The following is a 72,089-nucleotide window of genomic DNA, read 5'->3' as shown; positions in this document are numbered from 1 at the left end:
AACTAGACGCAGTTTCGACCGATGTTTGGATTGATGAAGGATCGCATTGAAACCCGGTCAGATTTAGAACAATGGAAGAGAGGAAGATCCACATTATATCCTATCGGATGGTACAGCTTAGGGAAGTGATAAGCTTCGGAATTTGCAGAATCAGGCTGATGTCCCAAAGTTGCAGACACATTCCGGGGTACGTTTGCAGAATCGATAAAGCTTCGATCTAAATCATTGAATAAGCCACATAGGGCGAGGTAATGTAGGCGAGGTTTATATTTTGTAGGTTTTGTGAGAATAACTGATTATTTTGCGTTATATGTGAACGAAGGAAAGTTCACATATATCTTCATTTTGTGATAATTACCATTAAAAATCATAGGAATGCATTTAAAATAAATAAAATTTAATTACTTGAATGCAATTCCGCATTGGAATAAAACAGAAATTTGCACGAAATGCTGGTTATAGGTTTCCAGCGTAATATTTCATCAGTATCCGTCATCAAGATTTTAGCACTTAAAAGATGTCAATGAGCTATTAAATTCTTTGTTCAATTTTATGTATATTTCAAAAATTGCTACGACATTTTTAAAATTCCAAATTTGAGCTTTTTTTTATAAATTTACTTCGAACCTGTCTAAACTATCTCAACTTTGGGTTGTCAATTTTATATGTTTTAAATACCTATAGCTTGACTATTCAAACATTTCCTGTGAGAATTAAAATTTATTTTAACTATTTTATTTTATTTTAACTATTTTCATGAACATAAATGATTAAGTTTTTACTCAAGAAATATAAAATGATACACAAGGTAAGATATCCAAAAAAAATCTAAATTCAAATAATAATTAATTTAATTAATAAATCATTGACAGTCATTAAATGACTTGGCTATTTTCCCTCGTTATTTAATATGAAAAATTAGGAAATAATACTGGTGAAATAATTCATTATACATTAACATCTATTAGATATAATAAAAATACATTCTACAAATATTTTCTAGACATAATAATAAAGATAATTCGGTTTGTTTCATTTTAAAACTTCGAAATATAAATTTTTGAATTCAATATCATTTATTGCCTCAGTATGTGAGTATCGTTTGCTTTAATTTGCTTAAAGCAAATTTGAAGAGAACAAATTCGTAAAATTACTTTTCCAACTAATAATACAATATGAATGGGAATAGCAAAAATGGCAGTTATTGGTCTATTTAATAATTAAATGTGTGCGCATAAAAATAAAACTATCTATGAAATATTTCAATTTGCTTTTATTGTTGTTGATGTTGGAAGAAATTCAATGCACTTTCGAAAGTTTGTATCTCTGAAGAATTTCGAACTCTTTTGCTACTTTAACGCCCGAAAAGTTCTCTATTTTTTCTTACCATTGTATGTAATGAATACAATCATTATTTATCTTAACAAACAGATACTCTTCTTCCAAAAACAAATATTTAAGATCATAAAAGCCCATCAAATTAACGAACCATGAAATAGATTTAGTTCTAAAGGCAACTAACTCTCCTCAACTATTTTTTATTAGCTTCTCTTCATGCTTCTCTTCCCGATACTTTTTCTTTGTTCTCAAAACAATTGTCTCAAGACAAGTAATCCTTGATTTGAGACGTTAAAAGTCGAAAACCCAAAGTAATAAATAACATAAATACCATCACATAAATAAAATTTCATAGCTATCAACTTGGTTTTGGTTAGTGTCTGCAACTCGATGCAGAAAGAGAAAAAAGTGTGATATTGAGATTACTGACTAAAAGTGCTGGAAACGTTACTAATGTTGGAAGATTACTTCTTAAATTTGTTTTATACATTTTTCAAAATCTTAACATTGAATCCTTGTTCAGTCATTCGGATTCATTGGTCTTTCAGTCACAGTGTAATGACTTGGATGCGATGGATATTATGGATTAGCAGCCTGAAAGAGAATTTAGAAGAAATCTGATGGCTTTAAGGTAAAAAAATATCTTTCATATTTAGTATTTGATAAAGTCTGGCATTCATCCAGCTTTTTGTGAATTTATTTAAAAAGTGTTTCATGAGTATTATTGAAAAGGACGAAACATTGTCACAATCAGCAGGAGTAGTCTCCTTAAAACTTTATCACATAGTCTCTAATAAATGTTCTGTTTCTTCTCTCGCCCACGTAAACGCGTTGACCTTGGTCAAAACCATGGACGCCATTATTGCTCAAATTTTAAGCCCCTGACATGAGAATTTTGTGCTTCTTGGTACAGGAAAGTAAACAGAATATATATTTTAGACGGGTTTTTTTTCTACCGGTTGAAACAAATATTTCGCAGATCCTACCTTTTAGATCCTAAAGTTTTTTTTATTTTTTTTATCAAATTTTATTTATCCAAGTCGTAGCGTCTTTAAATTATAGCACTTATCTGCATGCAAAAGCACAGATCGGCAGATGATTCATCTTTGATGGATTTGATTCAAAACTTCAAAAGAATTGACTTGTTTAATGTTAAATCTGTGAACCTGTGTTTATCCATGTAGTGTTTCATGTTTTGTAGTTATCTTGTTCATACCCTCTCAGACCGAAAGATATAATTATTTTTCCAAATTTGATTTAACCCTTTCTAGGGCCGTGGGAAGTATGCTTCTCCATCAAATTTATCAATCTTTGTATGAATTTATGTAGGTTGGCATAAGTTCTGACACATTTTTTTAGAAAGACAGAAACTTAGATGCTTTAGTTCTTCATTTTACACAAAATGATGTGTCTTGATTTGATACTTAATTATTAATTAATCAAATTAATTAATGAATCAAATTAAATTTATCTAATAAGCTAAATGAATCCCTTTTCTTAGTCTAATTTCAAGTCTAAAAATATTTTAACATAATATGACTAGAAAAAAATGGCTAAAGGATTAAAAAAATCTATAAATTTGATTCAAACACCACATATCAAATTTTATCAATATAGTTTATTGCGCTTTTGAGACATCATCACAGAGAGATGGCCAGATATTTTTCGAACAGACAGACAGAGAGATATTTTTCAAATTCAGGAAGCTCTGAGACGTGGATATCGTTAAATTTCCGAATTTGAATTTTTTTTACTGTCATAATACTTTCTTTTCGTATATACTTGGTGTGTAAGAAAATAAAATCCAAAATACTTAATGTTGATTGGGCATATTTTACAGAAACGAAACTTATTTATAAGAGCAATAAATTTAACTTAGCCTTTTTTTCGACCAACATGTTGTTATGTCAAAAGAAATCTCAAGTTCATTAGAATTGAATAAATATTTCCAAATCTTAATCCTGAAATGAAATAAATGAATATGGAAAATTGTTTTTCGTTTGTACATAATGAATACAACCATTATTTATCCTAGTAGTCAAACATTTTTTTCCATTCGAATTACAAAACAATCATTTGAAATCGTAAAAGAGATAAACGAACCATAAAATACGTAAAGCTCTCTTAAAGTTAAAAAGACGTAACTTCACCAAATTCTTTACTACTTGTTCTTCTTGTTTTTCTTCCTAATTACATGCTACAATAGAAAATGGTGAAACCACCTTGAAAGAAAATTCCTGACTCTAGACATTCGAATTTCGAGATATATTCTATTAAACGGTAGTAAAACTTTGATTATAAAAGGAGACAGATATAATAATCTACTCGGATAAGTAAAAACTCGGCTAACATAAGGTAAATTCCATACCATGACAATTCCACAACAATGGTTTATTTCAATTAATGGAAATTATATCCAAGTTCTATCACATTAAAATTTTTCCAGTCTCTTGTATTATTATCAAACATCTTACGTACATTTCTAGAAATATGAATTAATTTGGATAAGAAGATCCATGAATATTACTAATTTTTTTTTTTTGCTGTTACCTTTATATTTTCGTAATGATTATTTAAGTGTTCTCAAAAGAATATTTATCTCCTTTATTTGCGTCGAAACTTTTATACAGTGATATTCTTTTTCATCAAAATGTATAGAATTTGCTGATTTAGTGAAGTGCTTAAAAAAGAATTGCCCTTTTGTTCCTAAATAACTTTCTGACTTATAAAAGATTACCTCCCGAGAATGAATATTTCGTGAATTTCAGATTGAGTTGATTCCCGGATCTTGATTTTCATATTCAGAAGATTTCAGAAGCTTTATGAATGTTACTGATTTTTTGCTGTTTCCCTTGCCTTTCCTCACTCATTATTTAAGGATATTATCAAAATACAAAGATGTTCTTGTAAACCTACCTTTCAGAGTCCGGATTTTCTGCCTCATTGCGGCGAAGGAGTGTTCCTGAGAGAAATAGGCGGCATACTTCAGGAGTGAATACTCTTAATAGAATCATTGAAGTGGAGAAAGACATTCCATTTTGTCCAACTAAACCGCACCTGCATTTAAGGCTAAATCAGCCTTCTCTATCTGACGCCTGAAATCTTCAGACAAGAATAACTGAAGCTACTCCTTTATCACTACATTGAATCATTCTTTATCTTCAACTTATTGAAAGTTTTGAGCTCATGAAAATAATCTAGCAAACCAAATATCTGGGATTTTCAACAGCAGAAACTACATCATATTGTTTATAGCACCACAACTTGAAACTTATTGACTCATTTACAATTCATTTTTTTCATGAACATATACAGGATTTCCTTTCATCACTATTGAAGTCCTTAAGTAAGGTATTGTCCTTTTAAAAAATAACTTCATGGTAATGATATTTTACATGTTTCATAGTGATTCACCTCAGATATGGGGATGAAAAATTTCAGAATGGTGGTTGGTTCTCGCCGTTCTAATGGGCAAAGAAATAGTATGATGGGATGATTACCCTCTACTGATGGTGAGACGTGCCACCTATGGGAGGGGTTGTATCGTAGCCGGTGATGGCCCTTTGGATTCAATCATATTTCTCTCCATTGCTGTCGGAGAGTCTAGATTTATCTGAGTATTTCAGGGCAAGTAGAAGTGGTCATTTGGCGATACCTTCATTGTGGCGACTTCTCTCCCCTTCCTCTCAGGGATTGAATTGGTGTCTCAAATGCAAAAGTTTGTTTCAGAGCCAAATTAGACCATTTTATTGAAAAAATTTAAAATACAGCTAGAGGTAGGAAGAATTAGTAATCAGCGATGGGCAATACTTTCTTTGATTAATCTATTCCTTTATTTTGTCATGAAATAAATTCATTTTTGATCATAAAAAACGGATCGAACTAAATTGTATTCCCTATAATTAAGAATGTAATGCATAATAAAAAAGGAATTTATGTTTGTAAATTGTTCCTTACACCAAAATTTACCTTCAGAGCTTTACGTTTTTTGTCTTACTCATAAAATTTTACAAGTAAGTCATTTACTCCCCCTCCCCTTCTTCCATTGCTTTGTTTGTATGCTAATTCCTTACCGAATTTTCTGAGATGAATTTATATTTTGAATTTCATTCACTAAGTAATTATGCAACCAATTACTTTGATGACACAATTTATATGAAAATTTTTATACGTATAATAACACACTTGAAGGACTTTATCGTGTCCAAGCCATATTTGCATTTTAATGTAGCTGCAACTTTATCTTTATCACAGGTTTAAGCCTCAAAAATTCTTAAATTCAGTGGCAGAACCATACATATTATTGTAAAAAACTGCTTAATTATACGTATTATTAATAATTTCATAATCTTAGTAAATTTCTTATTTTTTAAAAATATTTTAATTATAATTTCTTCTATTCTTTCTGCTTTATTTGGAAAAATTCAATAATCTTCAACTATATAATCTAAGAATTTTCCTTACTTCTTTCTGTATCTAGTTGTGAATATGCTTAAAATACTGAAAGAAATGCAAAATATAATTTAAGTCATTTTTAGTATAATTTATTCTCTCCTAACTGATATCCTTAGAAGACGCTCCATTATTCTAAATATTCTCTTTACAGTTCATTCTTATATTAATATTTCTCCTATATATTATCCGTATCCGATTAAGTGTTAGTCATATGCATACGATAAGTTAAACAGAATTTGAGCAATGAAGTTTCCACATCTCACCAAAAGTTTATCTTTCCATCAAAGAGGAACAAAATAAACTTCCACCGCCATCATTCATTAGTCCCACATAGCGGGTAAATAGAGCCAACTGCTCGTTTGCCAAAAACAAAATAAGCGTCGGAAAGTTGGACAGATTCGGAAAAGTCAACCACTATGTGCTATTGAAAAGGCTCCATCGCCTAACCTTCAAAGGTGACAGGATTGGTCAAACTGCAGGATCACGTTGACGTGTTGTGAAACTTTTGCAGTCTCGCAACAGAAAGTGTCACTGAGTGGAACTGTTCTGTGGCTTCAGCGATTTAGTTGGCGATGAGATTGGTGTTTGTTCCTGTCAAAATTTGGTAAATAATCGGTTCATCAAGTGGCCTTCGCACTCAAATATTTTGATTCGGAATAGAAGTTGCAGATTTTCAAACAGCTTATTGCCTACTGGTGTTAACAATTCGTGTAGATTTATTTACTAAGATTATTTTCCTCAAAACTTCAAAAAAAGAAAAAAGTTGCGGGAGTGTCCCCCAAAAACTTTCTCACATACACTCTAATAAACCTGTCAGGACAGAAAACGTCTTGCATGGCACTAGCTTTCAACGGTTACAAAATATTAACCTTTGGCGTGAATTTGGCATTTTCACTGAATCTATTGGCGAGTTACTGAATCATCTTGGCGAGTTATTTGGCGGTTAATCCCTGGTATGTGTTAATAAAATCCAAAAGTAGAATTTGTGTTCTATTTTTCCTCAACCGATTGAAACAAAAATTTGAGACAAAACTGTACTTGTAGTTGCAAAATTTCATACCAAATTTGATATATTTAACTCATTGCATTTACTTTTTTCTGAAAGTACAGACTGTCAACTCATAGTTGGATTTGTCTCAAAATTTGATAGGAATATATACTATAGATGCTAAATCTGGGTACCGAATTTTATATATCTAGTTTATTTCGTTTTGTAAGTACCGCCCTAACTTATATTCGAATAGATGAACTTCCTCTAATCATATTGATTGTACTAAAATTTTTATAGAAATATGTAAATTTGGTGTAAAGACAGTATACCAACTTTCAACCGTATAGCTCAAAGCGTTTCTGGGGTATCTTTGTCACAGACCGATGAATGGACATTTTCCAAAAATGGGTTTGTCGAACTCATAGAGGTCTAAATCGCGGAAATTGGTCAAAATTTCGAGTTTGAATATTTTTATAATTACTATGCTTTCTCTATACAACGCATACGAAAAAAAAAAGAAATGTGAGCTCTTTCAAACTATCACATGATTAACCACCTTCGGCGACAAACTGTTCGCTCATCCTATTAATAGTACTAATTTAGCAATGTCAACCAACTTTGATGAACTTTATCTTATCACATGAAACAGAAGTATTATTTTAAATTATACTCCTACAATAAATATAGAGCAATTGATAGGCTAGCTGTGATAGCAATTTGGCGACATATATTGGCGAATAATGGCGGTATGAACTCATCTTCTGAGCATAAGGGATGTGTCAAGGTTTTATATTATATATTTAGAAAATGTAGGGCGGAAAGGAAACGGGAGGGGGTACATTTGATGACGTATTTAAATATAAGATTTCAAATGTAACAAAATTTTCTAAAATCGGCATTTCGTTTGGATTTTGTCAACGGTTTTCTCCCATTAGAGAGTAGTTCACCATGAAATAAGTTTTTTATTATTATTTATGTAGGAAAAGAAGAGTTGGTGGACGGGTGACTTTTGATTATTTATTTTGAGGTCATGAGCTTAAATATGAAATAAAAATTACCGCAACCTAACTAGTAAATGAGGCTCGGTGATTGGTTATTTGTTTTTTTATCCATAGTTATTTTAAGTATATTGATAACATACTTAAGATAACTTAGAAATAAAATATATTATATATTTATTAAAGTAATTAATATTCCTTAAATTATAACACAGTTATTTATTTCTTAAATATTGATAAAATAATTAAGAATTAAATATAAATATTTATTATTTTCGATTTCACAAATCTTTTGAAGACTTCTGATCTTAAGAAGTTATTTTCAAAATAAAAAATCAAATCCAAAAAAATTAACGCCAAATTGCTGAATTCGTTTTCCTGATATCTCTGGGAAGATGTTTTTTTCTAAACATTGATCTCATTTGATCATTGATCAATAAATACAAATACTTATAATCAATAAAATGCATCCGATCACAAAATTTTGCGGTTTAAAAATAAAATAACAGAAAGGGGTAGAGTAGAAAAATATAAATTTAAGAAAATAATTTTCCTTTGTTAAAAATAGGAATTTAAAACATTTCATTTCTCAAATCTAACATTATTAAAGCTTAATTTGTATTTTCATTCGAAAGTTAAAATAATTATTATATTTCCACTGCTCAATATAATATTTGCTATATTGTGTTGCGATCATGGAGAAAATGATCTAGTAATCATAAAACTTATATACTTGCGAATTTATTTTTGAAAGAATACTGGCAAATCCTCCCTCTAATTTAACAGCAGATGCTTTATAGATATTTGTCGTAATTATTAAATTATAATGACTCAAAAGAATTTCTTTGAAATATGCCTTCAAAGATTTTTTTCAGAACAGTGAGTTATCTTATTTTATTCTTGAGTTTCTTTTCATTTTAATTTATTTAATGACATAATCAATCTTCAAATTTTCAAAGAAAAATCTTTAAAGAACCTTAATGGGAATTCGCTTTGTTCTTTTTCCCTTTAGGCAAAGGAATTATTTAAATAAAATCTTTGTTTGATAGCTTCTTTAGAAACCCACATAAAAGGAATTGCGAACTCTTAGAAACTTTTCAGTATTCTTCGCAGAAAAAATAATTTTGATTTTTCAAAGTATGTCTTCCATTTTTAAGAGGAGATAAAAGAAATATTAAAATTTTTAAATTAGCAGCAAATATAAAGAGAAATGGTTTCTAATATTATCTTTTGCATAAACAAAATTAATTTATCTACTTTCGAGTTTCTTTACCTACAAAAATGCAATGAAGTATAAAATATTAGATATAATCAGTCATTCGGTAGAAATCATGAAATACAATAATTGTAATTTTTTCTTCAGGTTATGAAATAAATAAAGTGTGTTTTTTTTTAATTTTACAAATTTAACTGAAAGGCGAAAGATAATCATTCCTTACTTTTAAGAATACAAATTATTCTTTTTTGTATATAGAAAATTATTAGATATTTGACATATTATCGATAAAATAATAAATAATTCGATAATAGATTTGTAGGTTTTTAAATGATAAAATTCAATACATTCATGCATTATATTAATTTCAAAACTCGGCTAAAGGCCACCATCTATATTTTTAACAAATCATTTTTTGTATCGAAAAAATGACTCTTCTACTTTTTTCTGAATATCTTTCCCTCGGTTATAAATGATAATTTAAAGATATAAATTTTCAGAGGGCAGTCATGCCTTAATTAGGGATTTTACTTTAAACCGGATTTTAAAATTGTTAGAATAATGAGAAATCAAACTTCATACCAAAATTGAGAACCCACCAAAATTTATGCGCGTACGTCGGATTAGCTTCAGTTAATCTGATTTTTAATATTTTTATAATATTAACTCAATACATTTTAGCTTTAATTTTCAATTTAATTTCCAAAAAGATTTAATAAAGCTCTCTAATAAATATATTAACAATCTTCAATTTGAAATTATTTTCTTTTACCAAATAATAACAAAATATTAACTGTCGTATTTGAACAAAAGGCTCATTTTTGTGCAGTAATTGTTTCTTTGAGTTTCATTTCAGTTTTCCTTCATAAATTCCCATGGCAATAAAAATCATTTTATTAGTTTTAGATTCACAGTACTTCCTCAGTTTTACTGTCGGATAACTAGTTTAGATCGTTAGGGCTTAATTACACTGTAAATGAATGTTGCCGCGTTATCATTTCAGTCATAAATCTTGCTGTTCTGAAGCCTACAGTAGATTAAATTTGCTGTGAAATGAACTGCTATAATTTTGAACTTTGCAAGCTGTTCTGTTGAAATTCAAGTATTTGTAATTGGCGAATTTAATCCGAAAAAAAAACACTTCCATCAGTCCACCTTCCAAACTTCTATCACATTTAATATAGTTTATTTAGTTTATGGTCAAAGATAAGAGCTCTGAAATTTTGTAAATTATGCTAAGTTGTTGCTAGATTGCATCGAAAAGAGGCTTACAGTGTATTTAGCGTCACTTAATGAGTATTTTGATGCTAATCTTTAAAAACAAAATAAACACAATGGAAAGAAGTATATTTGGAGGATGTGCAAGCTAAAAAATGTTGCAGGTGCACCAACTAATATTTTCGTTTTCCATCTCATTTACATATAATAATTCATCGTTATATATTTCTTTCGAGAATAAAATATTTCAAAGCTTCAAAGATTTCAATGAATATAACAACGTTCAATTAATTCGCTGTAAGTTGATACAATAGTTTCAAGGTTATTTCGAACCTTAAAACTATTGCACGAAACTAATCAGTAACTCAAAAGGCTAAAATGAATATGGTTAATGAATTCGAACTGAACTTGAAGTAGAAAAAGCGCAATTTATACAAAAATGCTAATAAAAAAATGAAAATTAAAATAAGAGTATAGCAAAAAATAGTGCTATATTTTGTCTAAAAAATGTAAGTAAATATTTATTTATAATATCTAAAAGTTTCAATAGAATTGCATAATTAATAACCTATTCTAAAATTATAAGCAATATTTATGAATTAATAATAATTTTATTTTTATTTATTGTGAAATTGCTGTTAATTTGCTCGAAATACTATTTATCTCCTATTTGAAACTATATTATTGATGACTTTCTATATCAAAGCTGTTCGTTATGATAATGCAAATACAATAAAAACTACTCCCAGTATTTTACAAAATTTGGCCCATACAGTAATTTAGGAAACAAATTTTAAAATTTTCGATCGTTTTATGAAATATTTCGGTATTTTAGTAAACCAACCTGCATTTGCTAATTCTGAATTTTACTATTTTATTTTAATAAAATAATCATATTTATAGCAAAAGTTTCTGCAAGGTAAGGAACTACATTAAAAAATAAGTTTTAGTGTAAAAATCTAAAACATTTTTATTCAATAATCTTATAATTGTATTCTTTATGAAATTAATTGCATTTTATTTCTGCATTCATTTTTTCGGAATTTACATTGATTTTTATATTTTTATAACTTATGTTTTAATAACATATTTACAACTTTAAATGTTATTTTCTCAAATTCTAAAATTCGGTATAATATTCCCAATTTTTTTTTATAAATTCATATTTATTGCATACATTTTTATATAAATTTAAAATGGTATATCTCAATAAGTTCTGTAATCTCTGAACAGAAAAGTAAGCCATATGTTTATTTATAAAGATTTTAATGTGTGATGTGGTTTATGTGAACGTTTCGTAATGTGAAAAAATTTAAGATTTCAAGTTATTTATCAACTGAATTTCACTATTTAAAAATTGGTTAGAAACAGTCCTATATCTTAGTTTAGAATCTAAGTAATATTTTTCCTATGTTATATTCAAGGGTGTGAACAAATTATTTGATAAAATTCAAACTAAAAGTTTTTTTTTTTTTTTTATTTTGCTTTATATCTCGCAATGCCTTCCCCCCCAAAAAATTTATTTTTTCCCCATTTTCAAATCACATTTGACTCTTAACTAGTATATTTTTGTTCATTAAGTGTTCATTTTATTTACTTTATAAAAAAATTCACCGAAAACATAATTACATACTTTAAAACTATGAAAATGTCATTATTTCTACATCCTATTACATTTAAAATACATGCATAGCTAATGTAACTGTAATTATCCTTGTATAAGCAACAGTCATCCTTGTTTGCTTATAAAAGCGGAATAGTTAAATTCATTACAGCTGATCCAACAGCTTATATAGTACAAAGTTACGTAGATTATTTGGTACATGCTCCAAAATGTGTCGGAAACTGGGGACATCAACCTGAGTGTGCAAATTCTGGAGCTCACCTCTTCCCTAAATTTCAACATCTGACAGACTACAATATGAAGCGTCCTGGTATAATTCAATGTACTAAATGTGACCGAGTTCATTAAGTCTTTGAAACATCCGAACATATGGTTGAAATTATATCCAATAACATCAGCTCTCGTTCAAATTCTGAACGATGTCAATTGAGTTGCACCAGGCTTTATCGGTATTGAATTCGTAAATGAAATAATTGAAGGTTAATTAATTGATTTTCGTATTAATTTATAATATGAATTTCATTGAAAAATAGGAATGGGTTAAAAAATTGTCACATAAATAAATGAAAACTTCAACAAAATGCATTGTTGTTATTATGATTACAAGACTATAGACTTTACGCATTGTTACTATTACAATTTTTTTTCAATATGTAACATAGATATTGAGACATTATTATTAAAATATTAATTTATCAGATACACATTAGTACTAAGGCTTTCAAAATTACCGGAAATTTTCTCACTAATTTCCAAGTGTAAATAAATTACGCCATTTTTTTTTCAATAAGTAATTGATTCGTCAAAACGGGTTCATTCAGATCAAAAAGTTCAATTCATTTGGCTTCAGAAGCTCACACGCTCCTCAACTAATTACAGGCAAATAAAACTTTTCCGAAAAATTAATTTTGACGAGAATCAACATTTTTCAAGAGTCAAATATTGGTTCCTTTAAGAAATTTTTTTCGATTAATTCTCGACTTACTTATAACATATAGTTATAAAAGATATAGTTTATAAAAGACATGAACGGTTCAGAAAGCATTGAGAATAATGAGAGGTCAAGTTGACCTTCAGTAACTCTAACGAACAAATAAATCTCGGTTATTGGAGAAATTATGAAAAAAGACGAAACTCTTGTGCCATAATTACAGAATTTGGTTGCTCTAAAATCTGCATGATTTGGTGAGACGCCAGCATAGAGATTTCAAAAAGCAACATCTTAGTACTTCCACCATCATAATGTGTGCCGATTCACAAGTCTCTCCAAAACCAGCGAAATATCACATTTTTGTCTTCCACAATCAACTTACTCCCTTTATATTGTTCTATGGGACTTTTTTCCTTTTTACCTTATATGAAGAATTTATATATATATATATATATATATATATATATATATATATATATATATATATATATATATATATATATATAGGGAATGATAATTACTATAAGTTTATATCTCTCTCAATAATGACAAAATAGTCAAATATCTATATGGGAAGGGAAAATAATTATTCGCTTATCTTTGCCTTAATAATGACAAAATATTCGGATATCTACCAAGAAAGGAAAAATCATGATGAGCAAGAGGAGACAGCTGAAGACAATAAGTAAATTAAAAAGTTATCAGGAAAGAAGCAAATCATAGACTGGAGGATTTCATACAACCGACTGATGTTCTGATGTTTACCGATGATGTTTCATATATATATATATATATATAAATTTGTAATAAAAACCAAGTTAATAGGAAAAAAAGTATCAAAATTAAATCAAATAAAATAAGAATCCGGCCTGAAGACCTTCTCAAGGGTCACCCTCTTTCTGTGAGGAATCCAAACTAATTTGTCCAACAGTATTGACTCCTCGTGACCCAAAAATCCCCTGAAATGAGGCCTAAGAGATACACCATTTTTACAGAAAAGAAACAATAAATCAAAAAAATACGACCACTAATAAGCAAACAAACAATAACATAAAATAACCATATAATAACTCTCATAATCAATTATGAAAATAAAAAAAAGGACATACCAGCAGCAAGCAAAATTTTTTTTTTTAACATAAGCTGTCCCATTTGTGTTTCCCGTGCCTTAAACTGTTTTTGCTAATGCTATTCAAGGTAGATAGACTTTCCGTTGCATATTACCTAACTCAATAGATGGCGCTGAGACCCCCCAATTATTTTTACCTTGAATGGCGTTAGCAAAAACAGTTTAGGGCGCGGGTTAGGTGGTTATGTAGGTCAAGCAGAAAATTTATGAACTACAATGAAATTCTGTTGATTCTCTGCTGTTATTGATTTCTTCTCATTTTCTTGCTACAGGTACCGTTTCAACGCTATTTATTATTTTTTGCAAGAAGAATGCATTCCAATAAAAAAGATGGTGTTGCCATTTGAAATTTTATCGTTGTAACCGCAACTGTCTAAGCTTAACTGTTGTTTCTCATATGATTCTTACCTCAAAATACCTTGAACCAAAATTTTAATCCGTTCCTGTGAAAATTTGATAGCTACGGCCCCATATATTGTGATAGTTTTTTTTATAATTACCCGGTACTTGCAAACTGTATTAAAATACCCAAGTTTAACAATATCAGTACCAATCAGTTGCTTCTTATATCTTTAGTCGTTTTTGTTTAGAAAGTTATTTTGTTTGAGGATTTCATTTTTTTTCTCGCAAATTTACTTAGATACCTAAAGCTACGTTAATTATAGTTCTACAATATTCAATTATCTGGAAAAAACCCTGCTCATTGTCATCCTTGCTCATTTGTCATTCTATTGTCGAGAGATCTCTTGTAGCGCTGTCAACAATCGCTTTAAACATTTCCTTCATCAAGTTCCAGAAAATGTTTTCATTAACAACTTAAAATGCTCTCCGTCAAATAAATTTGCTTTAAACTTCTTCAATAAAGCTTCACCTTAACCACAGTTAAATAACTGAAATTTCTAACTCCTTCAGCAATACCCAGATGAGTTATTTAGTGTGCCAGATGAGGCACACTAAATAATTCTTTAAAGCCGAGTAATCACTTCAAAAGACCTTATCCTCATCATTAAGGATTGATTTTACGCTGTTCTGGGCGTTTGAATGCAAATGCAAAACTGCTTAATATGCAAGACACGGGTTTATTAAAATTTAAACGAGGTTTCCGCGGGCTTTTATCCCAAGTCTTTACTTATTGGAATTAAAGAACTCTCTAGTGGAATTATTAGAGTTGAAGTCTACTTTCCTCTGTATGAGAACAAATTAGAGAATACAGACGATAATCACGATTCTTTCAGTATAATTGAAAGTCAAATATATGAAATTCAATCTACAAAGGGCTTACAGTCGTTTGGTCGTTGGGCTTTTTTTTATTTTTTTTTATTTTCTCACTTACAAAATATAGAGGAAATATGGAGAAGCTAAAAATCCCAATAGCAGTTAGTCAAAGTGCCTCGTCATCAAATCCCGGGTTTCAATCCTTACCTGAGGGTGACACTTGATAAAGGTTTCAGACTGGATTCATGATTTCCTTTTTTATTCCATTTTATTCATTTTTTGCAATTTAAACTTAATTTTTATTTCTAATTTGATTAAATTCATTTCTCTTTTAGATGTAGCAGCATTGGTACGCTCTAAATATAATGTATCTTCCTTTTGATTTAGGAATTTTTTTTATTTTATAAGTTATTTTCATAAATATTGACTTGATATATATTGATAAATATTGGCTATTTTTTTAGGGTTTGTAGCTTTCTTTCAAATGATTGTAAGTTAGTTATCCCTCAAATGTCTGTATGAAAATACCCTATTTTGCTGCACTATATAAACTAAATCAAACTATCAACCTTAAATGCTACAAGGTTACTTAATAAATTATGAATGTCACTTTTCTCCTTATTGTGAGAGCTTAATCTAAGAACTTGTTGAAATATGTTTAAAGAAAGTAGAATTTAAACCGAAAGCAATTTTGGCATGCTTGTGTATCCCTCCTTAAAATTTTTAAATTTTCTGGCGTGGCAATTTATGCAAGATTAGTTAATTTGTAATACTTTTCGGAAATAATCTGAAATATTTTTGAGAATAATTAAGATTCATTTCTAAACTGTTGTTGTTCATTACGATCTCATATTATCAGACAATCAACCTCATAGTATCAACCTCATATTATCAGAGACCTCATATTATTAACAATCATCATTATTTCTATTTGAATTTTTTTTTCTGTTTTAATAGAATATTACAAGAAAAAAGTTTCGGAATGTATATTATTATAGAAAAATGCAAGTCCGTAAGAAAATTATTTAATTGGTGCTTCCCTCAAAGCGACCATTATGTCTAACTATACATTTTTTTATCGTTCTTAAGTAGAAATAAAGACAAATTATAAGCATCCTTTTGCATATCCAGCCTTTTTGTTGTTTGCTGCACTCAACCCATCAGAGCGTGTTGGTTTTTGTTCGGAATAAAATCCGTGAATTAGTGATTTATGGGACTTGCTTCCATGAGAATAAAAAGTATATAAGCGAATATGAAAATACACAAACAAAGCAATAAATTAAAAATATATGTTGAATTATTGAAACCAAAGATATTCAGTAATGTTATCTATGCATGCAAACCTATAATTCCAATATAATGAATATTATTACTTTTAATGCTTAATACTATTACATATTAATAAAACAAAAACTTTTTCCGATATTAATTATAAAATATTTTTTTAAAAAAAATGTTTTTCATGGACACAAAAAGAAAAGTAGAAAAAAAAACTCATTATCAAATACAAAATAGTTATTGAAAAGGTATGATTGGTCTAAGAAAAACAACCCTCACTATCAAATACAAAATAGTTATTTAAAAGGTATGATTGGCCTGAAAAAAACCCTCACTATCAAACACAAAATAGTTATTTAAAATGTATGATTGGCCTGGAAAAAAACCCTCACTATCAAATACAAAATAGTTATTTAAAATGTATGATTGGCCTGGAAAAAAAACCCTCACTATCAAATACAAAACAGTTATTTAAAATGTATGATTGGCCTGGGGAAAAAACCCTCACTATCAAATACAAAATAGTTATTTAAAATGTATGATTGGCCTGGGGAAAAAAACCCTCACTCTCAAATACAAAATAGTTATTTAAAATGTATGATTGACCTGGGGGAAAAAACCCTCACTATCAAATACAAAATAGTTATTTAAAATGTATGATTGGCCTGGGGAAAAAAACCCTCACTATCAAATACAAAATAGTTATTTAAAATGTATGATTGGCCTGGGGGAAAAAAACCCTCACTATCAAATACAAAATAGTTATTTAAAATGTATGATTGGCCTGGGGAAAAAAAACCTCACTATCAAATACAAAATAGTTATTTAAAATGTATGTTGGCTTAGAAAATGAAAAAACAAGATTCGAATTACATCTTAATTCTAAATTTCGTAACAAATGTAATATTTATATTCTTAACTGAAATATAGGCTTATGTCACTGTTGCACTATATATACCATCAAAAAATATTGACTAATAAATCCTGTTACACAACTCGGAAATCATGTCATCGGCTTACATATCCTTTAACCTTTACAAGGCATTCAAGGACTAACTAATTGCCAGATTATACTTTTATATGGAAAGCTCCTTTTTCGAACGGATGCTAAGAAGTAATCTGATACATCTAAAAGAAGTTGTTGCTTGTTAAGAGGAAAAAAATACTATCTAAGAAATAGCCGTATATATTTCAGGGATCCGTCAAGATCTTAATTCTGATAGATTTTGGTTTAGATATCTAGTCTTGAAAAGTTCAAGACTATCAAATTAGTTTTAGTCTTATGAGGGTAAGTCAATAAGTTTAAGTTCCAGTTTAAATAATTTATTACAAAAAAGATACAAAATTAAAAATGATAATTCATTTATTTAAAATTAAATGATAATTAATTTATTACAAAATTAAAAGAATCATTTTTCATCTTAGTCATCCTGTTTTTCTACCCAGTTGGTCCATTTTTATGAAGATTTCCTACTAATTTAGAGAACTAGAGAAATGGTCTGAAAAAATTTACACATAATGCCTAATAAAAGTGCTGCAATCTTCCCCCTTCTCGTACCCCGCGAATAAAAATTATGAATTTTGAATCAGATCGTAAAGGTCTCAAGCTACAAATTTTTATTTTTAGAGTAACATACAAGGAGTGTTCAAATGAAAAGGTACGAAACGACACTGTGGGTATAAATGAAGTCTTTATTCAAAGAATACACCATAGGCCTGAGCACAAAGATCCCATTGATTAACGAGCCGAAGGATTTCTTGTTCTCAGAATTCCTGTGACCGTGACTAGACGCAGTCTTTCACGGCGTCCTCGAGTTCGTCGTCCGAGTTGAAGCGCTGCTCTTTCAGATGTTTTTCAGAAGACAAAACACATGAAAATCGCAGGGCGACATGTCCTGGCTACATGGTGGATGGTCGAACTGCTTCCACTTGAACGTGACCAGTTCCGCGTATGTGACATTGGAGATGTGTGGGCGTGCGTTATCATGGAGCAGAGCCCCACCCTCCGTGAGTAGCCGCGGTCTTTTGTTCTTGATGGACCTGCGTAGTCTTCGGAGTGTCTCACAGTACACATCGGAGCACACATTTTGCAATGTGAATGCCATCCTGTTTTCACATGCACTGCCACGTCAATTGGACGGCGCTCTTTATAAAAGCCTCTGCTCTCTCCTGCGTATGCGGGCACCCGCGCATGCTTCGATCTATGCCGGAGACTCCAATCGCATCCCAAGATATCTCGTTACGTTCTCCCATAGGCAAATATGTCAACGGTTACTTTGTTACGACGTTTCGTACCTTTTCGTTCGAACATTCCTTGTATCTTTCATAGAGAAGGAAAGCTGTTTTATATGACCCCACAGTTAGAAATAGCAAGTTATATGAATAAGTGTTGTAACGCACTTGAGCTCTTTGTCCGTAATACGAGGAAGAAGATTGAGAAGGCATTTTGGAACGTTTTTTTAACCGATTGCAACCAATATCTGGAATAGACCTATAACTTCAGTTTCAGAATCATATAGCAATTCTCATTTATTTTTCTAGAGTTATTACATTTAAATGCATCCAGACTTTCCAGACGATCAACCAATGACAGATTTGATTCAAAATTCGATACGGATATATATTTTAGATGTTAAATCTCTTTATGTATCTATATATGTACGGATCTACATTTTAGATGTTAAATCTATGTATGCATCTATATATGTACGGATCTATACTAGGCTGTTAAATCTATTTAGTGCAGAAGCAGTAGCTTCAGCACTAAAACGTGTTTTCTAAAGGGCAATTTCATTTCATTTAATCATAATTCTAAGCCTGAAGGGCATTCAATAACATTGTGTTTTAGATTTCTCATAACCATAATCTAAATGCTAAAGAAAATGCTATTACTGAGCTCATGTACCCTCTCAAAAGTTGACTGAGAGAACACAATAAAGTTAGGTAATTATTTAATAAATTCTGATTTTAGGAATTTCTTAATGCATTTTTTTTTCAATTTGAGAAGTCAGTACTTAAAGAAAACCAGTTCATTTTATTCAATTTTACAAATTCGCGTTACATCCAAAATTAATATCAAGAATTTTAAATTTTTCTCAAATTTTTGATTTTATTAATTTCAAAACATTTCATTTAACCCACTTTCTTCGAATAGGATGTATAATATTTGATATTGAAACAATAAATGTCAAAAAATATTATTTCGAATAAAGCAAAATATCTAACATTTAGAATCATCTCAAAATAGCATTTCAACAAATATTTCTGATATCGAAAAAAAAGCAAATGGTTGTATTGAAATTTGTTCCAAATATATTTAGAAATATATTCTGCAATTCTGAACTTCAAAAATCTTCAAATTCCCAATCCACAATGAATATATATATTTAACAAATATATCTGCTTTTCATTTTGAAATTAATGATGCCTGCAATTTATGGAAGAAAATAATATCCAAACTCTCAGCAGTTGCTAAAATATTTATATCTTCAATGCAGCAATCATTCTGTATTATTCACCAGCATGAGTTTTTTAGTTTATTCAGTGCAAGGATTCAAAAGTTCGTAAATTTTAATCCCAGACAATTTTAATACAGGAAATATTTTCCTTGTTTAGCCTCAGAACAAACACAAAAAGTAACATGCTTAAAACCTCAGCCAAGAGTTTGATAACATGTATTATATTTTTTATATAAAATATTCTTTTTAGTATACGTTTACTTTGGACCAAAAGTTGTTTTTAAAACTTCATATAATTTCTGTGTACTATATATATATTTTTTAAATTATGGACAACTTCTGAATTCTAAGTAGGGCAAAAATATATTTTATGAAAGCAAGTTCTAGTTGGAATTTTTAGTAAAGAATATCATATATAGCACAAACAAAAAACGTACCGAAGCATAACCTGAAAAAAATTATATATTTTTTATAATAGCTGAAAAACTATATAACAGTCTAAAAACTATATAACGGGCTCCATAAATTTAGTAACAAACACTGTTTTTAGTCTATGCCGACATTTTTTTCAGAAAACTGAGAGAATATGTTCATAATTTTGAAATCATATTGTTTTTTAGTGAAATATTGTTGATATGACGGTGATTTACAGAATCAGATAAATTTAATAAAAAATTATTACATATGTTTTAATAGTACATATTAAAATATCGATTTTTTTTTTTACTTCAGATATTTTTTAAACCTTAGTTTTTAGTTTATAATTTGTTATTTTCAATATCATTTTATATAAAAATAATTAATCTCACAAATTTCTCATCAGGTGGAGCCACGAGTATCAAATCGAAATTTTCTTAAATTCCTTAGCTAACTGATAATACAATTCTGAAAATATTAAAAAGTTTATACTGTGAAAAGAAATGCATTATTATATCGAACATCATATCTCTAGCTTTTAGGAAGCTAGTGGGAATTTAATTACAAAATATCAACTTTAACAACATGAAATTTTCAAGTTTAATTAAAATGCATGATTAATTATATGAAATTTTTAGTATGTATGTAACTTCAGAATGAAATTAAAAGGACTTGATGATTAAAATTAGTTTTCCTTATAAAATCTTCATTGATTTAAATAATAAATATTACATAATATTGATATTAAATATAGCAGTAAAGTTGATTTTTAGCAGATTAGTCTATTTTTCAATTTTCCACGGCTAGTAATGCCTTATTTAAACGGTTTATAGAGATAACACGTTGATTGTCAATCTGGATTATCTGGTGACTGACAGATTTCTTTAAAAAATGTTGACAATCTACGATGTCAGTTTTGCTTTAAATATTCAAAAACGGGCAATTTTCGCTTTCTTTTTTCTTTAGTAAAAATTACAATTTTTAATCGATATTTGCATCAAAATGGGAAATAACTTTAAATATATTCTTAAAAATTGTTAGAATATAATAGCGTAGCTCATTATATTTCATCTCAGAGTTGAAATGTGATTTTTATTTTACTCGAAGTAAAATTGTTAAATAAAAGATTACTATTTTGTAAATTTCTAAATGTTTATGATGTTTTAATTATGAAATTCTCAGCATTTTTGCTTTATTTGACGTAATTTCTAACAATAGGAAAAAAAGTATTGGGTTTATTACATGGCTTTTAATTCCTTTCAAACAATGACGTACGTAATAAATATTTTTGTATCTTTCACATTTTAATTATTTTAACTACCGTTCATTATATTTTGACAGTTTCCCCTCTTTAGAATTTCGTGATCTTTCACTAATTATTGTATCAGCTGTTTCCAATCACATTTTAAATAAAGGTTTTCTTTGCTTTAAAATTGGAAAAAATGCCCATCACTTGCATGGTGCTCCGTGCGATTTGGAGCTTGGGAGCATTTCTACTCCAAAATGATCAAGGAAGTGAAACATCTTAACTCTTTTTCATAAATTTAAATACTGTATATATTAAAATATTAAGTCAAGTATAAAATTAACAATGTATGTTGCTCTATAAAATGACTGCTTCGATTTTTAAAAAATCTCAAAACCAGCTAGCTATATTATAGGTATATGAAATACCGCAATTTGAAATTTCTTGAACTGAATACAAGGACTGAATTAGAAACATCTATCTTGGGACTAGTTAAAAAATATGAGAGAGTTTAAATATATTTTATTAAGTATCAGGAAATTTTCGAAGTATTTTTAATGTCAAACATTGGAAGTTTTATAACACATTGTTTGAATGTTTTATTTTCAGAATCACAATTGAGATTATTACAGTTGCTTAAGTCATAGAAAATATAGTTTAAATAATTAATATATTGTACAGAAAAATAAAAATAAAAACCGCCCGGTGTGTGCGTGTGCGTGTGTGTGTGTGTGGTGAAGAAGTTAATGGCTCAGTAACAATAACGACCCTTTTTTCCACATAAAAACACGAATACTCAGTTACAAAATGCAGGCGAAGCATAAGCAAAACGATATTTTAAGTAAATACCCTCATATAAGCAGTAAAACAGTAATAAACAAGGGTAACAGACCAAGGCACTCAAAAAGAACTCGCAGAAGATCGACACTTTAAGATAGACTTTGCTCAATTACTTGCTTGAGCTCAACTTAGCTGCTTATATACGTTTTGTCGACTCGACTACTTAATTACTCTTCCGATTACAGCCGGAATACTGATTGACTCTCATTTTTTATAGGTCCCATGACGGAAAATCGAGTGTTCTAGTGCAAACGCTGGAACTCGAATTCTAATATAGCTATAGTCAAGATTTTCGTATATGCTGGATCTTATATTTATGCTCCCAATGTTGCTAAATTCATCGCTAAGTCGACAGGATTGTCGCCTAGGCTGGAGGTCATTGACACCTCAGTTAACATAAGATATTGCTCTTTATTTCCAAGATGTTGTTCGATATTCTAAACGTCGGCCAGTATCGTGAATATAACTTAATTTGCTAGTATTACCGGCATCTATTCAATTTGATTATTCCATTAGATTCAATTCATATTACATTAGAGCTAGCTGTGTGTAAAACTTTATTCCTTACTATGATACCAACTGCGCAAGGAAGCAATGTTCTGAACGTCGGCCAATATCGTGAATATAACTTAATTTGCTAATATTACCGGCATCTATTCAATTATTCATCTGATTATTCCATTAGATTATATTCATATTGCATTAGAGCTAACTGTCTGTGAAACTTTATTCCTTTCTATGATACCAACTGCGCAAGGAAGCAATGTTACAGATTCGTAATTAACGTGTTTCTTTTAATGGAAAATGATTTTCTAAAGTTATAGATTCAGGACTTAGTCTAGCCATTATCTGCAAAACCACTAGTACAAACAATGAAATTAGTTGAAAATCTTAAATAATTCTTTAAAGAAATATGTCAATATGCTCTTTTGTCGTTTAATATTTTTGGAAAGGATATTTATCATATTATACCAGTGTTTAAGATATGTTAAGTGTCAATATTTTAAGGCACAACCAGGGATTTAATTAAATGTTTCGTGTCATACTAATGAGTGTGGAAACTTTACTTAAATGGCAATGATGAATTAGAAGCAGTTTCAGCAGCGGAATTATAAGCTATATCAAAATTAATTTAGTAAAATATTTCTGGTGGTGGCTATATCAGAACCATGTATATTAGTTTCGTCATTCATTGTTAACCTTGCTTAGTTGCGCTTGTGTCAATATTATTAATGGCAACAAGTTTTAAATAGATGCCAAACTCAGAGTGATTGTTTAAAGAAGTTGATCTAGCTGTTCGAAATTTTTAACAGATATCAGAGCAGCATTTGATATCATCTAATAAATTATTATGGAAAGCTTGACCTTTTTAACGTAAATTTCAGTATAGGGTATGTTGCGTCACTCCAAACACACCCAAGTTTTGAGAATCATTTGACCTGTCCAAATCTAATTCCAAATTTGGCAAATTTTTGATAAAGAAATTCAAGTGTGGCAGTGTAGGTTTTTATAAATTTGATTTGTTTTTAAAATGTAGCTGTTTCGTTATTATTATTTATTAATATGGGTTTATATTTTTTAATATTATTAAATAATAAATTTCTACTTAAAAGTTTAAATTATGATGATATAATATGTGTCGCTTGGTGAATTACAGTGTAAGTTTTAATTCTTTTATTTGAATTAAGTTTCAAAATGAAATTTCAAGGAAATAAATATTTTTGAATACCTAAAGAATTTTTCAGAGTATACTTAATCTTCAAATTTAAATAAGAACTAGAAGTCAATTAAATAAAAAAAATCACTTTCATTTTTACATCTATTTTAATTGGATGATGGTAAAAAAATTTCATCAAATAGTTTGAAAGAATAATCAATTTAAAACAGTAATTTACTCTTAAAATTAAGTTATTTGATTATATATATATATATATATAATTTAAATTATATTTATATAATTTTTTACTTTTTACAAATGAAAAGATAATTCCAATTCATTAATTATGCAAAATTATATAATTTTAATTATGAGAATATGATACTTGTTGTGGAATGTAGATTATTATGATCCGTGCAGAAAGCAACAAGACTGTGCTTTCGGGAACATTTCTTTAATAATCATATTCAACTAAACAAACACAAACACAAAGATAAGACAACACATTCTCGTTCGCAGCTTAACAGAACGGCATATCATCCTATTTTTATTATACTCGCAATGCATTATGGGATCACCCATTCAGGCATCGCCATCTATTGTCCAAAAGAGAAGATAGAAGTAATGCAACTGCTATATATTGTTATTATTTTTTAATTCAATGATGGAATAAATTTCAGTCATTTACAGGACACAGTATTTCGCTATTAACTTCAAAATACACATTTGGAGATACAAAAGTTTTTGTACAAACATTACAAAAAAAGAAGAAAATCTTTTTTTAAAAAAATTATTTATTACATTATAAGTGGTTTCATTTGCTAGTCCACTGATTACAGTTGAATGAGTTTTAAACAGTAAATGATACATCTTCACAAATAATAAAAGAGAATGAGTGCATATATGTCGGCGCTATAAAGAATAGAACAGATCATTTGACCTAGAGCTATTAAATTTGGAATTGATAAAATGCAATTAAATTCTTTTTCAAGATACCAATTTAATTTTCGAGCAACTCTTAAATAATTTAAGCAATTTTTGATTTTTTTTTATATATATAACGTTTAAGAATATATATTTTTTCTGGAAACCAAATTCAAATGAGTTTCATAGATCCATTAAATAATGTGCTTTCTTGTATACTTAATATAGAGAAAGTATGATAATCATCAGAAGATTCGAACTCGAGATTTTGAAGAATTTCCACTTTTTAAATATCCCTGGATTAGAAAAATATATTCTTGAAAGATGTCGGTCTGTCTCTTTGTCTGTTAAGAAGATAACTCAAAACCGCTTTGAAAGACGGCTGAAATTTGGTATACGGTCTTTAAACCAAATTTACAGATTGCTATCAAATTTAGAATAAAATCTGTTCAGAGGAAGTCTGGCTGTTCGAATATAAGCTAATTCGATGCTATAAAGCAAAGAAAACTAGATATATAAAATACGATACAGAGATTAAACATCTATAATATAGACACCTGTCGAATTTTGAGCGAAACCCTACTACGTGTTGGCAATAACACATTGGATACGAGATTTTTTGACTACTGCCGTTTTGTATCAAATTCTGTTTCAATCGGTTGAGAAAACAAATCCAAAACACAAATTTGTTTGGATACTATTGACCACATGCCAGGGATTAATCGCCAAATAACGCGCCAAGGATGACACTATAGATTCAATAAAAATGACACTTTCACGCCAAAAGTTAATATTTGGTAACTATTGTAAGTCAAGGAAACTATTGTAAGCATGACGAATTTATTAGAAAGCATGCGAGAAAGTTTTGGAGAGACCACTCTCACTGGTTTTGTACACAAACAACGCCATTTTTACTGGAATTATCAAAATTCATAAATTAAAACTATACTTTTTCTTTTTTCAGCTATTTATCATATGATTATCTACCTATTAACATTCATTAGTAAAAAATATTTTTAATGAGCTTCTTTTTGAATATCCCTCTGTATGTCGAATAAGCAATTTAGCAGAACTGTACAGGAAGCTGTTTGATTTGGTAATTTATTGCAGATATAATTGTTCTAGAATCATACTCTCATAAGATCATACCATTGATGTAGTGTGGAATTTTAGGCTGATGTTAGTTTAGATGTCTTCATCAGACCATCGATGTAATGTGAAATGTTCCAAAAATACCTTCTTGTGTCTTGAAATTATTCTTCTTGTATCAAATTTAAATGAACTGCTAACCCAAGTGAATAGTGAAAGTTTACTTGAAAATATTCTTTTTTCCATTATTACAAATTATCATCACCAGAAAATCCTCAAATAAAATTAAATAACAATTAAAATAATTAGGATAACATTGTTTTCCAGAAGTCTAACAAAATTGCCCAAGCCCTTTGTTTCATTCTAATGCTAAAAAATGAATAGAATAGATTCAATTCAAAGAAAGAATAGATTCAAATTTCTTTTATTCTTTCCACTAGCTAAAAGAGAAAACTCTTAGAACTCAACAAAGCTTTGAGTGATTAAGTCCACACAGATAAAAAGATATTTGTTCTGTAGAAGAAAACGAAAGAAAAAGTGAGGCATTTCTTTAAGTTCAGTAACCTCTATTTAAATTAAATTCTTTTGACAACATTTGAAAACTTTAAAAGCGCCCATGAAGTCTTAATTTCTTTTTGCAATTAAAATATACACATAAGGGAAAGATCTATTCTTAGTTAGGGCTAATTGAATATTTGTATCATAGCAACTGAGTAAAATATATGAGGCTAATTTACTTTAATTTGATCTGATTTTTTTTAGTAAGGTTTTTACTTTATTGTATAAATAAAGGGTGTTCCAAATGACTTTTAATAGGGTTGCCAACACTTTACATCTCGAATGGGGGCATATACAAAGCTTGCAATAATTTTGGTACACCGCTTAATATGTAAAGAGAAAATAGTGAAATTTAAAAATTCAACCTTCAATTTTTAGTAAATTTCCACAATTCGAACTTTTGGGAACTTTTCGAAATTTCATTTTTGGAATTATGTCTGTCGGTGACCATGCAATAACTCAAAACTGGACAAAGTTAAAGCAATGAAATTTGGTACGTTATCTTAATTTCATATTTGCAAATTTCTGTCAAAATATGGAAACATTCTGTAGACAGAAATTATGTCTGTTTATATGCATTGGAGCACAAATACATAAAGCTTTAAGCATTAATACGCGCAGAAATAATTTAATACACAGATACCTAATCAGAATTACATATGTGTATTGAATTCGGATCAAGTCTCAAGTTTCGTATTATGGCGATATAACTTCTTTAATCTACTGGACAATCACAGCATTTGGTATAATTTATTATATGACAATAATGGAATTCTCGAAGATATAAATAATTATAACTATAAGGAAACTGGAAATTGTTTAATCGACGAAAAGGAGAAGACATCGGAATTAAAAGACTGATTCTTGAAACAAAGCTTGATAATATTCTAAGAGCAAAAAAGCTCTAATTTCATTTCCTTTCCAAAATATGTTATTAAGAAAAGTGATGCTTAACCAAACCCTTTTTTCATTAAGATATACCAGTAAATATAACAATAAAATCCTCAACATATAATTAAATACCTGCTCTCGAAGTATAAAAAGTTTCTAATAGTATTTCTGCTTAAATAAAATATATTTGCTACCGTTAAATGTATTCAGGAAACTATATCAAAATATGAGAATAATATCTAAATATTGTCTATATATATATATATATATATATATATAATACTGATAATATAAGAGAATAATACCTAAATTATGTGTTTATAAATCATTAAAATTTTATAGTTAACACTAAACTGCATTTAGGTAGGTGACTAAGTAAAAAGACGATTTTTTAGCGAAATTATGAATTTTTTTTTATGAAAGATCGTTAGAATTTTGTTTCTAAGTCTATGTTTTGGAAAGTTAGACTGATATTTATATTTTCATTTACATACGCTTTCATTTAATGTTATTTTACATCTTTAGATGATATTTTCACAAATTATAATCTTTGATAAAGTCTTCTTATGAAAAACCTCATAAATTGGAATCTAATACATAATTTGAGTTCAAACTATGTATAATAATTTTTCAATATGTTCTGTAATTTCTGAACTAGAATATAAGTAATCTATTAATTTTGAAATATTTTATAGTTGTTTTAGGGCTTGACAATGTGAAAAAAAAATTTTAATTTTGTATTATTTATCAATCTAACCTCAATATTTAAAGAATGGATAGAAATATTGCTTACTTTTTAGTTCAGGAACTAGATAATATATTCCTTAAGCTATTTGCAAAATTTTAAGCAAATCATTCGATTAACCTCCAAATAAGAACATTTTCACTTCATATCTCTTTTTTGTCATAAAATCCCTTTTCTTCAATTTTTAAAAATGTTTGCCTCTTAACTGGTATATTTGGGTTTCATAGATATTCGTTCTATCTTTTTTATGCAAATATTCAAAAATATAACTATTTTCGTAGTTTTTCAAATAAAATCAGTTAGTACCTAATCAAATTTATTTCACGTAGTTTCATACCTAAAATAAATTCTTTATTACAGACAGCTGGCGTCCTGGCCTAGGGGTAGCACGTCTATCCCGTTATATGGGCGTCCCGGGTTCGAGTTCGGGTTTGGTCATGGTTGTTCTTCTAGCTGCGTTCTATCTGTGAGGTGTGTGAAAGTATCCCCCTGTAAAAAGAAGTTGTGCAAGTGAGTGTTATCTTCATTTGAGCTAGAAGTCAGACTTTCGCCCTCGAGTGCTCAGGGGTCTTTACCCTCAGAAGTTACTGCACCCCTTTCCGTTGTAATGCAGACACAACATCATCAATCTTTCCAGAACAAAGAATATTTGATTAATTTTTAATAAAAAAGGCAGTTATACTTTTTGTTCCCTTGAGAATTAACAAAGTAAAGCTATTTTGCACCATAACAAAATTTCGAAAGCCATCACGTCAAATTAACGAAGTAACACGGTCCATAAAATCCAACTCACACCTTAAAAATCTTACAACTTGATTCTCCATAGAAATTAAGTCTTTAGAGACCATTTAATTAAGCACTAAAGAAAAAACCCTTAAATAAATAAAGTTAGTTCAAAATTGAATTCAATTAGCGATCTTAAAGGAATTTATTTTACGGTGATATAAATCATTCACTTGGTTTCTTTTTTTTTTTTTCTTTTTTCTTTCTTTCTTTGGCTCTACTAGAAAAGTTTCGGTATTAAAACTCCTCATCGGTTTTTAGCGTAAACGCTCTCCCATTCTTTCCGCGTCAAAATTTTCCGGTCATCGACCGAAATAACGTCAATTACTATGTTAGAAAATTGGATCCAATTTCTTCTTTTTTTTCTCACTCTCTTTTCAAGAACTTAACTTGTGTTTAGCCCAAAGATATAAAAAAAAAATTCCCCAATAGTGAGTTGAAATAGCTCCTTGGTTGAACAGAGAAAAAAATAAGAATAGGAAAAAAAAGTTTAAAAAAAATGTGTCTCTATTTTGGCAAGATCATATTATTAGCTGGTGGTAAGTTCGAACAAAGAAAAAAATTCTCTGGGTAGCCTGGAGGGATTTCGGCTGCCGGAATCAATTTCGTCGAAGTATCAGGAAGTGAGGACTATGGAACAATTCTGGAATTTTTGTTTATTCGAAAACAACAGTAGATGAAGCCGATCGTTTTATTATGCTTCCTTGTTTTCCGTTTTAATATATTATGTTATAGTTCAATAATGTGATTCAATTATATTTCACTATAATAAAGAGATTGCATTTAGTGTGATACAAGCAACAAATAATACTGTTTTCAGTATTATGTGTTTCAGTATTATGTTCAGTATTATGTTTTCAGTATTATGTTCAGTATTATATTATAGAAACAGAAAAAATAATATGTGATCTTCTATGCCTCTTTCATATACATTTTCTGTCAACCTTTACTGTATAATTTATGCATTAGTGTGGGTGTGATGGGTTTTAATGCATCAGTCCACTTGGATTTGCTTAATATTTTTATTTTTGATTAACAAATGATGATTCTGATGAATTTTACAAATGAGAATTCAATGATGAAGGAATTTATATTACGTGAAGATGGACAGTTGATGTTGTTTAAAGGATCTTTCCGACCTAAGTGTGGTACACTGGCATTTGCAGAGGAATTCTTCAGCACAAGAATTCCAGTTTCGGCCCTTTTTCAGAGTATCATGTCTTCTCGATTTCCGGTCGCACCCTTCTCGGCGGACGTCCGTCCGTTCTCTCCCCTCGTCTAGTGAACTCTGAACTCTGCCCTCCGACTGCTGGCTATCACCGGAAGAATGCAGAGCACCCTCTCGTGTAGTTAATTTACCACATTAGTAACTTCAATATATATATATATATATATATATATATATATATATATATATATATATATATATATATATATATATATATAAACCAGTGGGAGTGGGATATCCTACGGTGATGTCAACAACTGCCATTAAAAACCAATTCCGTAAATGTATCATGTATCGTTTTATTTGAATTCAAAGAAAGTTTGGTGCAGTTTAGCCAAAAATGGCTCTTGTACCAGTAAAACCCAAAAACCAAATCTAATCCTTAAATTTATCATGAAAACGAAAATTGGCGCCATTAGATCAAATCCAAATATCCGATCAACCCATTCTCTGGATCAGAGAATACAAATACATGGGATTGTTAATAGATTCTAAATTAATCTCCGATTCTGAGGTCAAAACGTTCACCAATAAAGCCAAAAAGATTCATATTTATCTGTGTCAGTTCATGATTCGAAGCCAATTAGCTATCAAGGGCAATATTTTTCTTTACACATTTATCATTCAACCAGTTAAAATCTATGGTTTACCAATTTTAGGAATAATAGCCATCACAGAATTCAGAGACCTGCAACAATTCCAAAACCAGTACATTATGGGAAACGTAATTGCTCATTGCTATGTCGCAATAAGGTCGTGAAACAATTTTAAAATTAAACCTCCTTTGCCCTATATCAAAAAAAGTTCTACAAAATTTTTCCTTAAACTGCCGGATTTGGAATATACTTCTTTTGGGAACTGTCTGCTTATGATCCTTATATCATTTGGACAAGTTGTTCAATCATTTCTCATCAATTCAGAAAAGATGCTTCTTTACTTAACTGAGTTACAAATGTTCACATTTTCTAAATTATTTCAATTTTCCATCAACTTTTTTTTTTCTTTTTTAGTCTCCTGTTTGAAATCCTTGTGAGGATACTTTTCTTGAAGTGACTAAAAACTTTTTCTTAGATGAAATTTCTCACGAGGGAAATTTTTCTTATTTAAATTAAATCTCTTTTTATGAGGAGTTACGGCTTAATTAATAATTAAATTTTTTATGTATAATTAAAAGCTATAATTAAATTCATTCAATGACGATATGATAGTGAAAAGTACTTATAAAATAATCTGTACGTAATAACTTCCATTCCACTGCCTAATTTTATTTCATTTAGTTATATTAACGTCCCGTTTTAAAGTAACACTAGAAGTATTTTGGGATGGACCTCATAATTTTGAATCACGGTCAGATGACAAGGACGACACTTGAGCTAGCACTCCCCTTTCCAAACTTTCTCACAATACCAAAGGGAAGATCTTCAGGCCGGATGCATCATTTCTTTCTTTTTTTATTCCTTTTAATTCATTCTTACATTTGAACTTTATATTTATTTCTAAATTGGTTAAGTTCATTTGAGTTATAGATGTTGTTGTTTCTAACGGCACTTGCCATTGGCAAGCCCGATGTTCGGAGGCAGCCGTTTTAAGCCTGAGGGGGAGCGCCTCTTGTTTCTATAGTAGCGCCCTCTAGGGCCAAGAGAACGACTTAGCTACACACACGTCACAACCCTTTTTACGGGGCGGACTTCATTCACGCATTTCATTCACTCAACCACAGATCGTAATTTAGACCTGCATCAGAGAACGATCCCCCCCTGATCCAGTACCCCCAGTGGTATTACTCTCGACATGGAGGACTTTGTGATTACGACAGTCGTATTTAACGCGCGTCAGCCACCAAGCACGCGGGGAATCTTCGGCCGGCGGGGTTCGAGCTCGCAACCTAAGGGACGCGAATCCGACGCTCTACCAACCAGGCTATCCCGGCCCTAGTTATAGATGTAGCAAGCATTAGTGTGCTCTAAATGCAATGCATCTTTCTACCTGGCATCCTCTCTCCAAACTGCCGCACCAAACTAGCAGGAAGACGTTTGGCCACGATAGATTTAATATGCACCACATCCGCTTACACGACAATTCTTCGGTAAATTCGGGTCTCGAACCGGAAATCTTCCAATTCCGAAGTCAAGAATTTTCCTCAAGACCCCGCGGCCTCATTTTATTGCCTAATGACCTGTTTATTCAGAATATTTTGCAATATGAACATGCAAAATTTGCTTATAATGCTTAGGTATATTATTTATTCGTAAGTCCTGTGTTTATAATTTTAATTCAACTATTTATCTATGTATGTGGTATCATCATTTCAAAAAGTTTCATGTTAGCTTTTTTTTTTCTGCAAAAATATAATTTCTAAATCATTTAGCTGAATGTCTAGAATATAAAAATATTCTACCTAAATATTTTGAACTATTCCGCTGAACATTAATAATATTGTTTCCAACATTATTTCATCCCGGAGCAACGCCATTCTCTTTCCAAAATTTTCAGAAACTTAACATTTCTTATAACAAAAAAATAAATAAATAAACGGATAAAATCTTTCGAAATATTTGTTTCGACATAAAAAAAGAATCGCCACGTGCGTGTGCCTTATTTTTTTTTTTTTTTTATTCCCATTCCAAATTTAGTCAGCTTTCTTCTCTCTAAGTATTTCCAGACAGAAAAAAAATAACATAAATTTAATGGCTGCTCGTGTTTGGAAACGAAAATGTCTTTAGAAATCTCCCGATTTGGAAAGAACTAAACCCGCTCACTTGGAAAAGTGAGTTTTTTTTTCTATAAGATGGAAACCATTGTTAGTCGTAATTCAGTTTCAAAGTGTCAAATCTGTGCTATATTAGGATCATTAAATTTAAGAAACGTCCGCTGAAAACTTTATAAAAATAAAAAATAAAAAATTGAGCTTATAATCTTTGCATAAAAATAGAATTTATCATTAAAATGATGTTTGCAAAAAAGTTTAATGTTGTGAGCATTACAGTAATGCAAGGAATTTTTTAATATATTGAGTACCATAGAGAAATAAATAATCTCAAATTCTTGATTTTTTTTATTAAATAAATTTATTATTGCAATTTCTTTTACAAAAAGGATGAGGAATAGAATATTTTTTTTCACTAATGTATTGGATTCTTTCGAAAACAATTAAAAAGACATTTCCAAAAAAATTGAGAAATAGAAAACATTTTTCTACAGTTTTTCACAAGTTTAAATGATGTCATAACTTACGTAAAATAAGATTAAGCACAGTAGTTATTATAAATAACGATTTAATTATAATAATAGAACAATTCATATGTTGTTGCACTTCACAAGCCCGTTGACCGATCTGTCAGCGATTTAAGCCGAGTGAGCATCTCTTGTTTTTTCAGTAGCGCCAACTAGGGTCAAGAGTATGACTTAGCTACTTCATGCGTCACATTCGCGTACACAACCCCATTTTACAGGGGGTGTGGCACATTCGCTCACCTCACAGAGATAGAAGGCAGAAGAACAATCATGCACGAACCGGGACTCGAACCAGGGACGCCCAGATCAAGGAGAAGACGCGGTACTCCTATGCCAGGACGCTGGCGAAAAATTAATAACACAGTATATTGTAGATTTAAGAGAAAAGCATATGCATTCGGTAAATGATATTTAATTTTAATTGACATCAATTTTGAATCAATTAAAAATCATAATTTCATAAGATTTAATAAATATTATTTTTAAAAAATAATCTTTTATTAATATGCTAAAGAACGTTCGCATTTAAACTTTATATTTCTTCATTTTAAGTAGTTGTATGATTTTTGTTTTAATGACATTCTAGTGTATAGTATTCGATTTATAAGCATTATTATAAATATTATTTTATGTTGATATCAATTTTCCAAGCACAATAGTTGCTATAAATAACAATTTAATTATAATGAGTGAAAATTCATATGTCGGTATATTATAGATTTAAGAAAAATGCATATTCATTCGTTATATAATATTTTATTTTAATATACATCAATTTTGAATCAATTAAAAGTCATAATTTCGCAAAATCTAATAAATGTCATTTTTTTTAAATAAACGTTTATTAACATGCAATAGAAAATTTATATTTTAATTTTAGAATTCTTAATTTCAAGTAATTATGTATTTTTTGTTTTAATGACGTTCAAGTGTTTAGCATTCGATTTATAATCATTATTATAAATATTATTGCGTGTTGATATCAATTTTTTTTCTCAAATTCACGAATAAAGACGATTCTTCGATGAAAATAATTAAATTAACTGATTACCGGACAATTAATGGCAAAAATATTAAAATATTGCTTTGTCATCTAGAACATATAACAAAACAACGTTACCTAAATCATTTGACATATTAGTATGTGATGAAACAGTCAATTAAAAATCCCATCTGAACAAACATGAAATTAGCCTATTTGAATAAGTTATACAAAAGTACAAATTTCAAAATCATTATTTTAATGCTTTATTCCGTATTTGTCGAGTGAAAAGTCAATTAAATATCTGGACGAACATGCAGTTAATGCTATTGGAATTTTTAAAAAATGCGAATTCTTTTGTGTATTTGTTTGTATTTAAATCCGTTATACGTTTTATTTGAATTTTTCTTTGAGACTGCTACTTTTGGTTGATACGAATTTGATAGCCTTAGAAAGTGCAGAATGTGAGACCCCTCTTTTAAAAAACTAATCACTTTGGGTTTTGCATTTCAACACAATTTTAACTTAAACTCATGCTAATGACTTACATTAGAGTATCTTTTTTATTTTTATTTTTTAACCTTGTGAAAATGCACGTATTTTTATTGCTTTATTATGACTCAGAATTGAAATGGTATTCATTTTTTTACTCATATCATTATATAAGTTTGAATATTAGTAAATATGGTACTAACAAAGTGAACATAATCGAACAGATAGGAACGCAACTTATCTGTCAAAGTATCGATATTGCCATATTTTTTAATTTCTGAAACCTGCATTTTTTACAAATTTTTTACTAGACAAATAACATTTTAATTCAATTGTCTGCGACCCTTCCTTGGCCCAGATTGCCTGGGCAACTGCTTAGTCTGTCTAATTGTAAATCTATCATTTATTACTATTACTAATAAGAACAGCAAATACTAAATTAATTCATATTAATATTTAATATAAGTATTAAATGCTGTTGAAATAGGTTTGAAATATATTGCACACTAAGAGAAAAACCCCAGCATAGATTGAGACTTTCATGGAATGACGTAATACAACAACTAAAACACCAACATGAAAGAAAGCAACTTGTTATCATAAACTTAAAAATATTTTGTTCTTGCAGAAAATCAAAGTATTCTATAAGGAATACGAAGAAGTTTGATCGATGTAAGGAGTTATATTTATAACGTGCATAGAATGTACTAAAATTAAAATAAGTTTATGAAAGATAGTTTGAGTTGCGTTCATTTATTTTTCCGTACTTCCATAGTATAGTAGAAAAAATGCTTATTTGGCGACTTCAGAATCCCGCCAATGGCAAGATATGCTTATGAAGCTTGACAGGCTTGCAATTATTTGCAATCTAGGGAACCACTATAGAAGGTGCATCGATTTTTCAATATTATTTTTCAGCGATGCGAAAATGGAAAATAATTTTTGAATTCGATACTTATCATTCTGAAGAAACATTTTACCAATTGAAAATAATTTTATTTTTAAAAACTGTTTTTTGAATAATTTCCGTCTAATCAATTTTTCAATAGTTGCTTAAAATCTTACCGCAAAAATTGTTTCATAAAGGCAGTTTTACTTACTAAATTATAAATGTCACAGTCTATTATCTATTCCAAAAAGAACAATGCATACATTTGTTTTGAGATTTAAATGAATTATGAGAAAACCAACCTCTTTCCAAATTTGTGTCATTTATCATCCATCCATGGCTCATGTCCAGAATATTTCTCGTGTCTCTTTTCTCTTAAACATTTCTTCATCTATCATGAAAAACAAAATGCTTTGTCCAAAAATAATTTCAGTTGTATAAGGATATACATCTCTATAGTCGGTAAGATTAGATAAGATGCATTGAGATTTATTGATAAGGTTTTATCACGTATTAAATTCCCAGCTGCAACATAGAACAAAATTGATGAATGGATAAGAGAACATTTCTTGATTGTTGATGCTCTAAATCTAAATTTTTCACTGTTAACAGAAATATAAGATCACCAATCAGCTTTAAAAGTTGAATTTGCTAACACTTTTGGTGGATAAACAGTCGATGTGTAAGAAATCGATTTTTCCGCAATTATTTGGGCATGAAATATAATTTAAAAAATGTTTCGACTCATGATTAAATGGAGCAGGTTATCATAACGCCATACTCAAACGTGAAAGGTCTGCACGTTTCATGACTGGCAGATGGAAGAAACACCGGTTTTAAGATTCGTAAGGAAATCCGTTTTTTAACAAATTCAATAATTATGCATTTTTTAATATGTTAAATTAATAATATCCCAAGTTCTTTACAGGGATGACGCTAATATTGATTCCTTAGCAAGGATATTCATGAATTCTCCACAAATTAACGAAATGTTATTTCAGGCAACTAGCATTTACCAGTTTACTTTTATCAGCTTTAAACTTTCAAACTTCTGCAAGCATTGTTATACCTTGCTCTTAAGACATATGAAATAAATAATTAACCACTTCTGCTAAAACAAATTATCGAATTGGTATGTTTATTTCTCAGATAATATGACACTGAATATGACCTTTAAAGTAAAGTTTAAAATATTTTTATTCCAATATTTTATAAATTAAATTATCAAAAAGTATTTATGTATATAATTGTTAAAATATACCCATAATTTCCATTTGTTATATAAACATACCGATTACATTACCATTTGTATTTATATACAAACAGATCATTTGATCACATTATCGGATAATAAAGAACTGTTATTTTAATTGTTTTACACATGTTCCTTCATTATACACAAGAATCTTTCTAATGGAGACCAATTCCATGATATCCCATAAGTTTAAAAATTTTCTTATTTATCATTCATTCGATACTGTATATTTTATTTTATATTTCTTATATAAACTACTCAGATATTGAACATGCCATGTTTTTGGCTTTCAACAATGAAAGAAAATTACGCTTAAATAGCTGTCGAAACGAGGAAAGAGTTTAAGGTCCCGTTGCAACAAAGAAAATATATCCATGCAAAACGATAAAGGACGTCACAAAGAAATCGGTCTTCTTACTTATTCTTATCGGTCTTTCTTACTTCAATCACATACAATTTGCTACACAAACTTTTCAAACGACATCAATGAACATTTTTATAGTTCCACTAATACATTTCGGTGTTAATTGGAGCTTCAAAATATTATAAGAAATGCTCTGGGGAGGGCTCGTTGTGTCACCAGATATTCCGTGCAATCAAACGAGACAAAATGTAGCAGAAATTAAGAAATAGACATCGGTCAGAATTCCAAAATAGTTTTAATAGTTGTCAGATTGGTAATCGCTAGGACTTATCTATCGAAATTAATGACTAAAGCTTTCAAAACTATTAACTTTATTAAAATGGTTTTAACATTATATAAGAATTCAAAAAAAAATCTTCGTAATGTTTTCAGTTTAATTTTTGTAATCTACTTTTTCCTTATCTTTAATAAATTATTTATTTTAATATGCAATTTGGAATAATGTTTTAGTAATATAATTAAATTTAAACACATTCATCAAAATATTCACCGTGCTTTTGCAAATATTAAAATTTAGTCATAAAGATTGGTTTCTTTGGGCATTAAATATAAAATAATATTTTCACTTTACTTTTATTTCGAAAAATATTCTTATTAATTTGCACCCACGGTAATTTGCTGCAGATCAAATAAATTAAATTCATATTTTTATCTCATATCAAAAAAGATTTTTTTTTTGAAAAATGTAACTTGCTTAATCGTTTAACAGTCTAAAAAGTCAAATATCCAAACGAACCATCTAGTTCCCAAGGCGGCGAGCCTTTATATTTAAAAATGTGTTTAAAAGTTAATTAAATCTTTATTATAAAAGCTAAAACAACTAAATTGGTATCATCGCAAATATAATTTTTTGAACTTCAAAACGATGTAGAAATCATTTTTGCACGAGAAAATTTAGGAATATTAATACGAAAAAATATCAAAGTATCGTTTAATTTTAATTAATTGAAAGTCTAAATAACTTTCAAAAACTCATTCAGATGTGCACATTCTCACCCACCAAAATATATTTGTGCCACATTTGGTAGCTATAGGTCAAACAGAAACTCCTGTAATATTCTAACACGCAGATTCTCCTTCACTATTATTAGAGATATAAATTAAGTCATGAATTTGACAAATGAAGATTACTTTTTACATTCTTTTTATACCCTTTTGAGAAAATAAATTTCTTTTCAATGGAAAGATTACAACAAGCATCAAAAATAAAGATTGATATTAAAAGGTTCAAAAATTTCAGTCAGATGAAATAAAAAAAAAATTTAATGAATAACATTACAAAATCTGTGTAATCATTTTGCTTTCGCACTTTTTGGGACAAGTCATTAATTTTTTCTAGACAGCGGAAAAAACAGGATTATTTTGCTTTATGTTGCATACCGATTTCACTTAAAATAGTTAAACAGTCTTATTAATATGCGATTTCTAAAAAATGCATATTCGCAAAATTTCCATACTCTAAATATGTGATTCAAAAAATAAAATGTTTTATATAAAAATATTTTCAACTTCAGTTTGCTCTGCAGATCCTAGGTTAGTAAATATTTGAAATAATCCAATAAACCCGAAATATATTGAAAGAAAAATTTCAATTCATTTTCTATAATAATGCATCCACTAGAAGTTTGCATCACACCATTACTTTATATGTTCCAGGATATTCGAACAAAATAGTTTTAAGTTCAAACTGAATTTCCATATATGCTATGCTAGAAAATAAATTTAAAAATATCCTGTCAACCAAAAATATATAGAAAATAAAATTCTAAATTTCCCAAATATACCTAATATACAAATCGAAGATATATGTTTTAAGACATTCTGAAATAAATTTTTAAATAAAATCTACTCAGTTAGTATAAATTCCAATACCGATGCGGAAAATATATTGTAATGTAGAAAGAAAACAGTTAGAATTGTGCAATCAATCAAACAATTAGAAATGAGTTAAAAACTGTCCAATCAACTAAAAATATATTGATAATAAATTTTTATCAAATTTTTTGCTATATTAGTTCTCGCAAATATGCGAACTTTATTCAGCACTATTCTAAAAAAGATTAAAAATTCCAGGCTCATTTGGACTTTTTAATACATCGTATGAATCGAAAGAATACATGAACAAACACCCACTAAACTAAGACATGTTTTGATACATGACTTAACTAAGTTAGAACTGGTATTTGTTAAAAGAGAATGTTGGATAATAATATCATACTGTCAAATGATAGAGCAAACATTTCAACAATTACAGTTCTTTTTTAGATATCGAGATAAATGTTAAGTTTATTTTCTAATCAGTAATTATTAGCTATGAACACTTCGTTACAATGTTTAACTTAGCAGTTATCTTGTATTTTAGCATTAGCGGCTTGACATCTTTCAACGATAAGATTGGGTACCTATTAGTGGATTTCTACAGTGTGTGTGTGTGTGCATGTCCCAAATTTCATTCGAAGTAATACATAATCTAACTGAATAACCAATATTTTATCGTAAGCTAGCCTCCAACGCTAACAGTTCAGGATATAATGTCAAAGGTTACAACATTTGATTATTATTTATAATAAGTTGCTAATTTGCCAATAAAAATGAAGCCTAAAATCTGGGTAAATGCCTTAAGGTATGGCGTCAATATTTGACAACTACTTAGGTTTTCTTAATATTTGGTGATAATAATTTTGCAATCTTTTTACTTTTGTACGTGTATGGTTATTGAGGCAGTAATAGCTAGGTAATAAAAGCAGATTTAGTCTATTTCTCAAAATTTAAAAATGCTCAAAATTTAAAAATTCTTTTTCGTCATTTTTCATGGTGAAAAATTGATTAAATTATTCCATTTTTACATGAAGAAAGTCATGTTAAGTAACAGTATATAAAAGGAGGGAAAAGCATTTGATATTTCATAATTCTTGAAATATAGTTGATTATTTATTGTGAGAATTTATTATTTGAATGGGGTATTTATAATATATTAATTCTTCCTGAATATGTAACATTTTGATGATGGGAAATAATGAGAATGCAAGAAGATAAGGATTAGATGAAGCAATGTTTCGATTTTTTTTTAAATCCTGGAAAAAACAGTCAATTGTTTGATTTCACGGTCCTTTGCATAGTCATTCATTGTAAAGAAGATGTCTATTTTCCTTTTCCAGGAGTGATGACTTTCTAATTAATGATATAATATAGAATTTGAAGCAGTCATAGCCAAAGCATCGCCGGTGTCATCTCCATTTCAGCAGTATTTTTTTTTTCATTTCTTATATGAGTTACATTAAATTAACGGATAAATCAAATTGCGCTGTGGGAAAAAAATTCATCACACAAACAATTGTCAAAAGAATTTTGTATAATAAAACAGTTTGAAGCAATAAAGAAATTGGAAAACAATGATCATATTTGATTAGTTGTTCAGAGTATTTCTATCATGTTTCAGCTGGAGTATGTAGGAATATTTCTAGATGTAATTTTAAACTGCAAATAAAATATTATTTACAATTCATACTTCAAAGAATTAAGCCAAATACAATTTGTTATTTATGCAATTTTTTAGATAATAAAATGCTCCCCAATTCGACATGGATTAATTTTACACCAGAATTCAGATTGGTTCTTTTTTCAGTTATGAAGATTTAGTCATATTATATTTAACTCTGGGATGGAATAGTAAAATTTTATCCAAACTCGTAATTTAATTTAAATTTGTATCCCATTAAGCTTATTGTGGTATTTGTTATCATGTGAAAACATGATGTTTTGGCTTGGAGTTTTTGAAGCCTCAAAATACGAGGCAGAAAATAAAGCGCAGGGTAACTAATATTATATATATATATATATATATATATATATATATATATATATATATATATATATATATATATTTTGTTACTTGTTACGGATTATTATTACTACTAAGTCCTTAAAATCGCCGAGTTCGCTTGTAGTGGGCGTACGGTTTGTAAACAATCAGCAAGCCTCAGTAGAAAACAAAAACGACGTTTATTTAACACGGCACTAATACAAAGACGACAATTATGTACAGCTGAGACGAACACACAAGAGCAGATTACAACAAGCAACATCCCACAAGTAGTAATTCGCTAATAATAGCAGCCACAGAATACAAAGCGGCCAAACAGAATTCAGCAGGAGAAGGTATCTTCGGAGCTTCGCTCTATGGTCTCTCCAAATGGCTGAAATTCTCCACTGTCTCCTCGCTTTAGCTGTATCCAACTGCCTACTCACTACTATACGACTGGCTATTCCACACACGACACGACGCTGCTTCTACAATAAACGTCAGGGCTCGGCACACAGCTCAGTTTAGCATTCGCTTGAGCTCCACACAAAGCTGGATTATTCCGTCGTTGCTTCATTATCCTCTCGACGACTCTTTACTTATCTACGACTCAGACTACAATTCATTGCACCTTGAAACTGCCGGCCTTTTATAGTTCCTACGATGCGGGCCGAGAAGATTCTGGTCCAGTCAGGCGCATCTCAGTTTCTATTGGATGGATCTCGAAGTTTCCAGCGTTATCTAATTCGTATCCATGTCGCCAAACGGTCACCAAGTTTGTCGTCAAGATTTGGGATTACAGGCTCGGCACCCGAGCAGCATCCAATACAGGTGATTATAAATCGACCCTTTAGGTTTTAGAACTTAACGTGCTGGGAAGCAGCATTATATCTAAAAAATTTTTTTGGAGAACTCGACCTATTTTGAGATGGGAAAAAAACCATCGTTTTTCAAAATATCGATGCATATGTAATCTGATAGTCAAGTGATTGTTTCAGATCAGTTTATACTGATTAATGACTTAAATTATAATTAAGACATGACATGATAACGTGAAATTTTTGATAGTAGATTTCAATTTTATATATTTTATTTTCATGACCCTCGGCTTTACTTCGCGATTTTTAGTTTACAAGAAAATCGATAGCATCGAATTACAATCGCTAAATTGGCAACGGTTTGCATTTTTTTGGTGATTTGTCGCGAGGACCATAGAAATAAATACCGTTACTGTGCATTAAATCATGCATTACATACTTGTCGTTTTAATTTAAATGCACATTTTTTTATATTAAAAGATATTAGTATTCTGTAAATTAAAATATTTGCTTTCAACATTTTCTTTATCAAAATGTATAAAAATAAGTCCTTGCACATGTCAAAGCTTTATGAATCAAAAAATAATAAAATTTATTTAAAAAAAAGAACTACCTTTGAAATTTTTATCGCTCCTTCCACTTCAAATTCTTTTATACTTTTTTTTTTATCAGAACAGAAGAAATCTCTATCACACCAATCCAAAGACAGATATTGTCCGGAATCCGGTGACAAAGCAAAACGAAAAAAAAAAAAAATCAATACACCAATCCTCACTCAGAAGAGTTATCCATTTCGGGATACAATTCCATCTGAAAATGGTTTCCCCATCTTAAACATCACTCCTATTCTTGCTGAGGAAGGGATAAAACTTGGAAGAGAAAGATAAAACGGTTCTATTCTGCTTTGAGTGGACGATTGTTTGAGATATTTTAAAAGTAGGTTACTTTTATTCTTTGAGGAAAATATAAATATTCATTTTATTCTATATTTTATATTTCTTTTCTTCCTCTGGATATTCCATAAATAGTTTTGATTCATGGAAGTGAAGAAATGGAAGAAAAAAGAATCTTGGTGAAAAATAATAAAAGTTCTTTTTGGCAGAAAGTTTTACTAATGCTTGTACTTTTATTCTTGGATTCAGTTCATAAATCTTTTTTTATGATTTTGACATTCCTTAGAAATACTTTATTACTTTGTTATTATTTCTTTATCCTTGGCTTTGCATAGATGGGGGAAAAACTGAAATGAATTTGAAAAAAAAAATATCTTTTTCATAATATCCTATTACTTTCTCATTCTTAAGCCCTCTAACTTTTACTTTTCTGATTCAAAAAGAAATCGTATGAAATCTTTTGAAGAACCACCAGAATTTACTGAAACTGAATTTACTTGACTGAAATGTATGCACATTTCATTGTTGGTCTATGGAACTCCAACATCAGATAAAAATTCATTTACCAATAGAATTTTCATTTTGATATAACGGGCAAAAATGATAAAAAGTTTTACACAAATAATGTGGAGGAAGAAAATAAATGACATCGTTAACACCTTCACGATTGTATAAAAAATGGATAATGTTAAGCCATTTTATAGCATAACTTCTCTTCTCAGTGCAGTAAATCTTTTTTTGAGAATGATAGTTTTAAAGGTATCCCTGAATTATCCCTAGTCAATGAACCACGGACTTTGGCATATGGCGATGAGTTCGTCAAGTTTAGGGGTGGGTGGGAACGGGAGCTCCAGAAATTTTTGGAACATCGACAATAGTTAGAAATGAAGATATATCTTCCTAGAATATACAAGGCCTTATCACTGAGGCTAAAAAACTAGAAATATGAAGATTCAATCGTGTAATATTTAGCCAGTTGAAAGTAGCAGACAAAATGAGAGACTTGAATTGTAGAGAGAAGTCTCTTTCCTGCAAATTTCGTCCAGCTGTCCAGTTACGGGTGTTTATTGTCGATTGATTTGCTACTCGATTTACCACAAGAGCCACCCCCTCGGGGGGGCACCTCGAAATGAGGATGAGATGCTTTCGACATGGTGGTTGGATCTCGCCACCCTGGAGGGTACACAAATAGGTGGGGGATCTGACTCCTCCCATCGATGACGGGACGTACTTCCTTTGGGGAGGGTTGTACCGTGGCCGGTGATGGCCCTTAGGACATAACCACAGTTCCCGCCAATGTTGCTGTTGCGGCGGTCCGGTCATTCAGCCTTATGGTTTAAATCCGTGTGCCTCAGTTGGTTGACTTACCACAAGAGCATTCTTGTGTACAGTTTTAATGGGTATTTACAACTGTGAATCTGGGCTTTCTTGTAGAATAAAGAATCATTATTTGTTCTTGAACTCATTGGATTCTGGATTGTTTGCAGGGTAATCATATCAAAAAGGCCGCAGATAACACCAACCACTCATCCCCATTTCTCTCTACCAGAGAAAATTAAATCATAGATTAGTTTAATTCAGTAGACCCAGAACCACTTCAAATATTCAAAAATGTGGAATATCTGAGAGTGAGCACTTCTTGCATTAAATACAATAAAATGTACTAATTTTTAATTTTAAAAATCTTATTAACACACAATTTTAGTAATTAAAAGGAAGTATCAAACCAGAAAAGTACGAATAAATGATGTAGAGCAAACATTATGGGCAGAAGATTTAAGAGGAAGAGACACACTATTAAACTGTTTATTGATAGAAGTACTTTTGTTCTTTTGGTGTAAAATAACTGATCTATGATGAGATTAATCCCATCCTTTGCATTTTCTTATTAGCATTTAATTAAATTTGTTATTGTCTCAGTTTTCCGATATTTGTGAATAACCTCATTTCTCACATAACAAGAAGCCCTTATATTTTGTTTAGTTTTGGAAAATGCACACACTTTTCTTATTTGTTTTTACGGCTAAGACCCAAAGACTGGTGAAGTATAAAGGAGATACGACGTAGGACTAGTTTATGCTAGATTGCCATTTTGGTGAGAGAAAGTGAAAAAAAATTTTTTTAATCGCTAGGTCTATTTAAATAGATACTAATCCGAACACCTCAATATACAATTTCAAATGATTGAGAGTGAGTATGTTGTGGTATTTAAGTTCAAATACTTATTCGTTCTTTCAAATGCAGTTGTCGTTCAAAAAAATCTAAATTTCCTGCTATTAAATGTAATATTTTTTTTCCTAATGAAGATTATATGGATTAAGTCGATGTTAATTGCAATTCTTCAGAGTATGCATAATTAGTTGTTGTACGCCTGTGTTGCAGGGGAGATAATACGAAATTTATTCCATTTTCTTGTTCCTGGACTGCAATATTATCTGCGAAATGATAATTTTAAAGTCTCTTTTTAGCAGAAGTCATCATTAAAGATGTTACAAAAAAAAGGGAGTTGTTACAAAGAGGTTAAGTTGTTTCCCTGCAGAAGATATATAATGAGAAAAGTTTTGATAGTGAGCTTATAAAACAGATCATTGTTGTGTCAAATTTATCAATTATTTTGTGAACATATCATTATTTTTATCTCAAGGATGGCACCTCCAATGAAGGGACTAAAGTCCTCGATAATGATATTTGCTAAGTGAAGTCGTCAATGGATAAAGTTGTGGCTGTCTCTAAATTCAAATTGTCCCAACAGAAATATTATTTTAAAAGCAGTAGTCACACGCTCTTATGAAGAGAAATGTTTCAATTATTTTAGAAGGTTACTAAGAAGACTCATTAATAGATAGTTAAGGATTCTGTAAAAGTTTTGGTAGCATGAACAGTATTCTTTATTTCCATTTTGCTGAAGAGGTGAAAAAAACTACTATTGCCTAATTTCGTGAGAAAAATTATTATATTGAGATCAAATATTGTAATTATATTTTTATACATTTCAATTCTAAGTAAATTATTTTGGTATTTAATTTTTTTTTCAAGAATCACTTTATATTAACGTAAATAAAAAAAACTCCTTTAAGTACATAACTTTGCTTTTATGATTTTTTTATGAATCATTTGTTAAAATAAAAGTAAATTATATTTTTGAGAAGGAAAAGACAATTTTTTGATTGCTTTCAATATATGATTAACAAGAGGGGGGGACAAAGAATTGTTTATTTGTAAAACGGTCAAATTGAATTTTCCAAAATTACCATTTTTAAAATATTAGAATAATTAGAAACCAAATACTATATCTCTATTTTGCTCAAATAAGAAAAAGTAAATCTTACAATGAATGTAAAAATTTTGTTTATATATAGTAAAAACGGTTTCTTTGGCTGTCTTTACATCAACCATTTCAGAATACGATATATAACCTTAGTTCTGATCTGACTAAAAGCAAACTTACGTTTGTGATCAGATAAGGTAAAATTAATCGTTCCATGATTTCAAGAGAAAAAGGTCATTCGAAATTCGAATTTTTTTTCATTCAAACTTTTTAAAATAACTTTAAGAGAATTCATTTTATAATGATATAATTCTCAATTTTGTAATTCATTTATTGCATTTTTATTATGAAAGAATTATTCGATAACAATTCACTTTTATAAAAACAGCATTGGTATATTTTTATTGTTGTTGATTAAAACCTTTCGTGTACACTATTCTTAGTGCACTATTAGGTTTGTTTCTTCTATATGCTTGTTGGAGAACCGTTGACATCAAAAAACATAAGAGAATTATAACAATACATATAATTCATCTCTTTTAACAATTACAAATATCACAAACAATGCTTTTGTAAAACCATTACTACTCCTGATGAAAGAACAGCGAAAATTTCGATTAAGAAAAAATTCTTTATCTTCTGTAGATGAATCGTTTGTTGGAATAAATGACAGCGCCATGATAAATTACGCTGGATTTCATTCAGGTAAAAGATTCCTTAGTAATTTAATGATCAAAAGATTTTTGGCTACCGAACTACAATTTTAATGTTTTGATTATGAGTGATTGATTCTGGCGTATCTGGTGTGGAATATTTTTTTCAATTAATTGGATTTTTGAAGTTTTGTTTTAAGTCACCATACTTAGCTCATCTTATTCTTTCTTATCATTAAAAATTCGTGCAAAGAAATAAGACACCGAATGGTAAAATCAAACTTCCTGTATAAAAAATCATTTTCTGAAGAAAATATAATCAATTTTTGAATGGAATGAAATATCTTATTAGAAAGGACGATAAATTTAATTAAAATATGTATACTGGCTGTAAATATTCATTCAATAGAATTTTTAATCATCCTATAATTTTATCTTTTATAAAGCTAATTGGTACTTCTAATTGAATTCCTAGAATAAATTCTAGTCCTGCATTACATTCAATACAGAAAAGAAAACAATTTATGTATTTTCTTCTCACTAATAAATTATAAGAGCAAGTAAAAAAAATTAATCACATACAAGTTAAATATAAATATTTAGTTTAGTTTATAAGTTAGAAATGTTTAAATTATAGTTAGTCCCATTTAGAAGCAGCAAGAAAACTGCTTTCATCATTCGGACCAATTTTCCTTCTCGGACTTTCTTTTCTACACTTCTTTATTTAAACCTTGGTAGAAAGACGAAGACGAAGACAAAGTTTGGACAGCATCCTTTCCTAATACTTTAGCACACACTAGCAGAAAGATTTTTGACTCTGAGGGGTTTTGCGTCGAACTCTTTTACACGATAATTCTTTAATAAAATCGAGTTTCGGACCGAATCTAAAACGGGGAACTTACTAACAGGCCACTGCAAGTACTAAACAGAAAAGTTATGCAGTTCAAGTGCATAAATATGCATACATACTAATCAAAAGATCCAAAGGTTCTAGCCACCATGATCAAAATGTACAAGTTCTAAAAAATTTTTGTGTTCAGGTTATTATCATAAATTTCATATTTAATTCAAAATTTCCATGAAAGTAGGGTGATTAAGTCAAGAAAAATTAAATCAATTGGAGCATGGTGCGACTAACATTTAAAAATACAGCTAACGCATTTTTAATTAAGAAAAACAATATAGAATTTTCTATATAGGAAAGATGAAAGAATTACCTTATCAAAAAAATCCCAATTCATAAATGTGATGGTACATTTGTGGCTAGGCAGACAAAATAGAATTCAAGGGCCACTGAGCAGTGCTAAAGGACGCAACAAGTCGATTAACAATTATTAATAGACTAGCTGTCAAAGAAATAAGTTTTTAAATCATAAAGTTCCGTCAATTTTCAGATATTAGAATAGTATTAACACTATATCACGAATAATAGGCCATAATCTAATCCACTTCATTACATTTATTGGTTATTATAACGTTTATAAATACCACGTGTTTGCAAAACAGACGAAACAGAATCCTAGAGCTATGGAAAAGAACTATAAGTGGTGGAAAGGAACACAAGCAAGTGGATTAAAAATTATTTTTATTAGTCTGTGTATTTTCTGTAGGCGGTTCAAGGTCACATTTTCTACCGCGTTACTGGTACCAGACAACCAATAACAAGGTAGAAAATGTGACCTTGAACCGCCTACAGAAAATACACAGACTATAGTTGTCAACCTACATTTTTAAAACATAAAATTCCTTCAATTATAAGATATCTGAAAAGTATAAGTACTTTATCACGAATAAGTGGTCAGAATTCTATCAGCTTCCTTACATTTGTTGGTTATTATAACATTCATAAACACCAAGTGTATACTTAAATAAAGATGAGAATAAACGTCTATATCGTGCAGGCATCAGTCATGATAAATAATAAATATATGCATATTCACAAAATTACTAAAATAAATAATCCGCAGAAAATAAATCGTCTGTATGATGTCCAGGTAAAAATGTCTTGAAATGTGACATAGAACTGGTTGAACCGGAGTTTAACCCCCTTCTTCGCTAAGATGCGATAACGCGCCAAAGCTGGCAACCTCCGTTTTCTCTAGATTGGCAAACCTATTATCTTTAAACTCCGGTCGTACCATAGAACTATACATTTCATTAAAAGAAGTGAACATTTAACTAGAGATTCAAAATGTTTAAATCCACCTATTATTATTTTTATACGGATATAAACACTGCTAAGATCAATATACCAGCATTATGAATTTATGTTATCACATAGATTTATTCAATGTTAGAAATGGCTGAATTCAGATTTCCCTTTTCACTATTATCCAAGGAACGTAATTTTCCGAACATAGAATAAAATTTGCAATAACTCCTACACTTCGAATTTTGTTATTTCTTATATTTATTTAGAGCATACTCTTCCTCCTATGCATCATTTAGTTACAAATCTCAATATGGAAATATGCCAAATAATAGCAGACTTTTTACTCAATGTAAGGTTCAACGACAAACTCTAGTTTCAAAATTGTATTTTAGATTCTGAAAAACACGAAAAAAGCTAAAAAAAAAATGGATTTTGTAACAGTTAAATCGGGATGCAAGAGCTGACGTTTACGTTTCCGGGTTCGAAAGAAGAGTAATAAACATTTTATACCTTTTATACCTTTCATTCATAGGTACAATAAAACCTAATACTTTAAATAGCATTCTGGAATTTTATATTACATTCGGAAGAAAATTTTGTGACGTACAGTACTATTAAATAAAGTTTTAGAATATTTATTGAAACTTTATTGAACTTCGAGATTCCGAATAATATCCCTTGGGAAATATCACATGCTAACTTCTAGGAAATTATCCCAGGGTCATTCTTAAAGCTGTAGAATATCCATAAGAAAATACATAAAATAGTGTTGAATTTTCAGTACTTATTAATAAACGGTAAAAGAGAAAACTCGCCAAATGTAACACCAAAACAAGCCAACCTATGAACGCTCTTCTAAAATAAGAGAAGGAAAAAAAACTTTACGCTACTTATATAAGGTTTACTGGAAGAAAAAAAAAATTTCGCCAATGAATCACCAAATCTTCACCGTTATTTAAAAAGCACTGAATGTTTAAGAAGTGATTAAGAATTCTGTTAAGCTTTGAAAACATTTAACTATATACCATTTTTACTTTCTCGTACAGAAAGAGAAGGTATTATAATCGCTAAAAAATTGGAACTCAGAATTTTGAAAGATATTGATATTTCAGAACTTTCCGAGTCTAAAATATGTACTTTTAGAATTTAATCATTGAAATCACAATTCTAAATCATACATTTCAATCAAAATTTGGAATAAATCCGTCTATTGCAAATCTGACTTTCCGTATGCATATGAGAATCCTAAACTTAAAATAATAATACTAATAATTATTTGATGAATGAAATTTTGCTCACAGATTTATTATTAGGATTGTAAATGAGTTTTAAATTCTGGGACAATTGCATCTAAGGCGGTACATTTATATATTCGGCTGGAAGTGAACACAATAGCTCGAAAAAGCATCGATTTGAATTTTTTTTAACTAGTAAGCGGTTTTATGACTAAAATTGTGTATCCATGTTAAATTTTGACTCTAATCTGTAAAGGTAAAGGTGCCGAAATGCATATTCAGTTTCGTTCATAATATAAAACTTGGTATATTATACATTTGGAAATCGTAAGTGGGCACAACATGTGCTGCCGGCATGATCTTCGAAGAGTTATTGGCTTCCCTTGAGTACTATCCCAACCACGCTATGTGTTTAGAGAAATATTGTTTTACCAAAAATTCCAGGAATGATAACCCAATCTTCATCTATCATGTTATCAATATTTATTATACTTTACTTGTTTTTATATGCATATATAAAGATTGATGCGTATAGGTTATGAGAGCTATCATCAAAATCCATCTTTATGTAATAATGTGCAATTAATGAAACAAAAATTTAGTTAAATGTCATTGATAAATAGATACTAATTTAATAAAACAATGTGTAATTTTTTAAATAAGGATATTAAATATAAATTAGATTAAATTGAATCCTAAGTAATCGTGATATTAAAGACAAAAAAAAATAGATCACTGCCGTCTAATCAGTCTGCTTACCATATATTTTTTTAACATGAAATTTAATTTAATGAGCTAAAATCAACAAAATTATGATTGCCGTTCGATATTCAACAAGAAATCCATATCCTTCCAGAATCCAGAAATCCAGTCCCTTCTTATCTAAAACTCTATTGAAATGATTTTAAACATTTGCCTGGTGCAGTTTAGCCAAAATTTGGCTCTTGCGCCAATAAAATCCACCTAACCAACCAACCAATCAATCAATCTAAAACTCATTAGCATAGCAGTTCAACTTACTGTGCTTAATCCATCAAGGTGATGATTTGTCACTTTCGTCGAACGTTCAGTTGTTTGAGTGTTTATTTACCGAATATCAAACCGTAACTGTTTTTCAGTATTATTTTAAATCGACATCTCTTTAACTCCATACCAATTAAAGTCCTAATTAAATAAAAGTGGGAAATGTACTTTTTAACAAAACTTATAATCAGTTTTAAAAAGACGGGGACAATGAATTATTTTGGACAGTGCTTAAATCGAAACAATTTTTCAGGGTCCATCGATTTCTAGGAAAATTAATAACAATTTTTGTCTTTTAGCTTTCCCTTTTACTCAAATAAATATAAAAACTTTTAAAAGTTTCACAACACCATGAACATTTATGAATATTGTACGCTAGATTCAGCATATCTGAACTGTGTATTTCAAATTAGCAGCAAGAGTTTTGAAGGTTCTAATACAATAACAATCCTTATTTTAGAATGAAATAGATAAGGAAATGCTGCGAGACAATTTCAGTAGGTTCATGGCAATTCAAGACATTGAAAATTGCAGTTTAATTACTGCAATTTTTTCTTCTTCAAAAAATGATTAATTGAGAGGATTTTAATGTTTCCGTGAGTTATGCGTTTGAGCAGTAATTTCAAGAAGTACATAAATATTTTATTACTAATAGGCAAAATCGATTTAAATGCTATAAATTAGCAATTCCACACACTGAAATAAACTTTTTTGTAAAATAATTTCTATACAAATAACATTTAAAGAGCAACATTAAAACTAATGCTGTGTATTCAAGTAAATGCAGACATGCGATAAAATGCATTTGAAAATCCTTTAAACAGGAAATTGCTCACACGTTAACTGTAACCGGTCTTTTTCAAGATTTTAAAGATTAAAATTAGTTGTTTTAAAAGAAATTTGCATGTAATCTTCATATTCCATTACACTGATTTTTTTTATTTGAAACATGTGAAACTTAAGCATTGTTAACACATATATTAAATCAAATTTGTTGCATCATTTAGTATCAACAGAATACTAAAAATAAAACTTCTCTAATTACCAAAATGCTGGAACATTAAATTCTTTTAATCCGTAAAATTTATACGGAATTATGTAAATTTGCCTGTGTGACAAAATGATGCTCACAGTTGTAAAAAAAGAATTTTAATAAAACTTATATTTACAAAAAAGAGTTAGGAAAAATTTCCTTAGATAATCGTTTGAGTTTTTACAAGAAATTGTTAAGTTGAGTTGTTTAAATAAAATTATGTACGCGATAAAATTATTTATTTCCTACTTATTATCATGTGAGAACATGATGTTTCCGTTACGGGATTTTGAAGCTCGAAATCACGCAGGCAATGAATAAAGCATAAATGGCATTTTTCATCATCGTCTTTGAATCGCATATATTTTTTACCAGCATTGCATTATTATTATGTATGCCTCTTTGACAGTAGATGCGTTTTTAAAAGGTTGAGAGATAGAGATAGAGAGGATGATTGTTTCAAACTGGTTTAATCTGGTTAATGACTTAAATTAAGAAAAATAATGACTTAAAAAATAATAATGTTCTCACATGATAACTGGAAAATTGCATTCATTTCAATTTTTTTTTCTGTTTTAACGGTTTTAAATCGTTCTACTTATTACTATTCAAATTATAGAACAAACATATTTTATGTTGCAATTATTTCAACTATTATTTCTGAAAGAAAATGCCAGATATTTTATAATTTTTAAATTTTAATACCAGATAGAAAGTAAAAAAAATAACATTGCTTCATGGCTTATTTTACCATAATGAAAGATGTTTTTAAAAAATCCTGCAAAATCTGACAAAAGTTCATTTGCTCATTTCTGTCTGTCCAATTTACTTTTTCCTTAGAACATATTATGAATATACTTTTTCTATAAAAAAAAACCACCATTCAAAAGATCAAACAAATTCCTACAAAGCATTACCCTATGAATCTGATGGAAAATATAAAAACGCAAATGAGGAAGACTTAATTAGATAAACGTGAAAACCTCCACGAATTTTAAAGAGGGAAAAATCAATGAGAGAAATTAGTTAGCCTTTTCTTAATTACAAATTGATCCCTACAAATACAAAAATGAAAAAAACAGTCTGAGAAAAGAAAAATATGCTTGTAGAAAAACTAAGTATTTTGTCAAGAGTCAGAAAAAAAGTTTCAAGCAAAAAATTTATCCTCATTTGCTCTCTGTCTGTTCTCAATGTTTGTACTGACACTAAAGGATGCCTTTTTAATTAGAATTATACTAGATTTTGAATTTTTAATTAAGTTTAGCTTTCGAATTGACAGTTTTCGTAGTTATGTCAATTCGTTATCATAATAAAGTTAATTTATTTCTAACAGGAAGTGAAGTTCCGAAAAAAAATGCCAAATGGCAAATTTAAAATATCAAAAAATTCAATATGAACAAAAAAAAAGGGGGGGGGGGGTTCTCGATTTTTGGAATAAAAAATATTATGCAACTGTCTTTGATTTTAAAGTTATTCACAAAGCTTTCAATAATAGTTTAAATAATTTTAATTTTTCAAAAATAATTTAATTATGACACTAAATGACTTGATTTAGCTGTAAAATCTCATATTTGGTCCTTTTGCCTGAAATTGAAATGCGTCCCAGATTTCTCCTAAATTTCACTTTTAAGAAAAAATTCTTATTAAAAATTATTAGCTTTATTTATTTAAAGAAAAATTATTAAAAATTAAACTTAAAAAGAAAAAAACATGGATTCACTTTCAACTTTTCTATGATTATAAGCAACCAGATAGCATTGTTCTGATTAATTTACGATAATTTTAAAACATTTTAAATAAACTTTTACTTTCTTGTATACGAAGTGTAGAGAAAGTATAGTAGCCAAAGAATTCGAACTCAAGATCTAGATAAATGTCCGCATTTTAGATTTCTCTTAGTTAGAAAATACAATTTTGGTAAAATATCCGTCTATCTGTGACAAAGATTGTTAAATTGATAAGATAAGACATTGATGAAGATAAGACAATGATAAAAGATAAAACGTTTTCAGCTAGAAGGTTAAAATTTGGTTTATGGTCTATGCAGATTTTAACCAAATTTTAAGCAAAATCAGCTCAGAGGAAGTGCATCTTTCCCAGAGTTTCCAGCTGTTCGAATATAATTTAACACGATAATTACAAAACGAAGAGAGCTATATAGATAAAACTAGATACACAGAATTAACATCTATAATGTAGACACCTCTTAAATTTTGAGCTAAAACTGAGGGTTGATTGTCTATCTGTCTGTTTGTTCATAAAGATATAAACTTGATAACTCAAAGACGTAATGGTTTAAAAATATCAAATTTGGTATGGGATTTTGTAATTACAAGTGTAGTTCGATATCAAATTTCTTTCAAATGGTTGGGGAACGTATCTAACAAAAATGCGATTTTTAGATTCCATTAACCACACGCTAGGGATTAACTGCCAAATATCTCGCCAAGGAAACCACGATAGATATTCAATAAAAATGCTGTATTCGCGCCAAAGGTTAATATTGTTACAAAAATTTTCTGCTACAAATATCGCCAATAAATCGTAATGACGTAGCACATTTAATCGCTATAGTTCAGCAACTTGCTTGCTGTCTAATCCTCCAGTTTCTTTACTTGTCGGCGACTCCTCTCACACACAACTTTTGACGATCCACACAACTTCACTGCAGCTTCCGAGTGCCCGTCTTTTATAGTTCCGGGAGGCGGGGCTAGAATCTTCAGACCAATCAGGGCGTATTTGTGTGTATCTTTGTTCCTACTGGATGGATCGTGAAACTTGTCGAACTTTCCAGTATGACCATTTAGTCGCTAAATTCGCCAAATTCGTCGCCAAGTCCTCAGGTCATTGACGCGGCAGCCGCTCAGCACAGATCTTACAACGGTCTTTCTCACAGTGACACTATTCGGGTCGGGTATCAAAATTACAGATTTGTAACAATATTTAGTAACTATTGTAAGTTAATACCATGCAAGGCACTATTATATCAGAATTAATAGAATATGCAAGAAAATTTTGGGGAAACCCCTCTTGCTGGGTATTTTTTTTTTCTTTCAAAGGAAAGAAAACGGATCAATATCAATGTATTTTAAAAACTTCGATTCAAATAAATTTTTAAAAACTTGGAAATAAACCTCACAAATTAGAGTCAAATAAGATTTTAACCCTAACTTTTTCCGATGGTGAAGAAAAGCTGAAGAATCGCTGAATTGTGATTATCATTCTTTGAAAAATATTTCTGAAATGCAATGCTTTCACAATATTTATCGTCAACACAGGTTTATTATGCTACTTTTGTATCAATGTAAAACGGAAAAATACATTTTCAGGTTAAATGCTTTTTTGTTACTGAAAAGAAAAACAAATATGCCTTTGAAGCCAATAAAAGAAAGGTGCTTTTTACGGAGTAATCGAAAACTGTACAAATGGTTTGCAAAGTTTAAGTGGAGATAGTTTTGAGTTTAAGGCTGTCAAAACTCCGAAAAGCTATTCGCGGTTGATAGGCAAGAAGATTAAGGCGGTAATGGCTCTGGAAAACTTAACATTGAACAGTCGAACATTTCTTTTGTCTCAAGCTCTCGCAAGCAAACATCATTTAAGCATCTTTATTCAAGCCTTCAAAGTTGATATGCATTAACTGTGACTTTCTTTCCTATGGGATAACAGCCTTTGTCGCTATATCCCTCTCTGTTTATATTCAAGTTTAAGGCGGTAATCGCAAATAACCGTCGCTTTCCACTTGTTACATAACAAAGAGATTAAGAGTAGAATCCGTTTATTCATGGACTATTTGGCTGTTATCCGATGTGAAGTTAAAAAGTAACTGTTTTGATGTATGGCAAATTAATCATAGCAATTCCAAATAAATCAAATCTCGAAGTACAATTTATTGTGGAAACAAAAATGATCAAATTTATTCAAACCAGAAGCTATCAACCACTCCAATGATAAATATCCATTTTCAGAAAGTTAAAGATTGTTACTTGTGGGAATGGTCAAGTATTGTCTATTACAAACAATTGCTGAACCAAGCAATTGATACTGTTAAATATTGGAGCTAGCCCGTCACTTTGCAGCAAGACATTGAAAAGAAGCACCCAAAACTGATTAATCGCGAAGAGGTATTTCATCGTTGTAGTGATGAACCACATTTGACTTTGGCCACCTTCGGAAGTTGGAGTTTGGCTGAAATACCCTCAATTGGTGCTTTGGAATTATCACTTCTTTCACATTCGCAAAAGTCGCCAAAGAAAAAAAATTAAATTCCCAGGAGTACTGTTAACACTACCTTGAAAAATTTCTTTTGTAATTAGCCAAGATGTGTCACGAGATTGGCCTAAGCACTAATATATAGGATATCCCGTACCAAACAATTAGTTTTCCTTAATCCAAATCTTAAACAGTTTCAATTAAACAGACACAAAGTAATCATTGGTTACAGCGAATAAACTACAAGAGTTCAAAATAAAAACTCAACAATATGTTCAAATTTATGTATAAAACCATATAGATTTTAACAATACAAAAAAGTCAATATGTAGATCTTTGCCAAGCAATACTGGCAGAGTTGCTTTTTTTTCGAAGCAAAATGCTGAGCATTTCAATATTGATATACAGTAAGAATTACCAGAACTGTGTCAAAATTACAATACGGATACATAGGTAAATGATCAATTAGTATGTATGTGTGTGCAATTGGTGAAACTGATTCGCAGCCAGTTTAAATCTCATGTTTATGGTTATTTAAAGGCCAGTTTTCTACGCTTGGTTCAGAAATATGCAATTTATTTTGAGTTTCCAAATCCCATTCAACTTGCCATTTGATACGATTACAAACAAGTTATATGACAAAATTATACAAATTAGGTGCAACAACTGTTTTGAAATTCACTTTATATCCATACCATTAGGATTAAAATTCCTAAAATCTAATCACTTGAATTAATCCTAAAATAATTTATTCATAAAATCAGAAATGGAATTATAAGGCTTCCAGTGTCGTTTACCTACATAAACGACTTTAATATCTTATAGATCTAATCACGGTAAAAAAAATACGAGATTATTCTAAAAATAGCCCTTATGACACTTTAAATGATACAGTTATACTAAAAAATGATATTTATTTTATACAGGCGGTTGCTATTCTTGAAATATTAGTCGAGTTGGAAAGATTCTAAAAAAATTTGTATTGCAATTCGCCAAATGTTCGACTACATTTAAATATTACTCATTTTGTGCAGAGTTGTATAAAATTCCCCATTTGTTTCCAATAATCTTTGCAGTGCTTGACAAAGAGTATATCGAGACACTCAATCTCCGAGAAAGGTATAAAAAGAACCCCAGCATTCTTTTCTCAGCGAATGTGTTAATTCCTCTGCAAGAAGGGAAATATGGGACAACTATTGCATCCTAGTAATTCCCTAGAGTAATCCGGGAAATATTTCCGGAATGTTAACATTTTCAAGTCCGATTAGATCGCCAAACGTTTCCTTGTTGGAAAATAGCAGGTGGAGAGTCGTAGTCAGATCACTTGCTTTTCAGAGCATGAGATTGTATTTCTATATATAATTTTATTAACATTCCAAAAGCATTTGCCGATAAAAAAAATAACGAAGGGAATTTCTTTTGAATCTATTATACTTTTAAGAGTTACTGAGCATCTAAAATATGTGTTGTATCGCAAATAATTTGATTTTATACTTGTATATTTGAATGAACAATTTGCGTTCAACACCTAATGATTGTTATCTTTTAAAGCCCATTTCTTTAAATGATTCTTTCATTTGGTAATTTAACAGAAAGATGTTATAGAAAACATTATTTTCTACTTTGAAATTTTGTATGCATTTCAGAATTCCTTACAATTTTTATGAATTTTAATTTTGTAACAAATTTTATTTTGTGATGTGACATAGTACATAAGTTAATTGACGAACAAAGTTATCAAATTTTTAAAGACAATAAAATTGAATGTTTTGTTGAATTAAATTCGGTATACGTAATTTATTACAGCAAAGCAGTTATAAGTCTTTGTTGTCAAATGTACCAAGAAGTTTAATTTTTTTTAACTACGTCACATCGACAAAATTTGATATTTTTTTGTGTACCATTACATTTTTACAAGTAACAGAAGGATCAGTGTTTGACAAATTTAAACTATGGTCAAATGAGAGCGTTAGAAGGCGCATTAAAGACGAGTACAATCCAACTTCTCCACCACATCAACCTGAAGATGTTCCATTCTCTGATGGATAATTCTATTTAATACGATTTCTAATTTTGAACCGAGGAACCCGAGATAATAAACTAAAAATAAGGTTTCAGTAGCCAGCTGTAACTGATTCAATAATTTCAAACATATGTCTATTTTTTAAAATTCAAAAGAATTTAAGATATTGCTTATTAAAATTGAAAAACTAAATTTTTTAAAAAGATTAGTTCATTAAACAATTGAGAATTTAGTTCAATTAACAATTAAGAATTGAATGAATGCATGCACACAAAATTTGCACAATTATATAATAAACTTTAACACTGATTAGAAATAAAAATTAAAACGAAAACTAAAAGTGACACTTCAAGAACAGCATCTTTCAACATTTATTAGAAAACGTGAAATACATGCATTAAATTTTACAATTTTGTTATGTTCAGTTTTTACAAACTTAAAATCAACTTTGATTATTATTTCAAAAACATACGTTTCTTCTGTTGAAGAATATGAACACAGTATGTATAACATTGTAAAGTAAATTTAATTCGGAATACAATGGCATAATATTCTGAAATGCAGAAAGTTGTTTACAGCGAGTAGAAAATGCAATTATTCATATAACAAAAGCGAACAAATTCAAAGTAAAACTAAAATGTTAAGGAGAAATGTATCAAAACAAATTGATTAAATATTTGAAGAAAAAAAAATGAGCTACATCTTAATTATCAAATAGCAAGTCCATATTGAATAAAAATCTTCAGTTTTTCACAATTTTAAGACAAAAATCGAACTTATTTTTAAATTGTAATAAAACAAATTTAAATGAAAAAATGCGATGAAATATATAAATTACAATTTCTCAAACTTTAAAAAAAAAAATACAAGAATTTTAATTACCATACAAGGACGAAAGCTGATAAAATGATGCACAACATGTTCGATAGAAAACAATTTTGCGGAAAGCACCAGAATCTCTTACCGCGTTCATAAATTATAAGTAGATAATAGACTTACTGCATGAAATATACATAGGCAAAATATCAGAATACGATTACCAAATTTTGAGAGAAAAATATAGATGCAATAAAATTACAATATATAGAAATTTACCAAGATACATAAACATTTACACAGCTTATATATGTATAACTTATTTCATCATCTTCGCAATATTTATCATAAATCTTAATATAACATGGGATTAATTTCATTTTGATACATTGCAACTGCCTAAAAGGCTGGGTGATATGCCAACTAGTTCGGAATGCATTCTTCAACAGCTATATTACAGTATTTTAATATGACTGGGCATGCAAAACAGAATATATATTGCAGTAAATACGCTCAAAATATGTACCAGAAGGATTCCATGCATTCATAAAAACTTTGCCCAGATAGTGCCACTAAATATATCGATAGAATTGGATACCACTGGCTCAGCGGAAAGCCTGGCCTGAGGTTTAACTTTTTAATCAAGAATCATTTAGAATTAGGATAACCAAAAGGAAAAGACATAAGGATTCTGCCTCTCTTGTGGATGAATGGACAAAAGGGCACGACTAAGAAAAAACACTGACAAAAGGGCACGACACTATATCAGAATCTTTCCATATCAGAATACAGCGTGCAACAAGAAATCTCGATGAAATCTTGCATCCAAATTACGTCAAAGAAAATATGAATGGTTCCGTCGTCGATGTCATAAGATTTAGACGGATGAAGGTCTCGTGATTAACATTGAAAACCAATATCGTATTTGCAAAAATTAATATACCCCTCATGTTTGAGCCTTGCTAACCACAAAAATGTCCCACTGTGCAACGCTTTAAATATCGTAATACCCAAGAGAAAAATGCACCAGTTTTTTTTTTTTTTAATTAGGTAACTGGCTTTTGCAGACTGAAGAATTTGCATGTCAATAGAGTGGTTTTTACAAAACCGCAAATCCGAATAGAATTGGTACTTTAATATTGCCTCACTGATTTTATTTCTCAACAAGATTAAAATTGCCAAAACCATTATCTACATCCTACAACTGTAAAAAAGAATCGTTTCAAATCGAACATTTAAATCGGATATTATAAAATATTAATTAAAAAAAATCAACTATTGAAACCTGAACTATTACAATCCTCCGAATATGCAGCAATTCCCAATACATACTAGAAAATTAGTCACGTTACATTAAAACCATATTAACATTTGACCACTTCCATCTAATTAGACGACACTATTTGAAACAACTTTCAAATGCCAAAAGAAGCTTAAGAAGTTTATGTATTCTGTTAGTTTTTGTATCAAACTGTTTGCATCAATTATCAAAATATCGAAACAGAAACATTATTATTTACGTGTTTAATAAGACTATTCAAAGTCCTTGGCATGCATGGATAAATCGCAAACAGTTCAATGAAGGTATGAAAATTCAGCCTTCCAATATTTCTTAATAAAATTCTCATTTCTAACTACAGACATCCTCAACCAAGCATCCTTGCCATTCCTCAACCAAGCAAATTTCAAACTTTCACCATCCGTGAAAAAAATTAGATAATTCATTTTCTGTGCCCATTGATGATATCTTCACTCGATTTTTATTGCAGTTTATTTTCTATACGGCAGATTCAGTTTTACCGTTAGCTGGTCTAAAGTATCAATTTGATATACATGAAATTTTAAATATTTCTGTGACAAACATGAAACCAGGACCTTATGATAGATTGCAATACCAGATTAAAAACCAAATACTTGCTTTTCCGCAAGCAAGTAGTGACGCTGTCATGAAAATTGAGCAAAATGCTCATTTTCATTGAGTTTTAAATTTGAGTAACTTAGAAAAATTCATTATTTTCATTTCAGGTGACAAATAGCATTCATTATTCTAATTAGCACATGGATTTTTGTATCCTGTTACAAAAGGTCTCATGGGTTAAAGCACATGTGGGAAGTATAGACAATGAAAAAGCAAAAGTTTCAATGGGCAACGCGAAATGGGAAATTTTATTTGCAAACAAAGCTTCCTAAAGCACATATAAAAGCCCTCTTCTGGAAAGACATGCTTGAGGAATGGCAAGGGTATTGGAGCAATGGAGCAACAAGCAGAAAAGTTTTTAATATCTTGCCTTCAGTCAACCTTCATCCCACTAACTGGATCAGAGAGGATATCATTTTCCTCTCGGAACACGACCCTTTTCCTGCCTACCTCAAAAGGTTCAATCTGTCTGAGAGTGACCAGTGCAGTTGTGGTGCACTTCATTATGCTACGGAATGCATCCTCACAATCTCTTGACATATGAAAAACCATCATCAAGCCATGAACAGGAATGGCTGAAAAGAGTCGAACGCAACTTCCTTTCAAGGCTAAAAAATCCACAATATAATCAAATTTATAAGTGAAAATAGAGACCTATTCTTGCCACCATATCTCTCAACATCAAGTCTCATACCAAAAAAGACTTGGGGGGAAACAAGCACCGTAGTCTCCTGTCATGCATTTCAATCAAACAGAGATTCTCTTCATTCCCATTTACCAAATTGTTTTCCATCTGATTTTTTTCCAAGTGCATCCTGATCTACTATATCATAAAAATAAGTAAACACAGAATATATGTATATTTTTACACATTTTATCTCACAGCATTATATTTCTAAGTTTATTATTACAAATTATTTTTCTAAGTTGAAAAATTTTGTAAATGGTTTCAACTTAATATAACTTCTTACACGCTTGTAAATTCTGTACATAGTTTTTTTTTCTTTCGTTTTTCTACTGTAAATATTTTGTTACTTAAATAAAATTCTCGTAACATGCCCATCAAACCGTTCATTGACCAGAATGGTCACGGATATGAGGGTATGAGACGGCGTTCTGTTCTGTATCCTGTTACAAAACCTACAGAAGAGGAAGAGGAAATTTTGCAGATAAACAAATTTTCAGCTTAGTCGTGACGGCTTTCGCTAAATCTAAACATTTACATATAAAAAACCCCTCATTCGAAATCAGTAACTGAATTTCCATGAAAAGTATAAAGGATTTTAGTTTTATATTTGGTTTTACATCACTGAATTAAAATTCTGCAAAGCAACTTAATTTTATAATACCATCATTTTTTCAGGTAAACAAGTTTTGTACAATTAGCAAATAAGATTTTATGTTCTGAAAAATGAGGTCAATTCCGGTTCCATCAGCATATAAATAATTTATGAATAAATTCCTCTTTCTACAAGACTAAGCAATAATCATGTAAATTTGTTACAAATTATTAAGGAACAACATAATTTAAAATTGAAGCGTAAGGTTTCAGACAATTTTAATGTATTCAAAATCATGATATGAAGAATACAAGGACTCAAAATTGGTATCAACTCAATAAAATGACCTTGCTGAATTCTGGAGATAAATTTGAGTAATAATTATACTTTTTCAAACCTGATAAATTCCTAATAGCTATGGTTAAAAAGAAAATACAGAAAAGTTGGAAGGGTGTAAAAAGATTCAAACTTGATTTGAGAAAGGAAACAAACCAAGCTCTAGAATTAATTTCAATTAAAAACTTAAAATATCGGCTCGATCAGTCGTATCATTCTCTTCATTTAAAGAATGCCAATTTTTGATAGCTTAGGTAGATAGATTTTTGATAGATAGGCAAAAAAGCATTACTATGATATCAAAAAAAGGAACTTTCCAGAAATTACACTTGTTAAAATTCCCCGATTCCACCTGTATAGTTAGAATGTGACGAAAGACTTAAAGTATTAATAATCTTTTATCCCTAATAAGATTCAGTAATCAGTCTGGAAGCATAATTGAACTCATAGGCGATAATTTAAGAAGGCTCCCAGTTTCATAACTAAATTGGAAAGATTAATAGCAAAGAGTTAACGGAAGAAAAATGGAAATACAGATGTAAATAAAACAAAGCAAGTCACTGAATAGCTTGCATTCGTAGTCTATATAAATGATTTCACTTATACCATATTTTCTTTGAGGCCCTACTTCAGCATCAAGAATATTCAAACTCCAGTAAAATTTCTCGATAGGTGAAAACTATTCCTTGTGCTTTATCATTTTTAAGTGATTTAACCTGCTAAACATTTAAAAAGCAGTGTAACGTTTCCCTCAAAAACCTAATTCCTTAAGGCGTTTAATAATTGTCCCAAATCAGTTTAACTTTCATCAATTCTTTCGGAGGACAGCTAATAAGACTAGAAATAAATAGCAACGAATTCAGATTCTTGTAATTGCTTTACCATTACAGCTTTCAGTATAGCTAAAGGCTGAAATTTACTAGAAACTACTGCTGTCGAATACCATTTAGGAATCTAATATACCACTGATTAAAAACTTAAGTTCATGTTTTTGGTTCGAAATAGATGGGAAATGATTGCACATACAAGTGAACATTTATAAATCTCGCTTAACTTTTGTGAATTATTTTAGTTTAAATGATTTCGATGTCTTATAATTTTAGAAATACTTTTAAATCTATAACTAAAGACTAATGGGATGATAAACAATATTAATTTTCATTTTTATTGAATATTATAACAAACATTGTTTAGAAAGATCCTTACCAGGCATTTGCGAAATTTTCTTGGAAAACTGTTTTTTCCCTATTAACAGTATTACTGGAAGCTATTTTATTGCCTTACAATTGATAATGGAACTTCGTGTATCTTTAGAAGCATTAAGGTTTTATTCAAAATTGAGGTTGAAAAAATACCTATCCACCCTCTATATTCAAGTGTTGCTGTTTGCTAAATGTTTTCATAATATCGATTTAGCCGCGTTAAACTTAATTGTTAAGCAAAATTTGAAGTGGTCATATTTGAGGGATTTCTATCAGCTACTTTCTTGCGAAAAAATTTCCTTTTGCTAATAGATTGATTTATAAAGTGTTCGAAACAGATTGCCGTGATAACAGTTAAATTTGTGGAGCGTTATAACTAATCCTCTGCCATTTACGAAAATTTTGCACCCTGAAAGACCAATTGTGGGTTGTTGTTTTTTTCGTATAAGAATACATCTACCAAGATTTTTGCATTTTAAACTCGCATTTAACATATCTTCTTACGACCTGGGAATGTAAAAATTGATCCTTACTATTCATCAATAGAAGATTCTTGTAATACTTTAACATTATATAATAAATCCATACTACTAGACTTATGCATATAACCCTTGCAATTTTCTCAAATTAAGAATTATCCTAAGATTCGAAAGGTTTTTGTAGAATTTCCTTTTATTTTTTTAATAAAAGTAAAAGTAAAGAAAAGTAAAAGTATAGAAAAAAAGTAAAGTATTTAGAAATATCAAATTGTGGATAACAAAAACGTAACAATGTCAATCCATTTCATATTTAATTTTCCCTAATGTATAACTTTTTCACCTATATTTACAATATTTTTATGATTCGATATAAATCTATAGCTTATTTAGCCAAATAGGCCAAGCGATGCCTAGTTAATCTATAAACCTAGTTGGGGAAGCCTAGTTAATCTGTCATTCTATTAAAATGCAGCTAATTTAGCATTCAAAATACAAACATTCCTCAAATTTCTCATTATTGAAAAATTAAATTTGAACTACAATATCTATTAAGGAATAGATTCGATTTTCTGCAATTGATTTCTATAAAATTTTGAACCATATTTAGAAAATTTTCTGCATCATCTTTTTGGAATATTCAAATTTTATATATCTAAAATAATTTTGCGTATGCTTGAATTAAACTCAACAAAGATAAGTATTAGCGAAAAGAATTATCTACAGCATTGCATGAAAAATTCAGAGGGATATTAATATACGTGGAGTCTGTCACCTTCATATTACGTAATTACTATTTCCATTTTTCAATATCTGAATTCCCATCCTCACTTGACAGCAATCTTGCTAATGCCAAAAAGTTGGACTTGCGAGTCGTCTGCAATCCGATATAGACTAATTCTTCGCGGATTCCACTATTCCTTACTGGGAGAAAGCTTGTTCCATAGGCATAGAATTTATAGTAAAATTCCAAAGAGAAGCAAAAAGAATTTACTTTTGCTATGATTTATGTTACTATTCGAAGAATTTACAATCTATCCCCTAGGCTACCGACTACCTATTGACTGAAATAATACGCAAATAAAGTTGCAGCAATTCCTTCAGAAAGTTATATATATGAATTCAGAAAGTCGTGTTGTCACACTTATTTATAGAATCACTACAAATCACTGAAAGTTCAATAATTTATTGATTCTATACGTAAACATTTACTGCATTGGGAGATGAATTTTCCAATAATATAATTCAATACAACGTAGTAAAAAACTCGGTAAAACTGCATACAAGTTTAAGCCGAATTTCAGGCCATCTTATTTTATTATTCACAACAAGCTCGGTATGCATGATAGAATGGTACTTTTTCAGAATTAATTGGTTTGCAATTCTTGCAAAGAAAAGAGCTCTTATCATTTCAATGGACTACTGGAATGGAGGCAGCAAGAGTACCGAGTCTCCTCCTACATTTTCAAAATGTCTCATTCACGCGATTCTGCAACAGAAGTTATGACAACGTTCACGACGTTCCCAGAATTCGACGAGATAATCCATTATGAATGCAATCATAGATAAAAGTGATTTCTAAAATGCAGCTGCTAATGTCTTTGTAACATTCGATTATTGAAGGATGGTGAATTTAAGAATATTTATATAGTAGGTTTTTAAATCCAAATTCTATAAATAGTCATTTATTCAAGACAAAAGGGAGCAAAATTGGATTTGTGTTCCGTTTATAATATACAACTTGATGTCAACCCAATCGAAAACCCATTAACTTCGCACTTTAAAACTATAATGCAAATCTAGATAAATCGGAATTCATTTCGCATCATTTCACGAATCTAAACAGTGGACGTGTAGGAAATACCTTATTGAAACTACCGTCTACATCAGGATGTTGAACTCTGCATTGGTCCTCGAGTACATATTAATTTTGAAAAGTAGCCACTACTTATAACAATACCTACAACTGCAACTCATTGTGCATGCTTCATAGAATAAGCAATCGTAAATAAGTTAAGATAAAAAACTATTCTCAGACATTTTAATTACCATGTATTCCTAACTTCAGCCTACTAATTAACTCTCCGGAAAAGTTAATTAGTAGGTTTTTGAACAGAAGAAAACTTGACTTTTACTTAAAGACACACGGGGCAGGGACCACAGACACACACGGGGCAGGGACCACAGACACACACGGGGCAAGGACCACAGACACACACGGGGCAGGGACCACAGACACACACGGGGCAGGGACCACAGACACACACGGGGCAAGGACCACAGACCCACACGGGGCAAGGACCACAGACCCACACGGGGCAAGGACCACAGACCCACACGGGGCAAGGACCACAGACCCACACGGGGCAAGGACCACAGACCCACACGGGGCAAGGACCACAGACCCACACGGGGCAAGGACCACAGACCCACACGGGGCAAGGACCACAGACCCACACGGGGCAAGGACCACAGACCCACACGGGGCAAGGACCACAGACCCACACGGGGCAAGGACCACAGACACACACGGGGCAAGGACCACAGACACACACGGGGCAAGGACCACAGACACACACGGGGCAAGGACCACAGACACACACGGGGCAAGGACCACAGACACACACGGGGCAAGGACCACAGACACACACGGGGCAAGGACCACAGACACACACGGGGCAAGGACCACAGACACACACGGGGCAAGGACCACAGACACACACGGGGCAAGGACCACAGACACACACGGGGCAAGGACCACAGACACACACGGGGCAAGGACCACAGACACACACGGGGCAAGGACCACAGACACACACGGGGCAAGGACCACAGACACACACGGGGCAAGGACCACAGACACACACGGGGCAAGGACCACAGACACACACGGGGCAAGGACCACAGACACACACGGGGCAAGGACCACAGACACACACGGGGCAAGGACCACAGACACACACGGGGCAAGGACCACAGACACACACGGGGCAAGGACCACAGACACACACGGGGCAAGGACCACAGACACACACGGGGCAAGGACTTGAAGATTTTTTCTTTTGATAAACGTTTATTTTCCTCTTCATTTGGTATGAAATGAGATGTCTCCTTTGAGCCCACTAGATAATTTATACGCCCATAATTTGTAAAATTAGCGATTTTTTCCCACTTTTAAAGCGAAACGCAATACTCTACTACAGCATGCAAAATAAGCAGTGCATTATAAGTTGGAGGTTTTTATAGAAAAATTATCCAGAAAAGTATGCAGAGTTGAGCATTCCAGAGAGAATGGAAGTTACAAAAAGGTATTACCATCAGGCACATTATTCAGAACTTCGTGGGTTGAAGCGAAAGAATTGCACGTGATCACGTAAATTGGCATTATAATTTCAAAAGGCGAGGTTAATGGATTTTTGATTAAGTTGGTCTCAAAAATTATACAATAGTGAAACAGAACACAATCGGTTTTAACTTCCATTTGTCTCGAATAAATGACTATCCGTATAATACGAGTTTAAAATAAAATTACAAATGATGGCCTCCAAGTCGCCATCTCTACTCCCTTTCTCATAAAAGCAAGAAATTAGCAGCTACATTCTACAACATCATTTTCGATATGACTGCATTCAAAAGAGATACCATCGGATTTTGAGAGCATCGTGAAGCATTCAAAGGCCCAAGAAGCAATCGAAAAACCAAAACCTGCTAAAATTAAGAGCTAGTCGGCACTCTTGCTGATAGCATTCCAGTAGTCCAATGCAATGATATAGATTTTTTTTATGCAAGAACTGCAAATCTTGATTAATCTAAAGAAGCACAATCTTATCATGCATACCAAGATGCTCCGATTAAAAAGTAGAGTGGTCGGCCTGCCATTCGGCTAAAGATTTAATGCATTAGCTCTAACTTCCGTTTTTTACTACGTTGAGTTGCAAGGTATCCAGTGCAATAAAGGCTTACATACAGAATCACCAGGCGATTTTGTACTCTTTCAGTGATTTGTAGTCTCCGATGTCACGGATATGAATTTAAAGCACATCGGCACGATTTACCGATTTCCTACATTAATCTTCTGCAAGAACTGATGCAACTATCACCATTTACGTATTACTGAATTCTGCATCAAGTCAGTTCCTTACTAGGTAATCTGCTAATTCTCCAAAATATAATATCAAAGCAGAAGTAATTTTCTCTTTGGAATTTTACTATAAACTCCATGCTGACCGAACAAACTCACAGTAAGAGACGGAGAGAAGCCATAAATAAAGGAAGAGTCTAAATAAAATTTTGAATGGCCCACAGGTCCTTTCCGGCATTAGCGAAATTAAATACCGTCTTTAGATTGTATATTGGATCTTGTACATAGGATCTGATGTTACACGATCGGATTTTAAATCTAATTTAAGCTGGCACCCCCCCCCCCTTCCGTTTCAAACCATGTGATCTTTTCCAAGCGTAATCTTATATTAAAAATATTACTATTGGCTTAAAGAAGGCGATTATTTCTTATATATAAAGTATTTAATTTTTAAGTCGTGTAAATTTTTCCGCCCTTACATTCAAAATCAATTTTTACCTACCGAGATATTAAGACAAAAGTGAATATTAATTTTACAATTTAGGTATTTTTTCCTGACTGATAGGTTAAAACCCAGAACATCGATAAGTAATCAGGCATTCAAGATTTCAAAATTACATTGATAAATAATCAATATTTCGTAAATAATTTTCCATTTTTAACTCATGAATATTATAATTTATTAATATTAGTTTTAAATAATTTCTTAACAGAAGCCACTTTTGAAGAGAATGCTTAAACTTCAGCAGAATTGGAAATTGAAGAAATGAACATCATGCTGAAGTAAAAATAAAAATAAAAATTACATCGAAGAGTACTCAAAATATAGTTTTGGGATTGGAAATAGAGTTTTAAGATAATTTTAGGGACTCCAAGGAAAACCTTTTATAATTTAATAAGAATAGCTTTAAGAATAGGGCATGAAACCGAATCTCAAATTTTCCACAGGTTTTATAAATTATTTTGGAAAATAATTGAAATGCAATTTTCAAATACCCTCATTTTCGTTTATATAGTAATTTGAAAAATTTTAAATTCAAGCAATCATTTTGCATTTAGAAACAAGTGGTTTTGATATATGCATTTTATTTTAAATTTATATGCAATTTCAAATAAAATCATCCGTTTTATTGCTAAAGAATCCATCGCATGTATTTATGAAAATAAAAATTTACAAAAATTTATTAAATTGTAAAATGTTTTAGAGCATTTACAGATAAATTTTTCCCTTTCTTAAAATATATATAATTTTTTATTAAAGTTATTAATATCTTTTAAATAATTCCATTAACAGACAGAAATATCCAAAATAAAGTATTTACAGGTAAAATTATATATTTTGAACGATCTAAGTAACAGCTATTTTGAAAGTTTGCGAAACTCTAACATTAAATCTCAAAGACAAATCCAATCAACTGAATTTTACGGATATAGATTTACAGAAAATAGAAATAAGAAATTTTGTTACACCAAGAAATAGTTGAAGATGAGGATAACTCTTAGGAAATTAAAATGGCAAGAGTTTTTTTAGAATGCTATAGTCAATTCGATTAATCCCTGAAACTCCAAATTAAAGGAGAGGACCTCAACAAACGGTATCCAATACTAGTCTCTTTCAAATATTTCAAAACTAATACTAAGCAATTTCATAACGATAAGGGACAACGAATTAGATTATTTCATTTTACGATTCGGGGGCATTTATGTAATTAAAAACAACCGAGTTTAGAGTGACAACACCTCGTTGTTTGTCTAATTTGAATTTCAGTATATTTTAATTTCGTTAATTTAGCTAAGCAGTAAAAGGATATTGAACCGAGAATTTAAATAAATTATTGAATCCAAAACATCATAGGAAAGTTCTGTACGCAATTTCCACATATAACAAAATATGCGAGGCAACTGCATTTAATTGAATATTTAAGGCAATTTGAAATTACGTGAGAAAAAAAATCGATTATTTGGTTTCAATGCTAATTAAATCATCTGTTGATCATGTTTTATCACGTAAAAAAAGAAATATGAAGTGTCGTTCAACAAAACCTCATCACAAGTTGAAGTATATGACAATGAAGTTGAAGATAGATTTATATAACACTACGGTGAAAATAAAAATCATAACTTATTCAGTGCAATTTAGTTTTTTAATCTTTAATGGCAAAAACTAAACAATGCACCAACGAAATCTAGATTGAAATATCATACATCAAATTAAAGCAAAGTAAAACATGCATTGATCACTTAAGCGAAGAAAATTATTCAAAGCCAATACAAAATGAAAATTTAGATTCAATACAATAGCAGGGCAGAAAACCAATGTATGACATACACCAATACTATACAAGAATGCAAAAGGGGAAACAGCCAAAGTCAAATTTTCTCAAAAAGCGATTCATCTTATAATGTCGGGTATTTAGACACATTTGAAAAAAGACGAGAGAATTCATACTGACGGCTTACTTTTCTATTCACATGTTGCTGTAAAATCTACAACCGCTGTAAAAGTCATCAAGCGAATGACTTAATGGATCAAAATGTGTAGCAGGAACCATAATACTATTGTCTGAAAACAAATGCAAAATTATTTTTCTTACAGTTTACGATATTACTAATTATCTTTATTTTCGTCTCTTACCGAAAATTTACATTACGTTATGATATAAGCACGTCCGTTGTTCAAGATATCCTTTCACTTTTCAAATTACTTTTTCGGCTTTACTGAAGACTTGTATAGGTCACCTATCCAGTCTTTATCTGGCAATTTTTACTGTCATATTGACCTGGAGATAATACCTGTCTAAATACTTTTTCCAAGCTGTCAATGGAATTTTATAAAAGATTTGAAATAGTTGAAGTATTTCAAAATTAAACTGTAAATAGCGTACAATTCATCCATTGAAGAAATATTAAAACAGAACTAGATACTAAAAAGGTAGGAATAGCGGCCATTTTTGACATATCATGGTGTTTTGAAAAAAGCAACTTGTATTCTACTGGTATAGTTAGAAATAAGAGCAAACTATTTGCAAGATTTTCCACTTTAATTAAAGGAAGTAAATCATTAAATGAATTTCCATTCTTTTGTGATGAAATATCAAAGTAATAATGAACTGAATCGTTCTGTTACGACGCGATGCATTAGCGAATCCTTTATTTCCCTATCTTTCACAACCACACAATGAAACTACAAGTGCAATATATATCTTATGTAGGATAGAATATAAGTTTTAATCTCTAAACTTCGGACAGAATCAATTGTAATAACTAATGTTCCTTGAACCATCACGCATATTATTCAAGGTCTAAATAAGCCAATTAATATGTATTGTCCCTTAAGCAAAAAAAATTTCATTTCAATAAATGCAT

General features: G+C 30.2%; 1 protein-coding gene across 1 annotated transcript; it reads left to right on the top strand.

Moving 5' to 3' along the window:
- The first annotated feature begins 41,970 nt into the window (after positions 1 to 41,970).
- LOC129971758 (serine/threonine-protein phosphatase 1 regulatory subunit 10-like) lies at positions 41,971 to 67,708 on the top strand. Its single transcript, XM_056085734.1, has 4 exons — positions 41,971 to 42,138; positions 56,459 to 56,585; positions 57,668 to 57,710; positions 66,784 to 67,708. The coding sequence occupies exons 1-4, from the start codon at positions 41,971 to 41,973 to the stop codon at positions 67,706 to 67,708; spliced, it is 1,263 nt and encodes a 420-aa protein (XP_055941709.1).
- Positions 67,709 to 72,089: the final 4,381 nt, after the last annotated feature.

The sequence above is a fragment of the Argiope bruennichi genome, chromosome 6, assembly GCF_947563725.1.
Source record: "Argiope bruennichi chromosome 6, qqArgBrue1.1, whole genome shotgun sequence".
In the NCBI taxonomy this organism is placed as follows: Eukaryota; Metazoa; Arthropoda; class Arachnida; order Araneae; family Araneidae; genus Argiope; species Argiope bruennichi.
This window is presented reverse-complemented; position numbering and strand designations above follow the sequence as displayed.

Coding starts and splice junctions, on each gene's coding strand:
- LOC129971758 (XM_056085734.1), top strand. CDS start 41,971: ATGCGGGCCGAGAAGATTCTGGTCCAGTCAGGCGCATCTCAGTTTCTA. Junction 42,139..56,458: donor CCGAGCAGCATCCAATACAG/GTGATTATAAAT, acceptor GTCACTTTGCAG/CAAGACATTGAAAAGAAGCA. Junction 56,586..57,667: donor GGCTGAAATACCCTCAATTG/GTGCTTTGGAAT, acceptor TAATCTTTGCAG/TGCTTGACAAAGAGTATATC.